Below are 72,089 nucleotides of genomic sequence, written 5' to 3' on the forward strand. Positions count from 1 at the left end.
CTTGCAACTGAAAACCACAAACATTTGTTATTTCATGGTTTCTATAGGTCAGGAATAATGACAATTGCCTGGGGTTCGGAGATGCTCACAGGTGTGCAGTCCAGGAGTGGGCCGGGGCTGTCGTCAACTGAAGGCTCAACTTGGGGAAGATCTGCTTCCAAGGTCATTGGTGTGGCTATTGGCTGAAGACAGCAGCTCCTGGCTACGTGGGCCTCTCCCTCAGGGAACACACAACAGGCAGCCGGCTCCCCTCAGAGAGAGCCAGCAAGAGAACAAGGAAGGATGCTTGTAACAGAAGCCATAACCTTTTTTTGTATGAAATCTCGGAAATAATATCGCACCGTATTGCGGTATTCTTTTTTTTTTTTTTTAAGATTTTATTTATTTGACAGAGAGAGATATCACAAGTAGGCAGAGAGGCAGGCAGAGAGAGAGAGGGAAGCAGGCTCCCCACAGAGCAGAGAGCCTGATGCAGGGCTCGATCCCAGGACTCTGGGATCATGACCTGAGCCTAAGGCAGAGGCTTTAACCCACTGAGCCACCCAGGCGCCCCATATTGCTGTATTCTATTTGTTAGAAGGAAGTCACTAGGTCCAGTCCACCCACACTCAAGGGGAGGGGGCTCCACAAGGAGATAGATTTCAGAAGGGAGCGACCCCTGGGCTATCTTGGAAGCCACATACCATAGGAGGAGAAATTCCCAACCACTTTTTGGATTAATTTCCCACTCTTGGTCACTGACATGTTTTTCTTTATCTCTGTTGATTGCGTACTAGAACAAAAAAGCTCTAGAAGGAAAGGATTTTTCTGACTTCAACACCCTGTGTACCTCCAGGCCCTGCAATATTACCAGGGAGGAAGGCACACATATGTGTAGAATAAATATATATATATATCCATTAAATGATGGGAAGACAAGACTCATTACAGAGGTTCTCAGTCCTTTTGTATCTTGTTTTGCTGCTTAATTCTTATTTAGAGAATGCAGGCCCAAGGCGAATGGTATTTTCTTTTCTTTTCTTTTTTTTTTTCTCATTCATAAATACACAATTTTATGTGTTATTTTCAGGGGAAACTTAGGCATTAAACTGTAAGCTGATAAAATACGGGTACCTAAAAAAGTATAAAAATATAAATTACCCCTTAGAATAAATTTTAGTGAATTAAAGTCTTAATATCTTTAAATTTAAAAACCACGAGCCTATCTATTATGTCAAGGTCATAAATCAAAGGATACTACGTCCTTTGGTACCCCCCAGCGCCCATGGTACCCCTCAAGGCCAACGAGGGGCTGTCCCCGCCCCTGGCTCACCGGGAGGACGGGTTGCCGGGGCCTCAGGGCGCCATCTAGAAAGGTTGTGATGAAACTGAAGCCAAACATTTAACAACATATGAGAGACCTTACAGAGAAGCGGAGGTAAGTCCTGGGCGCCAGAGAACCTGGTTCATCAGGTTGTTGGCAAGAAGCCTCTGGAAGCACTGGAGACTCAGCACCCCCGAGCCAGCCCCTTGTGCACCCACCCCCCCGGCTCTGACAGTCCCCCGACAGCTAGGGAAGGTCTGTCCTTAGAGCATGGGGGCGGCGCTGCTTACGGGGGTTCTGGTCGCTCTGGAGTCCTGTCCCGTGGGCAGAACCCGTGCAGGGCGCGTGAGTCTCAAGTCTCAGACACCCCAAACTCCAGAGAGAACTGGGGTCAGGCCAAGAAAAAAAACCAGCCGGCAAGAGGGAGAGACTGGCGATGCACTGTGAACAGAGAATGGTATTTTCAATCAGTCCTCACTGTAGACCTAAAAAAAATTCTCAGAATAAATTCATAATCCTGGTGCCCTAATAGCACAGATCAGTGGGAAATCAAAAGTGTTTGCCCGATGGCCAATAAGCACGTGAAAAGCTGCTCTGTGCCCCTCTAGCCAAGAGGGAAATGCAAGTCAGAAGCATGATGAGATATTCACACCCATTCGGATGACTATCCTTTTTTTTTTTTTTAAAGATTTTTATTTATTTATTTGACAGATCACAAGTTGGCAGAGAGGCAGGCAGAGAGAGAGGGGGAAGCAGGCTCCCCACTGAGTAAAGAGCACAATGCGGGGCTCGATCCCAGGACCCTGAGATCATGACCCAAGCAGAAGGCAGAGGCTTAACCCACTGAGCCACCCAGGCGCCCCTCGGATTCTTACCAGCACCAGTAACAACCACAACCGTAGCAACAACAACAAGAAGCTGGAAAAGAAATGTTGGTAAGGGTGTGGGGAATGGGTGTCCTAGCATTTGGATGTAAAATGGTGCAGCCATTGTGGAAAGCAGTCTGGGGCTTCTTTCCACAGTGGAACACAGAATTACCATATGATCCATCAATAAAGAACTGAAAGCAGGGACTCAAGCAGACACCTGTGCCCTAGGGTGCTCAGCGGCGTCCTTCACTCGAGCCAGCAGGAGGGAACAACCCAAGTGTCTGGCAGCAGGTGAGTGGATGAACAGAACGAGCATCTACATACAGTAGATTACTGTTCGTCTATAAAAGGAATGCAGGGGCGCCTGGGTGGCTCCGTGGGTTAAAGCCTCTGTCGTGATCTCAGGGTCCTGGGATCGAGCCCCGCATTGGGCTCTCTGCTCAGCGGGGAGCCTGCTTCCCCCCTCTCTCTGCCTGCCTCCCTGCCTACTTGTGATCTCTGTCTGTCAAATAAAAAAAAAAAAAAATCATAAAAGGAATGCAGTTCCGACACTTGCCGTGACATGGATGAACCTTGAAAACATGATGATAAGTGAGATAAGCCAGACACCGCGGGCGAATGTTGCCTGCCTCAGGAAGCACACCGGGGAGGACAACCTGCTTTACTCCACGGATTCGAATGCTAATCTCCTCCAGAGACACCCTCGCGGACATACCCAGAAATATTATTTGACCAAATATCTAGGCTCCCTGAGAGCTAGTCAAGTTGCCACAGACAATTAAACCATCACACGGGCAAAATCAGTTCCAGATTCTAACCACCGCTGGTGGGGACTGCCAACAGGAACCTCGTTCTGGTCAGGCCTGGGGCGGAGATGGGGAGAGGCCAGCGGAGACACCCGGCTGACCCGGACAAATCAAAGGCTGACAGAATGGGACAGATTCGGTTCCGTTTCGCACAGAATTAATGGTACCAGAGGGAGGTTCAAAGTGCCCAAAATACTTAAATTTCTTTTTTTTTAGAACTGGTTTACTGAGCTAATCGGCCATCTGTAAGACTCCTGGTTGATGTCCTGTGAGGATCTGTGGTAACCCTTCCCCCGCCTTCTTGTCCAAGCGTCTAGTCTTGGCAGTTTGGGTTCGTGTAGTTTCAGACATCAGGGACTGTATAGTTCTGGCTTTTGGTCTTGTTCTCTTCCAGAGAAGCCACATTTACGTATCCAGTTTTAGAATTCAGGGAGCGTGAAGAGGACTCAAGAGATTGACTTTGCCATTGTTTCTTCTGACTCAAAGGGCCTTCAATCTCGTGGAGACTTCCAACGACTCTGTCAAAACTGTTCCTGAAAAATGCAGTTTGGTAAAGGCCGTATCATACTTAATACTTCAGATTTGCGGAATCCCACTAATTATTGTTTCCTCTCCTCTGCAAATCCGGAAGTTCCTTAGGATGCGCTCTGGGAGGCTGACCTGCTGTGTGAGTAGTTGGTCTCCACCTGCGGCCACGGGTTTGGGAGCAGGATGTCATTCTGGGTGGCGATCTGATTCTGGTATGCCTTCTCCTTTTTCATTATTTTCACCCTTAAACAGGTTTGGACAAAGCTTCACCACAGAGAAAGAAACCAGGATGTGTCCTTCTGTACATGTGGATGTTACAGTCATCATACCTCCATGGTACTCAGCTGGGGGGGACGAGGCTGTGGGAATGTGCCCCCCCACTCACTGGGGGCGGGGCTTCAGACGGACCCCACTGCATGCACTTCCTGTGAGACATCCTAGAGCTTCCCACTTGGATGCCTACTTCCGGCAGAAAGACAAAACCAACAAACAAACACCCCATAACCTCCAGACCAGGCCATTACAATCACGTCCAACCTACTCCAGACTTCTGGTACCAAAGTCAGAAAGGAAAGATATTTGGCTGTAGGAATCTCACAGGTAGCCAAAGGCCTTCCCGCAACTGTAAGGGTAGAACTCCTCCGGTAGAAATGCTGCCTGAAAAAGAGAAAAGAAAAACCAGACAATTGACCGCGAGCTTGAAGGGAATGGAGCTATCTTTCTCCTTTTTACAAGCTTAGGGCTGAAAGGCAGTCATCCTGGGGATAAAAACCCATCACTAGGGCGGACAGAGTAGAGGCAGTTTGGGAGTGGAGAGGGAGCTTCAGGCCAGATGCCTGCACACAAAATAATAAAATGTTTTCTGTTGCTGTCATCTACATGGTGAGTGAAAAAGGATCCAGGGATAAGACAAACCCCCGAAGTGGTTTGGGGAAATTAGTGCTGATGTTTCCCATTAAAGTAGTAGTAATAACGGTCACAACCGAACATTTACAGAATTCATGTAATGCCTGGGATTCCACTGAGCTTTAAAAGAAGAGGATCTGATTCACACCTCCTACCAAGAGAATGAATTAATTTTTAGTTCTCAGGGGTGGCATGAGGGACTTCCCACAGGCGCTTCAACTCATCAGATTGTAAAGCCAACTATAGCCAGAGGAAGCTAGTCAATACCTTTTCCTGATGGCCCAGAGAGGTTGAGTGACTGCCCCAAGGTCACACAGCTACTTAGTAGAATTACTAGGTCTTGCATTCAGTTATGTTTGCTTTGAATCCAAATGGTCACTTTCTAACTGTATGCCTTTGGGAAAGTCACCCAACCTTTCTGAGCCTTAGTTTTATTATGCATAAAATGTGGATAATAATAGCACTGACCTCAAAGTCCTGTCGTGAGGATTAAATGAGCTAATCCTTGCTTGGAACAATGCCTGGCACATAGTAAATATTCAATGCATGCTAGCTATTGTTAGCTATTCTTCTTTTTAAAGGTAGCATTCATTTAAAAAAATGCTGATGGGACGTCTTCCCATTTGCCACAGTTTAAATACAACTGGTTGGGATGGAAATGGCAGAGAGCACTGGTGGTCAGCTCGGGTTTTGCTGCAAATCTTGACCAACCTGGCAGCTAGATTGCTGGGAGTCTGAAGCTCAAGTAGGTTCCTTCACTTCTGGGGCAGTTAGAGGTTATGGCAAAGCGTTCGTCCTGGTTCCCAGCTAGGTCTTTGCCGGAGGTTCCTTGTGGTGACCAGGCTGGGTCTGGGAGAAAGGTGAATCACAGGCCCTCTGACTTTGTTCTGGCCAGGACCGTCTCACCTGGTTAGAGGCAAATAAATCACTGGATGGTCCTGGAAAGCACAGTCAGGGGCTGTGTGTTTTGTAATTCCAGAAAGCTCTACCACTCCCTCCTGTTCAGGTCTCCTTACCTGTGGGAAAATGTCAGATCTTTGGAAACAATTCCTTTGGTTTATTATCAGTCCTACTTAAAGCAAGTAGGTGAAGAGGGAACTGGGCTCAGCGGATACTGGAGATACTGGAATGGGGAGAAAAAGATTCAGAATTCAAGGGAAGGTATGTTGGAAGGCAGTATTTTTTTATAGTTTAGTCTAACCCTGGAACTCCTGGAAACCAAAATATAATCAAGTCACCGTAACCTGTTGCCATTTTGAATTCCGTAACAAGCAGGGGTGAGCCATTTCTATGTCCTGTGGGTCTGGGTATTCTCCATAAATGCTGCTCTCGCAAACCAAATCTCCCCTTTAGGGGCGCCTGGGTGGCTCAGTGGGTTAAATCCTCTGCCTTTGGCTCAGGTCATGATCCCAGGGTCCTGGGATCGAGCCTCGCATCGGGCTCTCTGCTCAGCAGGGAGCCTGCTTCCTCCTCTCTCTCTGCCTGCCTCTCTGCCTACTTGTGATCTCTGTCTGTCAAATAAATAAATAAATAAAATCTTTAAAAAAAATAATTTATTTCCCTCCCTCTACCATTCGTCTGACATAATTTGTCAAACAAAATAACTGACGAGGGGAGCCTGATGGCCTCAACCAGTTAAGTGTCTACCTTTGGCTCAGGTCATGAGCTCAGGGTCCTGAGACGGAGCCCCACATCGGGCTCCCTGCTCAGCAAAGAGCCTGCTTCTCCTTCTCCCTCTGTTTCTCCCTCTCCCTCTGCGCTTGGTACAATTTTTTTGCTCTCCAGTAAGTGCTTGTTAGTTGAGGCCAAGCTAATACGTCTTTTCAACATAACTCAGATTTCCATTTATTACAAATACACACGATTAGCCAACATTCGTCTCTAGCCTCTTGTGAGGAAATCTCCAGCTTCCGATTTATTTTATTCCCCCCTCCCCCAATGGACTGAAGCCATGACTGGTGGGAATTTTGGTGAGTAAATAGTTTGGGGTCCATTTGGCACAAGCACGTTCTGAGAATGGCTTTGAGTCTTGTCGTGTATGAATCCGCAGTGGCAACGATGCACCGTCCTGATTAAAGCCGAGAAGCACGGGGCATTCCATTAAAGGAAATAAGCATTAACTTTCCTTCCCAGCCTGGTGACTCGGGACATTAATCAGCCCATAAAAATGGGATTAAGTCAACTCTCAATTTAGTTTTGTAGTTCACCTTGAAAATGTAATGCTCTTTTGTTTCTTAATATCTGGTGATCACATTTTTCGATGTAATGAAAGAGCAGGGATATTTTCCCACAAATTTTCATGGGGATTCGTGACTACAGATGGAACCCTCCCTGAAGACATAATGAACAATTATTCAATCTGGGAAATGGCTTTGGAGGAGCCCTTCCAGCTGCGGGTATATAAAGTGAGTTTCCTAAAAGCTGTATAAATGAGAGACCAGAACAACCCTCAAACACAGTCATTTATTTTCTCTTTAATTGCCTAATGAATATGGCATAATATCATGAGCCTATCAGCTTGAAACTCTGCTCTCGCTCTGAGTCCCCCAAGGCAAACAGATGGGTTTTTAAATCCTTTTCTTAAAGTCTTACTGGATAGCAAAGCCTTTGCTGACATGTGGGGCCTGAAATTTTCTTGAGTTCTAAAATAGCCTCCTCAGCTTTAAAGGAACTACCCTGATTCTCTCTTAAAGGTTTGCTTTTTCATTTTTCCTTCCCCAGGATACTCCGAGGGAAGCCATCTTAGCCTTCACCCCTCGCTAGAGTGTCTACTGCTCCCAACTACAGAGGACAGATTAAGGCTAATAGGGGTTTTCCCAAGAAATGACTTTTATTCAATTTAAAATACTAGTCTTTACTCTAAGATTTTGTTCCTTCTCCATTTTGGCGTAATTAGGTAAGTAGGTGATTTTGTTGTTGTTGTTGAAGTATCTTTTGGAGATAAAATTTTTTTCCAAAAAGCTTTAAAAAAAAGATTTTATTTATTTATTTGACAGAGAGAGAGAGAGAGCGAGAGATCACAAGTAGGCAGAAGGACAGGCAGAGAGAGGAGGAAGCAGGCTCCCTGCTGAGCAGGGAGCCCAACGTGGCTCTCGATCATGGGATCTGGGATCATGATGTGAGCCAAAGGCAGACCCTTAACTGACTGAGTCGCCCAGGCGCCCCTCAAAAAAGCTTTCCTTTAAAAATTCTGCTATGGATCTAAGAGTCTAGGAATCGCTGGCTTAGTGAAATCCGGCTATCTTGCAGTTAGGAACCCAAGGGCAAGGCCATTGCGCTCCCCCAAGGCTGCTGGTTGAGCTGGTGGCTGAGCTGGGTCAGCCGAGGCTTCTGTCTGCTGCTGGGTTGCTCTTTCTCCATCAGGCTCTCTCTTGGAAATGGACAGAGAAGTGGCCCAGGGGAACTGGATATCGTTCTTGCCAGTGAGAAAGGTCATCAGGGTAATCCATGGGGTCCAGCTTTGTGGAGTGATTCTAAAAGTGGTCATGCCAAGAGCAGAGAAAGCCTCATGTGCTGGTGAGGCCATGGCTGTGGTTAAATTCATTATCTCGGGCCTCCCTCCTGCTGACAGGTGTCTGCAGGTAGCGGAGGGCGTGATCTGGTTCTGCAAGAACGATGCTCGTGTGTGCACGTGTGTGCACTTCCACTGGAAGTAGGCAGTGGGGAGGGTGCTCTTGAGGTGCTGTGGGGTGTTCTGGCCGCCTTTCATAAACTACTGTAAGGCTCGAGCTTGAACTGAGCCGACATTCTGCTGAATGGTCCACAGCCCAAGATAAAATGATCCCATCTTGGACTGAACAGCACCATCTCTTGGGTCAAAGCAGGGTGTCTAAGAGGGCCTTAGGCTCCTAAAGGATCTTTTAGTTTGCACTGAAATCCCCAGGGTGTAAGGAAAGGAGACCAGGTGCAAGACATTGATACTGGTTTACAAGCATGAGTCAAGAGCCTGGATATGACATCCCAGGGCTCAGGCTGCCGAATGCAATGGAGAGACCCCCGTCCCCCTCATTCCCTCCCATCCTAAGCACATCCTAATTCTGGATTGATTGGGAGCGGGTGGTATGAGGGTGAAGACGATCGGAGAGGTCTGGTGCTCCGCATGAGGGAGGAGTTGGCACAAAGCGGGGGGATGTCCGCGGCCAGCAATATCCCCAGAGGGTCAAAGTGGTGCCTGGATTTGGTGTTGGCTGAGTGGGCTGCTCTGTGAAAGGGAAAGGCATCTGACCGTGAAGTTCAGACCAATTCAGGGAGGCTTTTCGGTCATCACCTTCTTAAAACAGCTTGGACGGGCAAGCTCCTCTGCTTTCACTGGGTGCCTATGATTCTTTTTTTTTTTTTTTTTAAAGATTTTATTTATTTATTTATTTGACAGAGAGAGAGATCACAAGCAGGCAGAGAGAGAGGAGGAAGCAGGCTCCCCGCTGAGCTGAGAGTGCGATGCAGGGCTCGATCCCAGGACCCTGATCATGACCTGAGCCACCTAAAGGCAGAAGCTTTAACCCACTGAGCCACCCAGGGGCCCCTTTGATTCTTAATGTAAAATTCTTACGTATCTGCGGAAAGCTCCCTACATACAGCCTGATGCCCGTCCAGGTGAGGTGTCGGCGAAACATGTAATCCTGAGTAATCTTCAGCCTGCCTAGTGTTTCCCTCGAGATCCTACTGCTCTTATCATCCAGACTTCGAGACCACTAATCTCTCACAAGCTTATTCTAGATAGAAGGCTATTTTTTGTTTTAAAGGAATGCTACTTAGAAGGATCATCAAAAGGTCATCAAGCTTCTTGTTTATTTACTGGTTTTGAAGATCAAGTTTCCTGTTAATAGACGTGGGACTCCAAAAGAGAACAACACTCGGGATCCAGCCCTTCCTGGAAGGATGGAAATTCACAAAATGGGTTGAAGGGAAAAGGCAGTTTCTCCTTTAAGTGGAAGGAGGCACGTGGGAGCCGAATTTAATCTCTTATGGTTCCCAAAGTATTTTTTTTTTTAATAGAGCTGAAACCTTTCTGAAACGGTCCAAGATCCAAATAATGTTCTTATCTGTAGTTTTCTTTGGAAACCGTACAGCAGTAGATATAGATGTCCAAACTCGTATCCAGCCCTGTCTTAGGGAGCTGGATATGGGGAGGCTCTTGCCAGCTGGTAACACACTGTTTCTCCGGCTCCCTTTCCTTCTCCAAGTTGAAATTTTTTTTTTTTTTTTTTTGGTTCACCAAGTTGACCTTCAAAATGCCAACTCCAAGGATGCCAATTCGAATTTGCTGTATTTTGAGCAAAGCGCCCCCAAATTCTCTTTGATCGCTCTTTATCTTTTCATTGACGGCGGGGACTTCGGGGCACAGGAGAACGGGGAAGATATCAGGCTGCTCCGGGCCCACAGTCTGGACTCAGAAGCCAAGATAGTGTTTCACGAAGCCCACTTATCTGAGCGGGGTGCATGTAATTGAAGCATTTAGCCTTCGGTACAGGCTTGTACTTAACAGCATCCAAATGGTTGTTCTTTCTAGTTTTATTAAAGGAGCCGGATCCTTCTCATAAGTTTTCCATTAATGGGATTATAAATTGATATAATTTTAAGTCCAAGAATGCAGAACCGGTATGTGGTAAACATAAACATGTGTTTGGTGTTAGATGTAAACTAGTGTAGCCAAAGTGGGCAAGTGTTGTAAACTTCCAACATAAAACAGATGTCAGGTAATTAGAGACATGAAAGTGACGACAACAGCAGTGAGCTGTAGCAATGAAATGAATTGTTAGTTTAGGCAGGAATCACTGCGGCCCTGGTGGATTTATCACGTTTCTAGCTGCTGTGTGAACTTGATGTTACCCTTCTCCAAGAGAATACAAGAATTGCTTTTTTGACTCAAAGGCAGGAAGTCCAACTTGGAAGCCTGCAAACCGCGGTACTCGTTTTCTGAGTCTGAAGAAATTGATTGGCGTTGCCTCTCGCAAAAACGGATGAGTTGGTGAGCGATTTGAAAGTGGTATTTCAGCTCATTCTCTAATGTTAGGAGCAAATGCTGACACCCCTTTGGGAGAGGTCTGGTGGGATTGTCGGTGCAGTCTGGGTGGTGGGCCTCCTCGCAGCAACGCGGGAGGGTCTGCTTACTCTGCGCAGGTGACTGGTGTATTTTAGGGAGTCCTTTTAGCTTTGGAGCAAATTTTGCAGTTGGGTGAAGCCCAAATGAAAGAGACCCTTGCTATAATTTTCTGATGCCCGGAAAGTAAAATTTTAAGCAAAACGTCTTGGATCTGGGGAGGAAGGGCTATGTGGTTTCCTCTTACAGTACCAAACTGAAACCAACACCTTTGATTTAGCATTTATGGAGTAGGAAATCACTATTAGCCAGAGGATCATTTGAACTCTTTTTTTAAAAAAGATTTTATTTATTATTTATTTGATAGACAGAGGTCACAAATAGGCAGAGAGACAGGCAGAGAGAGAGTGGGAGAAGCAGGCTCCCCGCTGAGCAGAGAGCCCGATGTGGGGCTCGATCCCAGGACCCTGAGATCATGACCTGAGCTGAAGACAGAGGCTTTAACTCACTGAGCCACCCAGGCGCCCCTAAACTTTTTTTAAAAATTTCAATTCAATTTAATTAACATATACACTGTTATTCGTTTCAGAGATAGAATTTAGTGATTCATCAGTTGAATATAACACCCAGTGCTCATTCCTTCAAGTGCCTCCTTAATGCCCATCACCCAGCTACCCCATCCCCCCACCCATGTCCCTTTCAGCAATGCTCAGTTTGTTTCCTATAGTTAAGGGTCGCTTATGGTTTGCCTCCCTCTCTGTTTTTGTCTTATTGTATTTTTCCTTCCCTTTTCCTGTGTTCATCTGTTTTGTTTCTTATATTTCACATATGAGTGAAATCATATGTTATTTGTCTTTCTCTGACTTTTTTCACTTAGCATTAGCATAGTTCCATCCACATTGTTGGAAAAGGCAAGATTTCATTCTTTTGGATGGTTGAGTAATATTCCATTGTATGTATACACCACATCTTCTTTATCCATTCATCTGTTGATGGACATCTGGGCTCTTTCCATAGTTTGGCTATTGTGGACATTGCTTCTATAACACTGGGGTGCATATGCCCCTTCGGATCACTATGTTTGTATCTTTAGGGTAAATACCCAGTAGTGCAATTGCTGGGTCATAGTGTAGTTCTATTTTCAACTTTGTGAGGAAACTCCACGCTGTTTTCCAGAGTGGCTGCACCAGCTTGCTTTCCCACCAACAGTGTAGGAGGGTTCCCCTTTTTCTGCATCCTTCCCAACACCTATCGTTTCATGACTTGTTAATTTTAGCCATTCAAAGGATCATTTTTTTTAATTCATTTATTTTTTTGAGAGAGAGAGAGAGAGAGCATGAGAGGTGAGAAGGTCAGAGGGAGAAGCAGACTCCCCGTGGAGCTGGGAGCCCGATGTGGGACTCAATCCCAGTACTCCGGGATCATGACCTGAGCTGAAAGCCGTTGCTTAACCAACTGAGCCACCCAGGCGCCACAAAGGATCATTTTTTAAAAATGAGTTTATTTGTTAATAAACAAACACAAGCAGGGGGAGCAGCAGGCTCCCTACTGAGCAGGGAGCCCGATGTGGAACTCGATCCCAGGACCCTGGGATCATGACCTGAGCTGAAGGCAGACACTGAACCGATTGAACCACCCAGGTGTCCCTCAATGGATCATTTTAACAAATCATTTCTGATTTAGTGGTATCAAAATCCAACAACTCCGATTTCATCTGTGTATAACCAAGTTCACATTCTAACAATCATACTTCAGCACAGCTGATTGATTTTTGCATTAACTGGTATAGAAGTGTGTCCTTTGTCTAGCTAGATGTCCAGATCTTGAAAGCATCGAAGCCAGACAGCTGTTTTAACAATGAATTTGAAGAAGAGCCTTCAAGTGCTCAGGGGGACGAAAACAATGGATACCATTGACTTGTTACTGGCTGGCCAGAGGCCCAAACCAAGAAAGTCATAGAGTTAACACCAGCTTTTATTGCAGAGTGTGGCCCCTCTGGGGAGAATGAAAGCGCTGTTGATGAAGTGGTCCTCCTTTCCGTTCTGACACCTGGATGGGGCACATCCAACCAGAGACCCTCCAGCCTTCTACCTGCAGGCAGGACATGACGAAGCCCCATTAAATTAGGAACATTCACTGCCCCTCCTACCCTCTTCAGCTGCCAACTTCGAAGCAGTATGGTGTTCCTCTTGGGAGCAATATTTCTTCCATCTTTTCAGAGGCTCATGTCTATCTTAGGTAAAGGAGCACTGGACTGGACTTGGAGGCAAATAGCCTGACGCTACTAATTTTTAGGAACGTGAAATATCCTTGTCTTCCGCTTCCACCGTTATAAGATGGGGATCATAATACTTGGCCTTCCTACCTCCTGAGTTGTTGAGTGAGCCATGAGAATGCTTTTGTTAGTACTATTCTGTGTGTTCGATGCTGCCTCCATTGGAATGCCCTTCTCCGGCTCTACCGGGTCATCTCCCGTAGAGCCCTCAAGACCCTGTTAAAATGTCCCCTCATCTGCCAAGCTTCTGGACTCCTCAGTGTGGAGTGGCACCCTCTCCCGTTCGGTGTCTGCCAGCCAACCACACTGGATTGAGTTGTTTACACGTGTGTCTCTACTATTGGACTCCAAGCTCCCTGAGCAGCGGGACAGTGTTACTCATTTTGTGTCCCCATCTCCAACATCATAGCTGGCTGTAGGGGAAGCTCAAGAAAAGTTTGTTAAGGGGTGCCTGGGTGGCTCAGTCTGTTAAGTGTCTGCCTTCGGCTCAGGTCATGATTCCAGGGTCCTGGGATCGAGTCCCGCATCGGGCTCCCCACTCACCGGAGAGTCTGCTTCTCCGTCTGTCGGCTGCTCCCTCTCTGCTTGTGCTCTCTCTCTCTCTTTTGTCAAATAAATAGAAAAATCTTAAAAAAAAAAAAAGAAAGAAAGAAAGAGGGGCGCCTGGGTGGCTCAGTGGGTTAAAGCCTCTACCATCAGCTCAGATCATGATCCCAGGGTCCTGGGATCGAGCCCCGCATTGGGCTCTCTGCTCAGCAGGGGGCCTGCTTCCTCCTCTCTCTCTGCCTGTCTTTCTGCCTACTTGTGATCTCTCTGTCAAATAAATAAATAAAATCTTAAAAAAAAAAAAGAAAGAAAAGAAAAAAGAGAAGTTTGTTTAATTGATGCTTGGAGGACCCTGAACGGATCCCATGCTTTGGGTGGAGGATTCTAGACCATGGAAGAAGAGACCGCTGTGTGTCACAGCACACAGCCTTCTGTTTTGTCTTTTGTGCCAGAAGATGGCCAAGTGACAAAGCCCCACCTGGTGACAGTCAGATCCAGGCCACTCAGGGGCACATCTTTCTCAAGGCTTTCTTGAAACTGAAGGAAGGGAAAGCCCCATGAGCCGTCGTGTTCATGCTACCCACAGAGAAACACAGCTTTCACTCTGTTGTGCTTACGTTAGATAATATGTGTGAAAGGGCTTTGTTAAGTGCAATGCATCAGGCAGAGGCGAGGAATTGTTCTCTGTGTGCTTTCTGCCCAGTCTGATGGTGAGCTTTTGAAAGGCTAGAATCCTATCTTTGTCTTTCCTTCGATGATAATCCCAATGACTCCCCTCAACTGATAATCAGTACTTACGTATTGAATACATCGGTCCTTGCTTTTACCTTTATAATTTCCCTTTATCTTTAGCCACCGTAACCTATGAGGGCGACACCAACTGCATAGTTCGCTCCTCGCTCATCCCCGCCTGCACATCTCCCTACAGAAGTCAGTGGGTTGCAGACTGTGGTCGTGCATGCAAGTTTGAGTGTTTACAGTTGACTATCACATGTTCCTTTTCCATATCAGTCTAAAAAATTCTCATCACCTAATTAAAAAATAAGGATATTTATTTGAAAGCCTCTATCGGTGGTTCCAGTTACCAAAAACGTTGGAAATGATCTTGATCTTTTCTTGCCGGGTATGTTACATTTCCTCGGATGAAAAGGAAAATGGTGGATAGTGTCTTCCAACATTACTTTGTTTTGAATTTAATTAAGGCTGACTATGGCCCTTCAACTGTATATACATGCAAGCTACTGAGGGCTGGAGAGTGTCCAGGACGAGAGGTACAGTGTTGTTATAAAGGAGTTTAAAAAACGATTTTGGAGGATGACACATAAAAATAAAACATACTGGGTGCCTGGGTGGCTCAGTGGGTTAAGCCTCTGCCTTCCGCTCAGGTCATGATCCCAGGGTCCTGGGATTGAGCCCCGCATCCAACTCTCTGCTCAGCAGGGAGTCTGCTCCCCTCCAACCCCTCTTCTGCCTGCTTCTCTGCCTACTTGTAATCTCTGTCAAATAAATAAATAAAATCTTGGGCACCTGGGTGGCTCAGTGGTTTAAGCCGCTGCCTTCGGCTCAGGTCATGATCTCAGGGTCCTGGGATCGAGTCCCGCATCGGGCTCTCTACTCCCTCTCACTCTCTCTGACTGCCTCTCTGCCTACTTATGATCTCTCTCTGTCAAATAAATAAAATCTTTAAAAAAATACCTTGTAATGAAAATTTATGTATAATGTATAGACATATAAATCTACCTATGGATATACACAGACACACAAGTCTATAATGTGGAATAAACACTTTGCCATTTAAGAAAAGGGAATCTGTTTGAGAAAAATAATCCTTAGGTTCTAAGGGCAATATGGTTGTTTACATGAGGTTTCTTACTTAACCATGTTCAACATTATATACATATTTATACGTGGAAGATAAGAGCGAGGTGGGGCCCGGGAAGGAGAGAAGGCAAGTGTTTTGATTTAATAATAGGCTGCTGAGTCAAATTTCCTGACTTTAAATCCCTCTTCTAAGTGGACCTTGGCACATTTTTAAAACCCGAATCTGTTTGCTTCTCTGCGAAATGTGAATAAGAACAGGGTCTTCTTCGTAATATTGTTGTAAATATTAAACAAGGTAAGAAATGAGATGCACGGGACACAGAAGGTACAGACACTGAACTGTACGTGTTCATATCTGGTATTTACTAAAGCACTTTCGCGGGAGGGGGTGGGGACGCCAGCATTTGGGGTTTTTCCCTGAACTGCTGTATCCAGTCCCCAGCCGTCCTAGACGATGCAGATGCTCTGCTCTGTTCCCCAGGTGCACTAACACAGGTGGCTGCTCTGCTCCGCGTGGCCCACGTGAGTAGGTGCTCAATAAACTAGTCCTTTACTCATTCACTGACTCCTGCAAATGAAACGGAGAGGACTTAGACCAAGCACTTAGCACAAAGGAGTGCTGCGGCCGTGTCTGCTGTCCTTGCCCGTTCTCCCAGCCCTACTGCCCTCCGCACATGGGAAGAGGGGCAGAGAACTGGGGGAAGCACTGGGTGGAGGAGGGCTCTGGGTCTGGGGCGAGAGCAGCCATGACTGTGTAATGACGGTTTCCTGAGTCAGGCGGCAGATGCCGGGAAGCAGCACCTCCCTTGTAATTAACCGTTTGGCTGCTGAGCTGAGGGTGACTTTGAAAGACACCCGGTGACAGTGGGGTGCCTGTGGTCCCAGACTGCAAAATGACACTGAGTCAAAAGCTAAGTGGCCTCTCACATCTATTCATTTTCTCTTAAATTACATGTGATTAGGAATATAATTACCACTCCTTGCTCGTTTCCCCCAAAACACTATTTTTCTTTGTCGTGCAGTGCCTTGATAGGGACGGGACACTCGGAGGTTGTGCTCCGGCGGTTGGGGAAGGCCCAGGATGAGAGCGAGAGGAGAAGCCTGCGAAGGGGGATGGAGCCCACCCTTCGTGGCCCTGGCGAGCTTGCAAGTTCAAAAACAAAAATCCAGGGGCAAGAGTGGTAATTAGAAAATGTAGGCAAAAGACTTTGATTATTGAAATCATACCTGCCCGGGGTTCCTGGGAGAGCCTGAAATGATATGTGTGCTTACATTAGAATTATAAAGCTCAGCTGTTGATCTTTTTATTTTTGGAATGTCTACCCCTCTAATTACTTTACAGTCCAAATGATTAAAAAAAGGAGCAGAGAGCAACAGATGAGCCCAAATTGCTGTGTTTAAAGGAAGCGGGGTTGTCTGTCTGCGTGGGGCTCTCCCTGTAATGAAAGCCACTGCTGGGAGCTGTTTAGACAAGCCCCCCAGCCGGGCTCCGCGCTCCGCTCCGGAGCCATCCGGGCTTCCAAATGCGAGGGTTAGGGTTGCTGTGCCGGGGCAGTGCCTGTCGGGAAAGGGGCGGCGGGAGGGAGCTTCGAGCTGTGTTTTGAATTAATGGGTTCGACTTCATTTTGAGTACAAGTGGGAGGCTATTTTAGAAAAACCTTCCCAGGCCGGCCGTCACTGATGTGGCAAACCCGGCCTCGGAGCAGACAGTCTCGAAATAGCCATGTCCCAGCGTCTCGCAGGCACACGCCGGGGTCTCCGGTTCAAAGAGCGCGGCCCTGCACGACCCCTTTGTCCTCCGAGGCTCCGCCCTGCAGGGCGCCTCGCCTCGCCCCCTAGCCCAAGCTGGGCCGAGGCGCCCCTTCCGCAGTAGATGAAAGGGGGTGCTCGGCGGAAGCGAGATCCATCTGGAACTGGACAAACGAAGCAGTGCCCGAGCCGCTCGGGCACCGTCACGGCCAAGTGCCTGTCTCCCCAGGTGGGCGACGGCCAGCGCCTGCTCTGCGCAGCGCGCTCTAGCGCCAGGTGCAAACGACTCGGTGCACGTGGCCTCAGAGTGCCCGGGAGGCCGCCTCCCTTCGCTGCAGACCACGCCTCTCGCCCGCAGCCACGTGGGGTCGGCGTTCATTTCCGCCCAGGAGGCTCTCTGGGGGTCGGGGGTCTGCCCCCAAGCCCACCTAGGAGGGGCTCGCTGAAGAATTTGTGATTAAAGATAGCTTAGCCCTCACCGGTTTCCTCCCGTCTCTTAGCGACTCGAGCAGAAGTTAGACCAAAGGCATTTCGCTTTTGCATTGATTTCTTAATTAAAAAATATCTTTCTTTTCTTTTGACCCAGGCCAAATGACCTTTGAATTTCTTGTCAAACTATGGGGGGATTTTTCAGAGTATTGAAGTCGTTCTTGCCTCGTAACCTGAAAGAGACGCCCCCCCCCCCTTCTTGGTGAGTAAGAAAGGGGACAAGTTCTTTGTTTGCACAAATCTTTAGTGTTTCTGACTTGTTCCGGACAAGGAGTAGCAGATGAAGTCAATACAATCTAGTCACTAAATTAATTCTCCAAGTTGATGAACTTGGCCACATTTCTACCATTATAGGTTTTCCTTTGATGTTTGAAGAATTAACTTTTTCTCCCACGTTAAGCATCTCCACATGTTGGTTTGTTTGTTTAGGGGACAATTCTGACATAGCAAATTTACAATCTTAATGACTGATATGCACTCTCCATAAAGTAAGATAGATCCTTAATCCATATTCTCAACTTTGATGAGACAATACGTAAATCCTTCCATTTCTCCCCTAGAAAGTAATGCTTTTGGTAGTAATATGGTATCATGCTTTGCAAAGGGCAGTCTCGGCTAATATTTTAGCCTCCTACCTTCCTCTTTAATCTTCTTGAAAAGAGTTTGTGCAATTAGTTCCAGTTTATGGATGGGCAAGAGGCGAGATTGTTTGGGTGCTCAGCTTACTTTTGCTTATGCCGGTGGAAATGAGGTTTGACACTACCCATTGTGGGGTCTAGTTTGGGTGTTTCCACTGACCTGCATTGCCAACCCTGACACGGTGCAGGACGTGCACCGGTTACACCTGAGATCAGTAGAGCTCTTCTAGTGTAGCTGTTCTCCTCAGATTAACAGCCTGTCAGCAACTGGTATAATGGCAGGCTGCAGATTCCAGCCGAGAAAGAATTTTGCAGCACCGTAGGGTAAGGAGCGCGAAAGAAAGTTAAGCTTTTAAGATTCGTATCATGAGGTCCTGTCACTAGGCAGGAATTTAGTGGATTTTCAAAGACCACGTTTTTCAAAGACAAAAACGTAATTTGAAGTTGAATTTAATTTACATATTTAATGTTGTAACTCTTTCTCTCCTTCTCCCTGTCCTTCCCCCAAGCCAAATTAACAACAACAGTGCTTTCAAATGATGGTAAAAAGAAAACAGATTTAAGACATTAAGTTGGGAGCTTTGGACTGTGGACATTTGAGAGCCCTATGAGAAGGACCAAAAGATGCTTCTATCATCTGATGTACCTCAGGAATGGCCTCATGTGGAGAAGCATGTGCCTTCTGTTTTATGGTAGATTTTGAATTTAGGGAAAAAAATTCTCGGGAGGCAAACTATCCCCCATTTTCTGGGAATAGCTTTTATCTTCATTTGCATGTTTGAGAGGGACAACACTGACCCCTTTCCCACTCCGCTCCTACTCACCCCTCTACATGTAAAGATCCACTTAAATATGGCCGCCACAGGCCTTCCCTCAGGAATCTGGCGTCTTTCCTTTGCAAGAGAACAAAATATATTGTGGTAAAAACGGGTTCAGGTAAATCCATCATAAAAAGAGTTCACGAAAGGGGCGCCTGGGTGGCTCAGTGGGTTAAAGCCTCTGCCTTCGGCTCAGGTCATGATCCCGGAGGCCTGGGATCGAGCCCTGCATCGGGCTCTCTGCTCCGCAGGGAGCCTGCTTCCTCCTCTCTCTCTGCCTGCCTCTCTGCCTACTTGTGATCTCTCTCTGCCAAATAAATAAATAAAATCTTAAAAAAAAAAGAGTTCACGAAAAACGTCTGTGGCTGTAACTGTTGTAGGAGTTTGACAGTAAAGAAAATGTCAGTGAAGACGATATAGTTTGGTGTACAGGCAGGCTTGGCAGTCAAAAGCTGGCATCAGGGGACAGTTGTGACAGGGGCTAATTGTGTAGGATATGATTTTTCTTGTGCCACATATTGTAGTTTTAGGACAAGTTCAGTTTTGTCCACTGCCCCCACCCCCCAGGGCAGCACAGTAATATTGAGATATTTGGAAACCTGCACTACAGAGCATGATTTCAGAAATAATGAAACAATAAACAGGAATCTGGTATTAATATTCTCTGGGTTTTAAATTTTATGCCATTAAAAGATGTAAGGATTAGTAATTTCATGTATCCTACAAAGTAGAACATGCCTTAGGACACACGAGTCAATGATTCATTGGAGCTCGCGCAGCTGACATCAAACACTTGGGCACATAGATTGAGTCCCTGGTGCTTATTGGCTGGGTCAGATAATACCTCATTAATTCAAACCCCGGAAAGCCTGGTTTGGGGATGAATCAGGCTGGAAAGACGCTGGGCTGAAGCTTACGTTTGCATATTTGACAGACTTTGGTGAGAAAAGTAAGAATTGCCCATAGTTGAGGCAAGGGTGATGAAAGGGAACACACAGGTCTTGAGAAGCACCAAACACAGACAGACCATTGAAAGGATAAATATAATTTATGTAACCTCGATGTCAGAACAGGTTTCCTACAGGCCTCCACAGAGCAACATTTTATGAACCTACAGTATGCTCTAGAAAGAGCTGCCTTTTCTTGTAAAATACCTTCTTTCTGCAGTGTCTGAATTAACAAAGAATTGACTCATTCATCTTTGATAAAGGTCACGATTGGAAGAAAACTCTGCGAAGATATATTTGAATCAAGGCGAGCAAGGAAAATTGCTCCATGCCATGGGCAGACCACGCACTCGCGCTAGAGGTGCCCAGGTTCCCGCTCCCAGACTTGTCATTAGCAGAATTTGCCAGTGCCTCGCTTACTGAGGAGGAGGAGGAGGATGAATGTAGCTGGGATACTCTGGATCTTGTCAGCCAGAACCTTCTCTCGTCCAACCGGAGGGAGGAGGGGAAGAGAGCCCAGGGCCCTGACATCCCAGGACGTATCACCTGGTGGCCTGGCAGGCCTGGAGTTTGCTGAGCCTCCTCCCCAGAGGTAATTTGTCATTGTGTCTGTTTTTGTTCTCAAGAAATGCTAAGTGCCTTAGTGAAAAGCTGCAGTACGAATGCACACAGATCTGAGTGCCCTTTTTTAAAAAAAAAAAAAAAAAAAATTAAATTATTTATTAAAAGTTTTTTTTTTTTAAATTCTTTTCAGTGTTCCTTGTTTGATGCCGGGGACACACCAAAGCCACTGAGTGTCCCGCGGAATGGAAGAGTAGTGTAGCTCAGAGAAGCCAGGAACTCAGTTTCTAGCAATGCTTCTGAAATTCAGAACGAATTTCTCTTGCCTCGTGTTGCATAAGTGGGACTCCAAAAATGCTTCTCAGAGAGGAAGCGTCCATTTTACCACTTTGCTTTGCGATGGCAGCATTTCACGGAGTAGAATCCTGTCATATCGTATATCCCTGCGAATCTTTCCAGTGAATTAATTGTGCAAATTCCTGCTCTGCTAGAGACATAAATACTTCTGCAAAACATTTACCTTGCCTAATAGTCTAATCTTATGCCAACATTGCAGTAACACCTGCCAAGCAGAAAGCCCCTAATAATCCTGGATTAAGTAACATTAATATTATTTTTGGTAGACCAGCAGGATTGTCCAGAGGACCAGTGATAACAGGAATTTATGTGGGTGGGTAGACTCTGCAGATGATAACCTTGGAGGAACGTTCTGTAGACACCACACCACGGGATCTAAGAGTAAAATTCGAAGTGGAAAATCCGAATGCCTTGTCTTTGTAGACTTCATTTACAAGTCAATATGCTGGCCCTCCCCAGCTGTAAGATTCCTGCGGAGTTCCGATCAGCTCCCTCTCTGGGATGAGAACATTGAGGTTTGGGAACAGTGAGAAGCTCACCTAGCGGGTAGGAGATCTGGGCTCAGAACCTGGGTATTTTAATTCTGACTTCCATATTATTTTTGTTATGTTTCCACTAATGGGAAATATGTTAGAATGAGTTGGTGTTGGGTTATGGGTTTCGGGTTAAGACTCTCAAAAAGAAAACCAGTAGAATGAGAGAAATATTCAGGCCTCCCAAGGGATACCACTCCAGGAGCGTTTGCCTTTAAAGACCTCCGGAATATCCTCCGCCTCCAGGAGGAGCATCTTGGTTGCGCTTACATTAAAAAAGAAAGAAAGAAAGAAAGAGAGAGAGAGAAAGAAAGAAAGAAAGAAAGAAAAGGAAAGGAAAAAAGTCAAGGCCCAAGGCAAGGTCAGGTAGTAGGTAGGGAGCCTGGAGTGAGGGAGAAGGTGAGTTTGCAGATACAGCCCCAGGCCATCACCAAACGCAGGTCTGTGCTGGGTCCCCCCTGGTCTCCCCCCCCGCCCCCCCACCCTCGCCGTCAGGAAGGAGAGTCTAAAGTGTGCAAGGGTGCGGGGCCTTCTAAGAATGTGGGTTTTGAGTCGAAATAGAGACTTTTCCTTACATTCTGACTCACAGGGGATTAGAAAGTAGTGGATGGATTAGAAGAAAATGCTTCAGTTAAGAATTTAATCCTGTTAGGCAACAGTAAGTCACTTTTCTTAAAGGCTTGCTTGCCAAAAAGTCGAAAGAAAAAAACAAAGGGTGCACCCACAGTTTGTGAGGTAATTGTTTCTGAAGAGCTGCCTGCCTAAGGCCTCTGGAAGGCGACTTTTCTTCCAGTTTGCAGGACTTTCTCTTTTGAAGAGAACAATGGATTTTCTGCTGGAGTGTGAGTCATTAGCATAGGGCTTCCCCCACCGGGCTGTTCCTGCCTGATGTCTGTGTCCTGGGGGGTGGGGTGGGGTGGGGGGCTGGAATAGAGTTGGGGTAGGGGGAGCCCTCCGGGAGGGCAGGGAAGGACTCTGGCTCCATTCCTGTTGCCGGAGCTCAATTATGCAGGGGGAGGAAGATAGAAAATGAAACCAAATGGTTAAACCGATTTTTACTTTGCAGACTGGAAAGCTGATTCAAACTCTGCCAGTCCCCTTGCTTCGCAGAACTCCCCTTAAAGGGTGAGGACTTGACTTAAGATCTGTTTCCTTCTATTGTTTCTGTTGTTATATTTAAAAACGTCCCTTAGTGGAGGAGTTGGGGCAGGCAAGTCATATTATTGGCGTTAAAGAACCGGAGGGACGCATCATTACATGAGTGACTTTCAACACCAGAAACCCCCATAAGTTTGTATAAAAATTACCATTATGTGCCTAAAACCCATTGCTGGGAGGAACTCCTGTGGTTGAAGAGTCTGAGGACAGATTTCAGAGACAAATGTCCAGTTTTTATGGACCCAAGGAAATGCTGGAGACGAATGGTTGAAACTGCTGTTGTCTCCTGAGCCCAGGGTCAAATCCTGGACTCAGGAAGCAGAGGCGTCCTGAGTCTTGGGTACGATGCCTCTTTCCAAGTTGTTGAGAATCTAGTTGGAGAGGCAAGAGAGAAATGACTGTGCCTTCATTGGCCATAAAGGCCATATTTAGTATCAGGTTCTAAAGACAGTTCAGAGTTAATAACTGAATGTACTTTACCAAAAGACATTTGTCCTTTTGCTGTATTGTCCCATTAAATTGAGAAAAGGGATCGTGAGAGGTTTTCCCTTGGCTCTACTACCGTCGGAAAAATACATTACGATTATCATTCGGTCGGTATGGTGGTTAATTTTATATGTCAGCGATTGGGCTTTGGTATGCCCCAGCGGTGGGTAAAACGTCATCTCTGGGTTTGTGTGTGTGTCAGGGTGTTTACAGAAGAGATTAGCATTTGAGTGAATAGACAGAGTTAAGGAGACTGCCCTCACTCCGATGAGTGAGCCTCAACCAATCCTTTCAGGGCCTGAACCGAATGAAAAGGCAGAGAAAGGGTGAATTTGCTCTTCCTGCTAGAGCTGGGACATCCTGTCTTCTCCTGCCCTCAGACAAAGGTGCTCTTTGGGTTTGGACTGAAACTACAGTGCTGGCTTGCAGATGGCACAGGACGGGACTTCTCAGCCTCCATAAACTCATGAGTCAGTCCCTCATAATAATCCTTTTCTAACCATCTCTATATATCCTATTGGTTCTGCTTCTCTGGAGATCCTTAATAGACTCAGTTCCTAAGAGGCGTCAGTGTCTACCAGGGGATGGGAGTGGGACTGTGGCGCCCATAATCCAGGACGGTGACAGACATTTTGGGGCTACGAAAGGAAGGCGCTAAATTTACAGAGTGAGTTTTACCTGCCAGATAACAAAAAGATACAGAAAAAATATTTACAGGTTGGAGTAAAAACCATATTTCTTTTTCACCGGAGCCTACAAGCAATTCTGGATTTATATCTGCTCAGATTAGGAGGATTCAATGTTCCCATCGTCACTGATTCAGCAAATGTTTATGAACGTCTACTGAGTCGGCCCTTCGGGGTCTCTCAAGCCAATATGCTCAAGAATTCCCAGGGAGACTCACTCACACTGGACTCCCAACCCGGCCATGCTGGCCTCTTGCCAGGGGGGTAAATGCTCAGCACATCCCGCCAGGCTGGAGGACTCCACAGCCAAGGGTGTGGCTCTGGATGGGTCTAGAAGCCGGCCACCAACGTGGGACCGTTGCCGCTGCTGTTGCTTTCGGCACTGTGTGTCTGCATCTGGAAAGTCTCTACATCACCCAGATGCTGGGGTCCTTGGGGTTCTCCCACAAAGTGAGTAGAAAATGGCTTCTTCTGAGTAATCTGTGGTTAACTCGGGGAGATAGTAGAAAGCCCAGAGATTTGGATGTCCAAAGTGTCCAGACGCTTACCATAGTGGTGCTCTTGCTTTCAGCCCCACAGGTGTCTTCATTCATTCATTTGTTCATTTCCCTTCTTTTTATTAAGCCCCTCCGTTCCAGGCGCTGGGGACACAGGGAACAAGACATTGGCCTATGCCCATTGGAAATGATGTTCTAATAGAAGGAGGTGGGAAACAAGTCAGCAAATGCAGTAAATGGCATGTCTAAGACCCATGGTGGAAAACAGTTGGGGAAGAGTAGACTGACTGCTCTCAGGCTGACCGAGACTGGCTGAGGGTGTGTAGGGGGTGAAGCTGTTGTTAGAAGTCGGTAGACAGGAAAAGTCTCACAGGTAAATGGACATTTGATCAGACAGATGTGAGGGAGTGCACCACTGCACAGAAAATCACTCCGGGCAGGAGGCGTCACGAGGGCAAAGGCACCAGATGGGAGTGTGCAAGGGGCCTGTGTTCAGACAGGTGGGGGATACCGTTGGTGTGTGTATGTGGGAAGGGGGGTAGCTTATCAAAGGCCCTGTAGGCCTCATAACAACTAGGGCAGCTACCCAAGACAGCCATTAACCCTGACAAAATGGATTTCTGCCGGTGAGCCCAGGTAGCAGCATGGTATCTGGGAATAGGACTGGACTGTCCCTTCCTTTTATTACTATTGACCTCCTTCAAGGGAACGAAGACAGGCTGCCATCCCAGCTCTACAACTATTCTTTTTCCCTTCCCTTTCCCTTCCCTTTCCCTTCCCTTCCCTTCCCTTCCCTTCCCTTCCCTTTCCTTTCCTTTCCTTTCCTTTCCTTTCCTTTCCTTTCCTTTCCTTTCCTTCCCTCTATCTATCCCTATCATATCTATCTATCTATCTATCTATCTATCTACCTGTCATGTGATAGATAATTTAATTTTTGATTGTGTAATACATTCACAACCAATAGGTATAGAAAAAAGTATTTTTTCCTATGATGACGAGCTCTTTGATGTATTTACTAGTTCTATGACTTTTTTCTTTTAAATTCATTTCTGTTTTTCTATCTTGACTAATTCCTTTTGTCCAATTCTATCTGAGTTAGATGCTTTATTTATTTCACTTTTTCTTGTAAGTATTTAGGGCTATACATTTCCCCCTGAGCACTGCTTTGGATGTGCTTTGTGGGTATCATATGGCTTCATTAAATCCCTTCATAGTCACTCCTCTGGCCTCTTTCCTGGGCATAAGCCTGTCAGTGGGGCGCCTGGGTCAGGACAGAGTTTGAGCCTCATAGTTCCAGGGAAAATGCTCATCATTGTCTCTCAGCCCTTAATAAGAAGATTTGCTTTTCATCTCCAACCCTCATGAAGAATTCTCAGGGACCTTATAATTCTGTATTCTGTGTAATCAGGATTTGGTTGGTGTTTTCAAGCCCATCCAACATATTTTAATGATTTTTTAAAAAGATTATTTATTTATTTAAGAGAGAGAAAGAGAGAGTGCGTGCACAATCTGCAGTGGGAGGCAGGACAGAGAGGGAGAGAGAAGGAGAAGCAGACTCCTCGCTAAGCAGAGAGCCCAAAGCAGGGTTTGATCCCAGGACCCTGAGATCATGAACTGAGCTGAAGGCAGATACTCAACCAACTGAGACATCCAGGCACCCCTAAATGATTTTGAATAGCAAAGGGGAGCTATCCCTTTTCTCCCAAGAGGGGTCTTCCTGTTTCTATGGGACAAATAATTTGATGGCAGAAGAGTTCCGTCTGAGTCCACTCAACAGCATTCATATCCAGATCCCAGGGGACTGAGGGTGTGGCTGTGAAGAATCCTCCCCTGCCCAGAGTCAGTACCCACATATCTTCTTGCACCTACATTAGTTCATGATGATTTTGCAAGGTAGTAATTTTTATGCCCACTTTCACACACAGACACAGGTGCTTAGGAAAGTCAAACAACTTACACGAGTTTACATGCTGAGGACAGATGAGATTCAAACTCAGGACTGCCTTTGCATATAGACCTTTTCCACTGCACAATGTTGCCTCCTCATAAGTTTTGCCGTGCTTCAGTTACATAGCTATGTCAGGAAGTGATACCTCCTTTCTGAATTGATTTTCAAGATAATTAAAGCTTAGCCCTTCAAGCACCAACAGTCTGAAAACCTTTGTGGATATAAATATTTCTGGAATGTGCTATATATTTTTCTATCTCCTTAAACAGCACATTCAACAGACTTTGAATTTTGGTTTGATGATTCACATCATCTTTATGAAGATTGATTATTATGTATTGCTATAATATAGGGAGTTTAAGTATCTGCCCCAGGCTAGACAGCTGTTAAGTGGAAAGACGATTCAAATCCAGGCTATCTGGCTCCAGAGCCAGATTCTTAGCAACCACGTGAAGATGCCTCACTAAGTACTCAAGAAAGAGTCAGCATCTGTTGGGCTGAAAATGACTTGTTCCAAAAGAGTAGGTTGTAAAAAGCCAGGAGGCGAGATCTGGAGGCATCAAGCAATTCAACAGAGTGGGAGATGAGGGTCTACTGTGCTCATATTTCAAGCCAGAGGAATGCTGAGTCATATCCAAAGTCCAGAAAGGACCATGTCAGAGTTAGGGGTGTATCTCATTAAAATAGAAGGGAATGAAGGGCACCTGGGTGGCTCAGTCGGTTGAGTGCCTGACTCTTGATTTCAGCTCAGATCATGATCTCAGGGTTGTGAGATGGAGCCCCATGTCCGGCTCCTGGCTCAATGTGGAGTCTGCTTCTTTCTCTCTCTTACCCTCTCCCTCTGTCCCTCCCCTCTGCTTGGGCTCTCTTTCTAAAATAAATAAAGAAATCTTTAAAAAACAAAGCAAAACAACAAAGAAATGGATATCTAAATGGACTCTCTAAAGGGGATCCTGAGAAATTTTAAAAGAATTTCTTAGAGAGATTGATAAATCCTCTTTTCTTGGACTGATATGCCCTCTCTCCTGCTCAGGTTTTAAAAAAGCTGGGGGACCCAGAGTATCACTCAAGGCCGCAGTACTTCTTTATTATTGTTAAAGGCTAAACTAGAAGCCATAGCTCATTGTGAGAACCAAATGGGCCTGCAAATTAATTCCAAAATTTAATATATATACCCCCCATTCATGTGGGCATGGACCAGGTGAGAGTCTAGAGGAATGGAGGGCAAGGCAGATAGAGGGCCGGTAAGTTTTCTCCCAAGAGACAAAAGGATAGAGTTGAACCAAGAATGCCCTGTCCAGTCGTATCAGAAGACTCTCCACCTCTTGGAGGGTGAAGGGAGGCTAAAAGTTACATTAAGAGAAGCCCTTTCATGTGGAAGGAAACACAGGAAGTCCCTCTCATGTTATTGGGAACCAACTTTAATTGTGCATCCTGCAACTTTTCAGCCATCCCGTGTTCAGCTAGAATTGAGAATCCTTGTCCACCCTGCCCTGATGGGTGGTGGTCCGGAAGAGATGGGAATTAAACTGGGATCTCAAAGATGGGAGGGTTTTAAATAAGTAGAGGAGGAATGTTAGTCCAGGTGGAAGAAGTGATCAGAACCAAGAACTATTTGGTTCCTATTTAGGGGCACAAACATGGGAATTGACATGTTTGAAGAGGTTTGGGAAAGGTAAGTATGTAAACCATCCCTGCTGAAGATTAGTCACAGATTTCCAGAGCTCCTGTGCGCAATTAGTCCCGTAACTGAGCTTTCTGTCTGTGCAGGCAAACCAGCCAACCCACCACTGTATGAATGCCCAGCCCCTCTGTGGGAGTAACATGCCTGTTTGCCGCCACATTTATATTCTACCCTTCCCTCGCTCTGTTCTGCATCACAGGGAGCTGCGTTTCCCAGGACCCCTTAGCGGGCTTGGGGCTGGGTTTGGTCCAGAGGAGGGATTGGTATGAGATTAGAGAGCGAGATGTCGGGAGAAGCTCGATATTTTTTGTTCTTTCTCTGCTGTGGGTGACATCATAGAAGTAACCACATCTCTTCTAGTTGCCTGCTCCTGACAGATGTCCCTGCTGTGGTTCCAGCTTGGCTGTGTGGCCCCAGATTCTGAACTCTAGCCACACTGCCTCTTTCATGCTGATGTCTTGATGGCATCCTTGTCTTCCAGATCCCCAGATCCTCCAACACTTCCGTAACAACTTCTCCTGTATGAAAGTCTCTCTGTGTGAAATATCTAGAGTTGTTTCTCCTTTGCTGGGTTAGGGCTTACCAAGCCACTGCTCCCCATCACACTTGAATTCAGTAAGGTTTACACCGTGATGACAGAGACGTGCCCAACTGCTACTTCCCAACGCCAGACTTCCAAGTGGGACCCCAGGCTGAGGAGGAGCATGTTAAGATTTGTTCCCTGGAATGATTATTTTGATTGGGTGTGGAGAAGCATGGTAGATGCTGAGACTGGGAGGGAGAACTTGGTTGGAAATAATAGTCCAGGAGAATGATGATGAGGCTCAAAGTCAGGTTGTTGTAGTGCCAACATAGGGGGAGGGTGGGAGGGAAATGGACATGGGATATTCTATAGAGACAGACAGGACCAGGTCCCTGACTAGATGGAGGTGTGTTGGGATGTGGAGGAGACTGGAATGATTCTCTGGGTTCTCCTGGGTGACTGGATGAAACTCATACTCTTGGCTGAGCTTGAAGATGCAAGAAGACAGGCAGGTCAGGATTGATGGGAAGAATGTCAGTTGACTCTGGGAGATAGCATTCTGGTCCCCAAGAGAGTAGGAGAGAAAAGATATAAGTCATTAGTGCAGGAAATATGGGAAGCCATGCATGTAGGTAGAGTCCGTGAAGCAAAAGGCAGAACACAGAGAGCACCAACATGGAGAGGGAAGGCAGAGGACTGAGGCGGAGCAACCAAAGAACTCTGGGGAGATCCAGGAAAGAGTGACATCATAGAACCCATGGGAGAGAGAGCAAATTTCAAGAAGGGAAAAGTCATCACTGTCATATGCTGCAGTGACCCAGGAGGACCGGTCAATAGACATGATAATGAAAAGAGAACAAACAGGTAAGTGGCAGGTATGGGGGCTGGAATTTGAGTAAGTTTAAGCCTGACGACCACACACATAGACACACACACATATACACACACACACATTTATTGCTAAGAAATTGCTTTTTGGAGTTTTATTTTCCATAAGAAAAGCAGTGTCATGTATCAGCTGAGCAGTCTAAAGGAAAAGAACATGGCAATCTAGGGCTGTTGGTTTCATTGTCTGCTACACACATATGATGTGGGGGCCCATCTGGAGGCCAGGAGAGCCTCCGGCGCTCAGATCTCTGGTCCCAGTCTACAGCAAATCCCTAGAAGTCCACATCCATGGCGCCAGAGCTGTCTGGCTACAAAGCATATCATACTCTCTCCCTTTCTGCTTCAGAGGCTTTGGCTCATTCAGTGGGCACTATCCCTTTCTCTAAGAGTTCGGAGTGTTGCTTTGACTTTAGCTTTCGGTTCACGAGAGCAGCCCCGCCGGACGCAAGGCCATCCTGGTAACATTTCCTGGTGTTGCCTGAGAAAACACTGGCGCTGTACAGACACACCTAGCTTTTCCTTGGTGACTGGGATGGTTTTCCATACTGTATAACCGAGACTGTTGGGCCATATCCTCCTGGGTGATGTGAGGTGTGGTGGGTGTGGAGGATTTTGTGAGGGGCAAGCAATGACGAGAGAGTCATTGCCAATATCTGAGAGGATGCTGTTTTGAGCCCTCTTCCTCCCACATTGCCCCTAGGCCCATGGAACGGAGGTGCCAAGATGAGAGTTGAGCCCATTTGCTCACCTGTTCCCAAGTCTTGAAGAATATCTTGGACCTTGGGCAGGTTAAGGTGCCTGTATCCCCAGGAAGCCCTTGGAGGGTCTGTCCCAGAGGTCTCCCTGCAGCCCCAGTCAGGGTTCTTGCCTGGGCCATACATTTGCCCCCCCCCCGCCCCGCCCCCTACCAGCGCAACTCCCACAGCACCCAAGCCTGTTCTTTCTGTACTGCCCTGTCCCCCTGGGCACCTGTATTTTCATTCTGTTTCTCCCAGACAGTCCTGATGTCAGGGGTTTCAAAAAGCTGCCCTAGTGACTTTGATGTGAAACCGGGTTGGCAAATTGCTAAGTTCTAGATGATTCCTTTGGGCTCTTAAAGAATATGAACCTTCTGGGGGCGGGGGAGGTTTAGCGGTTGGCTCTAGGACACAGGCCTTGTGTGGATTTGTTCAATTAGCTCTTCTTTGCCTGACAACTGGTTGTAGTCAGCTGCTCTGATGGGTTTCAGGGAGGGGGGAGGGGGCGGGGAGGGGCAGCACCTCAGGCCAGAGGTGGAGTGGACTGCCGGGGCAGTGGCTGGCTGGCTGGAGGATTTAGGGGAGATGCCGTGGGCAGAGGGGGACCTTAGTGACCAAACTCTGAGACTTTGTAATTCTTCCTCTGGAGCCATAAAGGTGGCTTTGAAAGGATACAGCAGCCTCAGAGCTTCCAGGGTCCAAGAAGAGAGAACTGGTACTTGATGAAGCAGTCTGGTGACCATTCCCTTCCACCCACCCCTTGGATACAGTCACTGCTTCACAGGGCATAAGGCAGGGGGGCACTCAGCCGCGGGGGTTCCTACAGGGAGATGGTCAAGGGCACTTGGACTCTGAAGGAGGGAAGAGAGCAGAGCTCCAGCTGCAGAGAGGAAAGGTAAGAAAGGAATAGTTCATGAACTTGAACCTGGACTGTAGCAGCCGGTCGGGACCTGCCAGAGCATCCGGCCCTGCTCCCCCATCTGTCAAACACTGGCGTCATTTGTAATTTCCTGGAAAATCACCAGCAGGTAAATGAAGGAGGGAAGAAAAGAACAGAATAAAATGAACCAGAGACTTCCAGGCTCCGAGGATGGGCAGATTCCAGCAGGAGGGAAGTTCTGTGTAAAATTGGGTTATGACAATAGTTCTTTCTTCAGCACTTGAAAAAGATTTTATCTGGTTAGTGTCTAAGAGAAACAAAGGTAGCTCCTGCAGGAGCTCTTTCCTCAGCCCATGAGGCCCGCTGGCTCCTCATTCAGACTTTGGAGACACAGCCTCACGCATTCACTGGAGATTTACTGGGCACCTACTATGTGCCTGGCGCTGTTATAGATGCTGGAACAGAGTGGTGAACAAAGCAGGAGAGGATCCTAGCCAGCAGAAGCGCAGGGTCTGTGGGGGTGAGACAGTCAGCAAACAAACTCTTAGGCCAAAGGCTGAGGTGGTGCGGACAAAGTGAAGCTGGGAGGCCGCTGGTACAGCTGAGGTTGCTTTTTGAAATCAGATGATGGGGGAAAGGCTTTCTAGCAGAGGATTCTGAGCAGAGCCCTGGATGATGTGAGTGAGCAAGGCGCATGTTCAGCCAGGGAGGGGCAGCAGGCAGAGGGGACAGAGTTGCAAAGTCCTTGAGAGGGAGACCAAGCATGTCGGATGTAGCAAGGAGGTCAGCATGGCAGGAGTAAGTGTGACCAAGAGCGCAGGGAGGGGGAGGGAGGCCTGTGAGGCAGGAGTCTCTCCTCACAGGGCCTGTTTAGTAAAGATTTAACTTACCCAAGAAGAACTCTGGTCTTTGCCCTTGACTCCTGGGAGGTGATCTGTAAGGTCTCTGGTTTACTGGCTTTTTACTTGGGGCCTGGGGAGTCTAACGATGTGATTTAGGATGGGACTCTGTGGTGCATGGTATCAACTTGATCTCCAGAGGGGCCAGAGACTAAAGGTCAGCCCCACGGGCAGTCGGTCATGTCTATGCGACCAAGACCCTGTAACAAATCCGGAGCCCAGGTCTCTTGGGGGAGGTTCCCTGAGTGACAACACTCTATATGTGTCATCACACGTCATTGCCGGGAGAAGTTAGCACTGTCCAGTGACTCTGTAGGGAGAGGATAAATGGGGGCTCTCTGTGTGTAACTCTCCTGGACTCTGCCCCATGCGCCTCTTCTCTTGGCTGGTTTAATTGGTATTCTCCTGCGGCATGAAACCAATCATGAGTGGAATGGCCATCACTGAGTCCTCGGGGTCCTCCTGAGTTACTGAATCTGGGCATGGTCTTGGGGCCACTCCTCTGCTTGACAGACAGGCCTGTAGGGCATTTTATGACTTTAGCTTTTGCTCCATAGGAGTTGGGGACCATCAAAAACTTCTGGGCAGAGGAGTGTCATGATATGGCTTATGGTTTTTTTTTTTTTAGATTATTTATTTATTTGAGGGAGAGAGAGAGAGAGAGAGAGAGAGAGAGAGAGAGTACTGATGGGGGCAGCGCAGTGAGAGGCAGAGGGAGAGGTAGTAGGTTCCCCGCTGAGCAGAGAGCCCAATTCGGGGCTTGATCCCAGGACCCTGGGATCCTGACCTGAGCTGAAGGCAGATACTTAACCCATTGAGCCACACAGGTGCCCCTCTGGCTTATGTTTTAATGAGATCACGCAAGCTACTGTGTCGGAAATAGGTTGAAGGCGAGATGAGAACATTTAGCAGCCTCTTAAAACACAGTTCAGGGGAATGCTGATGGTGGTTTGGACCAGAGTGGCAAGAATGATATTAGACTATGGTTGGAAGGTAGAGCCTGTGAGAGCTGATGGAACGGGTGTGTTCAGGATAACCCAGGTTTGGGGCTGAAGCAATTGGAGGAGAACAGGCAAACTACACGACAGAATGCACACAGGTGGGGAGTGGGACCAATGTCCTAAAATCATTCAGAGTTTTTATGAAGTTTCCACGTGACACTATTGTTCAGTGTCAGCCGACTTATTCCACAGACACTGCCTTTACCCTCAGGAAAGCAGGGGGTGTAGGGAATATAAAGGTACATGCCTGTGTCTGACAATACGTGTGTATGTGTATCTAGAAAATGTTTCCTCCAGCTTAAAAGTCAGGTTTGTGACTTCTTTCTATAGCAACTATTTATCCCCACAGATGATAAGAGGTGGACATGGAATCCTAGAAAAGTGGTCAGAGCTGGGACCAGGGTTTAACTGGCTTTTCTGATGCCCATCTGCCCTCAGACATGAGTGTTGGCCCTGCACATGTCCTGGCGCGTGGAGTGAGCACTGAGCGGGTCACATGACACTCAGCTCTAGATGTGACAGGACGTGAGGCTGTGGCTATAAAAAAGCAGGGGAAATAAAGTCCTGTTCAGGTTGTGGAGAGAGATAAAGATATGCAGGGAAAAGTAAAAGCAACTTTCCCAATTGCCCAATGATATGGACGTGGTCTGTCATGATGGAAAATACCATTACAAATATGTACTGTGTGAGAACATCTAAGTCCCAAAGGATAACCTTTTATATAACTGCCTCATTCAAGCAAAATCAGAGTCAGATGGTTTCTCTTTCTTTCTCTGTAATGGGTTTAACCAGTGGTGCATTGTATTCCATGTTCATTCAATGTGTAGCTGTGGAGAAGAGGTAGAGTAAAGGAGGCATCGAGGACAGTGAGTTAGGGGAGGTCTATGGTTGGAATGATGACTTTGTATGTAAGTGGTTTGAGGATAGGGTAGCTTGGATCCAGGGGAGGGGCCAAGTTGGAGAAGGGCAGGGAAGGAGCCAGAAGATGGGAAGCCTTGAATGTTATCCCCCAGGGGACTCTCAAAAGGTAATAAATGTAGAGGTGGAAAGGGAGAGGCTGAGAATTTCAAGGGGAGTTGCTGATGATGTGATGAAGGTGTGTTTGAGAGAAGCGAGTCAAGCTTCTCCTTCCAGCATCAAAAATATGCAAAGGTTGAGAAACGAATGTAGTATTTGCTCATTATTCCATCAGGAATAAGCCTGAATTTATGAAATGCACATGGCTTCTCTTGCCAATGGCAAGAACTTGGGTGTGTTGTGCACTCTCCAAGGTCATCAAGTGAAGAAAGTGAAATCATACAATCAAACAGGGCAAACAACAGAGCACAGCAAAGTAGGTGAGATAAAGCTACCTAGAAGAGACAGGACAGCACGCTGTGGAAGAAGCAGTCTCTCGGGGGAGCCCAGCAGCTGTCTCTGGAGTAAGAAATAAGGAGAGATATAGGTTCTGCTCTGCACTCCTGTCCCCCTCCCTTCCCCTCCCCTCCCTTCTTCTTCTTTCCCCTGGCCCCTCTTTCTGTCTTTTCTTCTCCCTTCTCTTCCCTCCCTTACTTGTTATTCCTTACTTTCTTTCCTCTTTCCTTCCATTCAAAAAATGAAGGCTACTGTTTTTCAGGATCTTGAGAACATTGAAATTTTTTGCCCATGTATGTCCATCTTTCTGTCTCTGACAGCAGGACAAAATGAAAGCTCAATCAGAGACACAAGGAAATTGTTAATAGACTAGTGTCTCAGCCTGAATTTTCCAGAAAGCAGATGTGGCAACATAGTCAAGACTCAAGTGCATGTACTTCACTGGAGAGTGTGAGCAAGGAGCAGACATGAAGGACAGGGTGTGAAGCAAGGAAGGAAGGAGAGCCAATTGCAAAGATGTGCTGTTGTTGAGCTTGGCACAGCTTCTGTGCCTGACCCTGTGGGGCTGCCTACGATGTGTCTTGGGACCATCAGCCTAGGGGAAGAAAGGGGGATGTATTTATACACAGTTTTGTACCCCCACGGTCAAAGGGTTGCCCCACAAGGCATTAATGGGCTCTTCAACTGCCAGTTTGCCCATGCGCAAATGCCAAGCTCTTTTCCGCATGTTGCCTGCCGCAATGGAGCTGGCAGTGGAGATTCTAGCCTGGGTGCTGTCAGGTTGCACCTGCTGGTCAGAGCCTACGCAGAACTAGTCCCAGCAGCAGGGGTTACAAAAAGAAGCCAGTGAGGTTGGGAGAATGTGGAATGTTGCCTAAAGGGCACATTGACCAATTGCAAGGCATCGGATACACGTAATGACTTTAGGAAACTTCTTTTCTTGGAAATACTATTATGTTATTGTTGGAAATCCAGTCTGTGGGTTCCCTCCAAGTCTATTGGTAAGACCTGTGGTATACTATAAAGTAATACCGGTGACAGACACAGATGGCTTTTGTCTATCATGGGCTATTCATTGTAATAGATTTTGCCCAACAGAATGGGGGTCTTCGTGGTTTGTTCTCTGTCAGAGGGCGAGAGTGTGGCTGGGGCTTGAGCTAAGGAAAAGCAGATGTTCAATCATCTTGAAAGCTGGCAGGGAACTACAATGAGACAAAAGGCTAAGTGAAGCCTGAATTGGCAGCTTCCCATATCTCTCTGTTAGACTCCTGGGGAAGACCTGGGTCTAGGTAAAAAATCTCTTTGTTGAATCACTTTAGAAAAACAGACCTAGAGAAACAAGAGGTGAACAAACCATACCCAATATATATATATATATTTTACCCATCCCACCCTCCAACTGAATCATACAATTTAAAGTAGGGGAAAATAAACATTGGAGAGCAGAGAGGGAGATGTCAGACAAGGGCAGAATGAGCTAGTACCTTATGGCTCATGTTTGGAAACCATCTGATTCTACTACTTTCTCCTTCATTTGTACCAGTAGCTTAGAATTCTTGAGACAATGTGCAGACACAGATGCCTTATTCCTGAGCAACTTGGAGGGTCTGCCCTGAGGCCGTGGTGAAACATTTTGTATCCCTGAGATGGCTCAGTCCCTGTACTTTGAAGCAGGAGAGTTGCTGAGCTGTTCTTGTGATGATTTTTAGACCACATATGTCTACACCCAGAAGGCTGACATCTTCTAAGTGCATATGGTTCTTATTCAAATGAATACACAGTTAGCACATGCTTGGCTAGAAGTTATAATGATAAATTTAACCCTACTGTCTGAACTGCCACCTTTATTTGGGTTAAGGTTGCTAAATGTCCATTCAAATTTTGTACTGTAAGAACCTCAGCTTGGTTTCAAAATCAGCCATGCTTGGTGACATAATAGGTAAATCCATATGTCTATAGAGGCTCACGCACTATGAAATTATTAAGGACTTGTTTTGCCTTATGATTGTTTACATCCAAGTTTGATAAAGTATATCCCATTTTTCTTCAGCTACTTTCCTGACTAAAAAAATGTGGGATGTTCCAGTATGCTCTGTATCTTTAGAAGATCCCTATTTTTCCTACAAAAGATAGTCCTATGTGGTGCCTGGGTGGCTCAGCCTGCCTTCTGCTTAGGTCATGATCCCAGGGTCCTGGGATCGAGCCACACACTGGGCTCCCTGCTCAGTGGGGAACCTTCTTCTTCCTCTGCCTGCTGCTCCCCCTGCTTGTGCTTTCTTTCTCTCTCTCTGTGTCAAATAATAAATAACATCTTTAAAAAAAGAAAGAAAGAAACTCATATGTTTGGGATAATAAGATGAAATAATGTGAGTGGTGAAGACTTAAGAAATTACTATTCCAAAGAAAAAACTATTCTGTAGACATGTGTTCAGGAAGGCCAAATGCTCTCCATCAGCAGGACAAGGCCCCAGGAGAGGTGTCAGTGTTTTGTTTATCATTTTATTAAGCTGTTATTTTTAAAAGAGATGATATTCATGCATATGAAAACTTTTTCAGAGTGGTGGAATCTAATAAAAAATGTACAGCAATGAAGGGAAAGTTTAATGAAGAGAAAGGCTGCTGAATTTTAGTAAAAAAAAAAAAAAAAGCACTGCAATTTTTGCTCACCTACCTGACATCATCCATTTCCTAGCATGGTGGCAGCCACAGGGACAGTAACTAGTGTTCCTGATACGAATTTCCAACACCCTGGGCTTAATGCAGACTTTGTTCTTAAAGGACTACGGCTGTGTGTATTAACATCTCCGGTGGTTCTCTGATGGTCTGACACAGAGGCTGCTGCCCTTTTGTCTGCCTACCTTGGGCCAGAGTGGTTTTCTGGGCAGCAACAGAATCTGCTGAAAATTCAACTCTAGCTATAGACAACAACATGATGAATTTCACAATGTTTAGCTTAAAAAAAAAAAAAAAAGTTTAAAAAACTGCCTGGAAGGGGCACCTAGGTGGCTCAGTGGGTTAAAGCCTCTGCCTTCGGCTCAGGTCATGATCCCAGGGTCCTGGGATTGAGCCCCACATCAGGCTTTCTGTTCTGCAGGGAGCCTGCTTCCTCCTCTCTCTCTCTCTCTGTCTGCCTCTCTGCCTACTTGTGATCTCTGTCTGTTAAATAAATTAAAAAATGAAACAAAAACAAAAAAACAACAAAAACTGCCTGGAAAAGAGGAGGTTGAGGAGAAAATTTCTTGGGGAATCAAGGCTTGGAAGGGCTCTCACGTATAATTGGTGAGACTGAAGTGAAACATGTACACATAGGGCTGGGTATGTGCATGGAAAAGACCTGAGAAGGCCTTAGACTTGCACCCGTGGTATATCTGTGGGCAGGAGGTGGAGGCTACCAGAGAGCTGTGGATGGCCTGGTTTAGTGTTGAAGGGATGCTCCAGCTCAGGGCCAGGCTGCAAAGACCAGGAAAGTGGAATTTTTTTTCTTCTTCTTTTTAGGTCCAAGTATTTCAGGAAATCACTGTCATGTCACTGGTTGGCCACTGAGATAATGGAACAGAGCCTTCAGTGACAACACATGACAAGGAATATGATCTTAAAAAGTAGTTTGGAAAAGTGCCAAACCAATGGATGACTGCAACCATTGGTAATTAACAGCAAATCTGGGGAAAGAGAATCTGAATTTCCAGAGTTACCACATTATACTATTAAAAATATTCAGTTTTTAAAAAAAGAAATGACAAGGCACACAAAGAAACAAGAAAGTATAGCTCATTCTCAAGAAGAAAATATGACACCAATGGTCACTGAGAAAGCCCAGATATTGGACTTACTAGCAAAAGTCTCCAACTAGAATGTCCTAATTATGATCAGAGAGCCAAAGAAAGCCAGGAGAATGAGTACAAACAAACAGAGAATAACAACAAAGAGATAGAAATTATAGAACAGAGCCACATAAGAATTCTGCAGCTGAAGAGTACAAAGCTGAAATGACTATCTCACCAGAGGGGTTCAACAGGAGATTTGAGTAGGCAGAATAAATCACTAGGTAATTTGAAGATAATGCTATGTAAATTTTACCTCAGTAAAAAGAAAAATAATACTTTGTATGTTAGTACGTATCTCCAGTCAAAGACGAGGCAAGAATAATTTTTGGAGTCAGAAGTTAGGGTAGTGCTTGGAAAGAGGGACAGGGAGAGATTTTGGTATGTTCAAATCACAGTGGGGTCCTCTTAGACCCTTGTACTTGTCCATTAGTGCTTGGCTGTTGGATGACCCTAAGTCAGCTTGATCCTTAACTTGAACCTGTTTAGAGCCAGGTGTGGTGTCCAAATGAGGTCACACTGGGATGGTGACCAATGCTTAGGAGAGATTTCTGAATCATATTCTCTAATCTATTACAAAGTGTCTTTGAGAAGACTTTGTTATTTAGAAGCAATTTTCTTTTTCCCCCCTGTATACACTCACACACACACTCAGAGAGACTAATGATCTTCTAGAGTGATGTGACTCTCGCTTGTTATGTAAGCTTGTGGATTCAGCCTCCATATAGACTCTATTGTGGTCTTTGGTTATTCTTTGAAACTTGTGATGTTCTATTTCTTGATCTGGATGGTGCTTACACAGGTATGCTTACTTTGAGATACTTCACTGAGCTGTATGAACTTAGGATTTGTGTATTTTCCTGGGTATGTGTTAGCCACCAATATAAGTTTATTTGAAAAAATAGAGTAAAACACAAGCAAAATTCAGATTATCTAAAAATCTGTACAACCAGACTCCTAATCTATTGCTTGTTTCTTTATGACTCAGGTTTCGAGGTTGTGCTCAGACATGATATGGAGTGTTCTTACTTTGGTCTTATCCTTCATGGTCATAGAGTGGCCTTGTTTGATGCTGATGTTTTATGAAATCAACACCAAGACTGAATTGTGAATATCAGGGTGGCTTTTAGCTTTAGCCACACCAAGTCCTGGCTGACAGTACCAGGCCAGCTCCTACATGTCAGGGACTGCTTTTCTCTTTCTCAGCTATAGCAGAATATAGCTATAAATAGAGTTTTAAAATCAGGTTAGGATATTTTAGTTAGGACTAGGTTTTGTCACATTAAATAAACGTTTCCAAATAACAGTGGCTTAAGCCATAAAGATGTTTATCTCTCTTTTGTATATGAAGTAGTTCTGGAAGTACGTCTTGCAAAACTGGAAAGGGAGCGCCATGATTACCAGGGAACCTGGGCTTCTGCTTTCTCAGTGCCCTGTCTTCCCTAGATTTTGTTCCTCAGACTTGTGGTCCAAGATGGCTGCTGGAGCTCCAGCCATCACGCTAAAATTCTATTCAGCACGAAGAGGAAGGGAAGAAGAAGGTCTGTGGGCTCCCTTGTAGGAAACGTCCTGCAAGTGCTATCCCACACATCTATTCACATTTCATTTGTTAGCACTTGATTACAGAGCAAAGATATCGGGGAATTGTAATCATTTAGGTGGCAGTGGGTTTGCTAGAATAATTTTTTTTTTAAATTAAAAGAAAAGTCATAATTGACTATTGGGAGGTGGTTACCAAGTATCTGGAGTTGGAATAATGCAGTTGCCATATTGAGTTCCCTGGAGGGCAGTTCTATTGTGGCTTTTGTTGTATGCAAATATCCCTCTTTTCGGTAAAACAGCAAGCAGCTGATTACGTTAAAGGATGCCTCCTTTTTGGTCTTTCTTTTGTAACAATCTCAAGAGTTCAAGTTTCTAAAGTGGATCCGCTTTTCAGTCTTTTGAAACTGTGTAGCTTGATCAAAAAGAATGCTCTGATTCAGCGGCCCGGTTGCTAGGCTGTCTAACAATTTACCTCTAGCAGCAGGGAAGAAATGGCCGCCTTGTTGGAAATTGTTCAGTTAAAAATGAATAAAAATCATTCTTGCAAATTTACTTGTAAGAATAGCTAAACTCCTTTGCTCAGAAGAGCTGCAAAATTACTGTGCGTTCTTCTGCTTTTTAAAAAGGAGGTAGTTAGTAAGGTGAATAACATTGTAAACAAAACATTCACGTTAGCACGATAACCACATGCAGACATCTGGGCTGGAAATGTGAGAAAATTGTAAAGAATTTGGAAAGGTTCAAAGGCTCAGGTTATTACAGTTTTAATAATCGTCTTTTCTGCAGGGCTCACCCCCTGCTATTCTTTCAGTGCAGTAGAAAAACAAAATATGGACAAAATTGTAGTTAATTAGAGCTGAATCTTCCTTGGAAAACCTATAGAAATTGCTTGGGATTTTTATAGAGGCTCAGAGTGGGGAGCCTGGGGTCTCAAAAGGTGCAACTTCATTTTCATCTAAGGAATGTTAGATTTCAATAAAATAAGATACATTTAAAAGAAAAAAAAAAGCTGTAGCAGCTAATTCACTCATTGATTAGAAAACACTATTTTGCAGAATTATCTATGAAAGTAATCTCACTGGATATTTTAACTTTTTCCCCTTAATCAGAGCAAAATAAAACCTTTATTGCCCATGGTTATATGCTGATTGAACGAATGACATGTCTGTAGTGTTACCAAATTGTCTTAAAGAAACAGCATCCCCCTCACACTTGAAATGTGGTGAAAATTATAAAAATGATTCCTCTTCTGATTCAGACATGTTGTATTTTGCCATAGACTTGTAATGTCAGTGCCGCTATTTTTCGGTTTGAAATTTGTTCTCTTTTAAAGGCATCTTAAAAGTATGCAGTGTACCAAGATATGATGCAATCAGTGCGTTACTATATGTCATATAAGACTATACTTAGTGTATGAAGTTTTTATGATAGGTGTGTACGTATATACGCAAGAAACTCCACATACGTTCAGTCATGTGTGTATATTTGAAATACGCAGACCCACGAAAGACTTTAAATTGTGTTGCATCAAGGATGGGGAAGGAATTTGACTCATTAGGATCCAGCCATGAGCGCTGAAATATGATTTGCAAGAGATGAAGTTTGGAGTTGTTTTAATAGGCTAAGTGGTTCCAAATGCAAGTTCAGATCGTAGACTCCCAGGCTTTTTGTGAGACTAATTGACTTTGCTGTAGAGTTTTGGCAAAGCTCTTATTATTTTTACTACATTTTCCTTTTTAATAATGTAAAATTGAACTAACTTCTAAAATTCACGTTCCCCTTTATGAGTTTGTTAGCCCTTCCTTCACCAAATTAATGACTGACTAGGCAAGACAGCCAAGAATGCTTACTGCTCTGGGCATTTGTTAATTGGTTGTTCGTTGGACTATATATGAGGGAAAATTATTGCTACTATAAACCAAAGAGTGTAAAGGAAAAGTAGTGGTATAAATATGGAGCTGGACTAGGCAGGGAAAGCTAGTGATGTAAAAGCTGTTTTTCTGCTAGATGGTTCCCTTAGGATGATTGCAAATACTGAAAATAAAATGCAGCAGACCAGATCGTAACGTAGAACTTTATTGTGGTAATTCTCAGAAAAGGAGATTCATTGTTTGGGTTAGTGTGTAAAGCTCTGATGATCAGCTTCTTCTGTTTTTTAAAGACAAGCTGGGCTTAGAGAGCAAACAATAAATAGCAAAATCTCTTTCACCTTGAGAATTGCTACAAGAGTGCTTTGAACCTCTGGACCGGGATAGCTGATGAGGAAGAAATGAAAATTCCATGACTGGAATTTTTGACCCTTGCAGACTGAGAGGTGTGCCTTCATTCCACTTCCCTGAGGCCTGACCTTTCCTGGGAAACTCACCCCAACCTGGGGGAAAACCTCAGGCTTCAGAACAGAATCCCCAAGTTCTCTCTCTCTTTGTCCACTTCCAACCCTGTGCAGGCTGTTCTCCTAATTCTCCTTCTCAACACTGATCAGACAGTTTTAACTCTTGTTTTAAGCTAGGGAATGAATCCAGGGGTTTGGCTCATGTTGCAAAGGTTTCCAACAGTATCAGGTAATTCACGATTAGCGGGGCTCCATTCAGACCTGAAAGGCTGCACGATTCATTACCAATTACCAATTCCCTGGGCCATCCGGTTCCCTGGCAGAAAGGCTTCCGACGAATTTGCGTTGCAAATTGAAAACATGCTGTCAACAGCACCAAGTCCAAAAGATGTTTACCTTAATTTTCCCAAGGCAGGCCTTTATATGTGGGTGTTTTTTGTTTAAGGAGCAGCCCTCTAGGTGCCCTCCTGTTTCTGGGGTGGGTGGTATCCTTACCAAACGGTCCTCACAATCTGGTGATGGAGAGAAGGATCTAACGGCTAAGGGAAGACTCACTGTGTTTGTGCCTTTTCAACGGAGCCTGCCACACAACTTTGCACTGGGCGTCAGGTCGCAGCTGTCAAGGCTGACACAGAGCCATTCAGTTTTCTTAAGGGCACAGACCTAGGAAATCACCCTGTTGAAGGGCTGCTTCTGTAGATGGGTAAACTGAGGTCCAGATTGGTTGTGTCACTTCCCCAAGGTCAGCTGGTTAGCTAACATCACGGTCTAGAAGTTAGGGTCTCTCATGCTTTCGCATAGTTTATGGAAACCGAAAATGATTGATGTGTATAAAATGATGTATGAGGCAGTAATTCATTTATAAGTTTCCATCAAAACTGAGAACATGGGGACACAGGCCTCTAAAAAAAAAAAAGAATTTGACCTTTGAACTTTGTCTGAATCTCGATCACCAGGTGACATCCATCCACTTTCAAAAAGGACTATTGCGAGTAGCCCAGCGGTTCCGCTAGAGCGAAGATGTGTTTTCACCCTGGGTTATAGGAATGCCCGGATGCCCCTGCTTCGGGGGAAGCCCATTGGGGGCCGAGCAGAGGCAGTCCCAGCCAAACCCTGGGGCTTGTGGGGAGCCTCTAGTCTTCCTTTCAAAGCTTGTTTTAACTTCTGAATCTCCCCCTCACGCATAGATTAGAGTCACGTGTTCTTATCTAGGTTGATGCCGTCAAGTGACAAGTCCTCCGCAGAATCAGACAAGCATGTTGAGAAAAGGTGAAAAGGAAATTTTGCTCATTGTGAACTTTGGATGAAAAAACACTAACATTTCTATGGCCACCGAGGGAAAGGGAAGCTGGCTTTGGCTAAAGCAGGAAGTAAGAGTCCCATTCACAGTAGACTGGTTTCCTGGAGGGCTTTCCAGTCAGAGTCCAGGAACCAGAGGAGCTCTGCTAAATGGGTCTCTCAGGCCAGCCCATATGTGATGAAACTCTACATTCAGAGAGCATCCTGTGAAGCCGGAGAGAAATAAGCACCACCCAGAATATTCCCAAGACACAGGAAACGGAAGTTCAGAAGGGCAGACCTGATGGGAGACACCACCCCTAGAGATTATGTAATGAGAGAGTTGGAGATGGGAATTCACAAGAAAAACTGGGGAGCTTTCATTGCATCAGGGTGGAAAGTTCTGGTCACCCTGCCTGGTCTACTGTCAGCATCCCCGAAGAGCTCCTTGTGATCATGCCCTTACAGACAAAGTGGACACGAGTATGGCTGTTTCACATTCACATGGTGACTCTTGGCAAGTCATTGAAATTTGGGGTACCTTGCTTTATTTTTCTGTTTATGGAAAGCGGGTAAATCTTCCTCATCACCAAGCAAGTGTCTTTCAAAAGGATTTCCCACAGCAGGTACTTGGGAGGCAGTGAGGGAAGATGTTGGGGTTTGGAGTCAAACAGATTTGGGGCTAGCATGTAGAAGCAATCTGTTGCTTATTTTGAACATGTCATTGTTTGGATTAAAAAAACTTCAGGGTTTTTCCTTTTAAAAGAAAAATCAATATGGGAAAGCAAAATATTGACCAGAAAGACCAGAAAAGACCTCATTTAAGCTTGACTTAGAATCACAATTTTATACTCTTCTTGTAGGAGGAAAGTGACCCAGAACATTTTTACTAGAGGTGACAAAATTTCCCAAGTTAAGAAATGTGCCGACTTCTAGATGATGTTTATTCCCTACCAAGTTTGCACATCATAAAAGCTGACCTCGGCCACTTGGTGAAGTGTGGCTCTTGGGGAGAGAGGAATTCACTAGTTCCATCCTTAAGAGGATATTTGTTATCTAGAGCAAACACTAACAGAAAGTGTTTCCCCTCAGAGAACTGATCTAGGTTTGGCTTCTGGTTCACTCAGCAGCTATAACCTATCAGTATTTGGTGACTCAGGACTAACCGTGACTGGGAAGCTTGGAAAATATTTTTTCTTTCGGGAAACGGATGGATTTGAAAGTGAGGGCTGGGCGCCTGGGTGGCTCAGTGGGTTAAGCTACTGCCTTCGGCTCGGGTCATGATCTCGGGGTCCTGGGATCGAGTCCCGCATCGGGCTCTCTGCTCAGCAGGGAGCCTGCTTCCTCCTCTCTCTCTGCCTGCCTCTCTGCCTACTTGTGATTTCTCTCTGTCAAATAAATAAAATATTAAAAAAAAAAAGAAAGTGAGGGCTTAGGCGTTGGTTGGAGTGAAGCTTGGGGCTTCTAGAATTCTGTTTCCTGGCTTTTGTCACCAAGTTGTGCCTTGCTTGAGTCAACATGCCTTGAGCATGTTGTCACTGGGGTGCTGCTTGGACCAATGTCAAAAGATGTTAGAAGGAGTGAGTGTTCCATCCTGGGATGAAATCCTTTAGGCTGATGACCTTCTCAGAAGGGTCAATAGGAATGAAAAAGTGCCAAAGTCATGTCAAGAATGCCTCAAGCTGGGGAGCGGTAGTGGAGTCAGTGAACACCAAAGGATAGCATGGGGGTAAAGGTGTAATCCAACTTCCGCTGTGTCCTAGCCTTGCTGACCTTGTGGGTGAACTTTGTCATAAACCGAACAGTTAAGTGGTATTCAGTAATTCTCTGCAAGTACACCGCGGTGAGCCTGTCAAGACCTACCCACAGCAGTTTCATTTCCTATCAACCTTGATTACAAGTGTTCATTATTATAAAATTTATGGAAATGAGATCTAAGAACATCCTTTGGGGTCTACAGCTGCCTTATTTCTATTTTAAAGAATAATTACACGAGTGGTCACCATCTAAAAAGAACTTTGGAAGGTTCTATATCAAAGCCTGGGGTAGAGCTTCCCACAAGGCGAAGCTTGGAGACTTGGGTTATAAGTGGTTCTTCATTTTAACTGAGCTGAGAAACTGGCTCACAGGGTCATTACTGGGCATTTATATCTAGCTTCTTCCAAAAAGCATTCCAAGTGGTAGTAACAGGACATAAAAAGGGGTACATTGAGGACTGTCCCAGTTTGGGGGGACATAGGAATTGGTGACCTATGGAGGCCAAAAATAGGGCACTGAAAACAAACAAGATTCCAGGCTCCTTCCTCATAATCCCGTCTGTGTCTGTCACAGATCTGCTGGCACGTTTTGTTTGGGGGACAAAGGACAGCACTGTTTAATCCTCCTGCCCATGCCAAACTCCAAAGGGGATAATCACATTCTGCCTCCTGAAATTCCCTGTGCAACTTCATCCGGGTGAAGCTCTCTCAATGGCCTGGGGCATGTTGCTGCACCCTGGGAAGGAGCTACCATGTTTTCTTCCCAGCTAGGTATTTCGGTCATGGCCAGGGTTAACACCGCACGGTTTGAGTTTGGCCCTGGTATATAAATCAGACTGGGGTCTTTTGCAGTAAAATGCATCGAGCTGGGCAGCAAGTGTCGGTTCACTGGAGCAGTATGTGTCTGTCCCCTGTGCAAAACTGGTTTAATTGTGCCCGAAAATACAGCCAATTGGCTAATCTTGTTTTAAAAAAGGAAATTATTTTAGAGCGTCTTTTTTTTTTTATAAAATATATATATATAGTACAAGACAATGGTTTTGTGTTCAGGTGAAAAATAGTTCACTTACAATGTTTCGACCCCACTAAACTCATTAAAACCAATTGGAGTTCTCGATGTAAGACCCAAAATAATTCCATTTGGTTTTCCGGCAAGTAATTGTGCTTTTTCTAAACAGCACTGAAAGTAACATAATTGTAAAGGGGATAAGAAGATTATTAGGAAAAGATTATATGTGTTTGTTTAAATTCCTAGACAGACCTTCATAACATAAGGAAAAGGAACCAAGTTTGTTAGAATGAAATCCAGGTGACACGTTCTATTATTTCTCTGACTCTTTGGAGAAACAGATACTAAGATGATAATTTCAGTTCCCCAAGGGGACTAAGAAAACCTGGACAAGATGTTGGTTTTAATAATGGTATTTCAAGCTGTTCCTAACCTTAATTGTAGTATGGGGTGGAACTCCAGTCAGGGAGTGGTGTATTTAAAAGCCACCAAGAGGTTTCAGCTGGAGAGCAGAACCAATGAAAGGGAATCATTAACCACAGAAGTGACTGAAGTGGTTTAATAATTATGTTATTTCAAGGGAGAAAAGGATCTGCCTAAAGTAAAAGGGGGAAAAGAAAGACTGATAAGTAGAACTTATTTCTACCCTAGGTAGTCAGCTCGTGAGACTACCAGTGGGAAAGGTCTATTAACTAATTGATCTGCTAGACTCGATAGGGAGCTCCAGCTGGAGATCAAAGAACATTCTCCGCGGCAAAGGCAAGCAGCAACCTTGGACCAGCTGTTTTCCTTCTAGCTCTGTCATGCTTTATAACTGTAGAGTGTGGCTGAATCTGGCCATCGGCCTGGTCCACCCGGCCACTGACATGGGAAGCAAGGGGTAAGCGTGTGTACACATGTGCACGCGTGTGAACGCACATGCTTGAAAAAGAGACAGGAACAGCTTGAAAGTCAAAAAGGGTCAGAAGTTAAGATTAGGTTGGGAACTAAGAAATTATTTTTTCTTTATTTATTTGCAAAGTGAGCGGGGCCAAAGTATATCAACTGCCAGGTTTTAAAAAGGTTCCTGTATCTTAATTGTCCTATGATGCTATTTATAGGAGCTTAACACGAATGCATCGTGATACATGTCTGTTCAGGAAAACCAAGTATGTTTTGAATAATGGATGAAATTACAAAAATTCAACTATTAGCGTTAGCTTATGTGTTTTCCTTGACAATTAGAACAAAAGGGAGAGTTAACAATGGAAGTGCGGTTTTCTTTTCGGTCATTACCCTGGAACGGTTTGTTTACATGTGTTTCCCACCTTTATCCTTTCCAGCTCCATGTACTCTGGTTCTGGTTTTTTCACATCTGGGTAAGGTATTATTTATGATCAGGCAGGATATATTTGGTTTAGAAGTTTCTTTGAAATGTATGTATGTATAATTCTTTTCTATGCACTTTTCAAAGATTCCTACAGTATTAGACGTTTTGAAAAATGAGATGTCTAAAATTACCTTGATGTGGTTAGCTTGGTATGGTCTAGGGTCTTTCTTAAAATACTACCTTGCTTCCCTAGTTGATCAAAAATATCACTAAAAAGTCATGAGTTCATCCGATTGGGAGATGTATTGGGGTTCAGGAATGTTCAGATTGAAAATTCATTGATCACAGGCAGTCAGATTTCCCATCAAAGGAAAATTCCCCTAAAATGTTTGAATGTTTGTACTTTTTTTTTTTTTTTTTAAATTTTAGAGAGAGAGAAACGTGGTGTGCACACAACCAGGGGTGGGGCAGAGGACAGGGAGAGAATCCTTAAGCAGACTCCCTGCTGAGTGTGGAGCCCACATGGGGTTCAATCTCAGAACCCTGAGATCATGACCTGAGCTGAAATCAAGAGTCACCCACTTAACTGACTGATGCACCCAAGCACCCCTGAAAGTTTGTACCTTCATGGTGCCCAAAATTCTAAGGTGATTCTTCATTTTTTTTTAAGCCAAAGGCTTTTGTTTCTATTAAAATTTAGCTTCTAAACTTTTCATTCTTTTCATGTGTACGTATGTATGTATATAAAAGAAGTATTTACTAAATGATATATTTATCGGATAATTTCCTGAAAGTGTCATTTGATGGAGGGAAGGAGGGAAGTGTAAAGATGGATCCCCAAAAGACAAATTCTATATACTTTAAACTTTGCTGAGTGTCTGGTTCAAGATGGCAGACTGAGCATATATATCAACCTTCACCCTTTCTCAAGGTCCCATTGAAATGATTAACTGTCCATAGTCTGTCCATGTAAAGATCTATTTAATGAAACCACAGCCAATGCTGGGCATCAATAAAGGAACCATAAAGTGTGAGTAAATGCTAGTAGATAGAAAACAGATGGATTTATATGAGAAGCAAACAGACAAACAAAAGGCAGAGAAGGGGATTCCAGATAAGGGATTCCAGAGATAATGCTGGAAAAGCTCCAAGCTTGGAGTAATCAAACGGAAATGACAAGAGTAGGCAGCAGATGGGGGAAAGATACTCACTAATTTAAAGTTCTGAATTCAGATTCAGAGACACCCTTCTTCAACTAGAGCTCCCATTCTTCGTTCCTTTTCTCCGCACACTTCAATCCCAGAACAAACGTAGGAAAAAAGTGACACTGGATAAAACCAAATAATTTGGAAAGACAGAAGAAGTGTGGGTGTTAAGCTGGAAGGAAAAAAGCTGAATTAACCCTCAGGCTTCCGTAGCAAATGCCGGAGGTAGGCAACTTTGCTCAGACATCTTTGCCAAAGTTCTGCAAGCCCTATGCGCCCTAGAGGTCTCCAGATTTCCTGCTCTACGCAATCAGGAATCCTGCCTGTTGGTACTTCTGCTTACCTGGGAGCCCACAGACCTCTGTCACTTAACAGAGTCCCGAGAAACTTATGCCCCCGTGCAGGTCAGTTTTGTGCTTTGGTCACAGACATAACACTAGATATCTGATAACACCCTTTTCGTGAGATAGAAGGACTAACATGAATAACAAAACAACTGATCCTGAAGAAAACAGATTTAACTTAGAGAGCTAAAAAGAACTTAAAAATTGTTTTCTGCATTTTTAGAATAATTCAGGATGGTATTATATCCTTAAAATAAGAATAAGCTCGAGGGCACCTGGGTGGCTCAGTTGGTTAAGCATCTGACTCTTGGTTTTGGCTCAGGTCATGATCTCAGGGTCCTGGGATGGAGCCCCATGTTGGGCTCCCTGATCAGTGGGGAGTCTGCTTATCTTCCTCTCCCTCTGCCCCTTCTCCTGCTTGGACTCTTTCTAGCTCTCAAATAAATAATTATATTTAAAAAAAGGAAGAATAAGTTGTAATGACACAAGAGCAATCAGAAAACCAGAAGAGCTCTGGATAACTGAAATATGATTGTTGAAATAAGAAACCAATAGCTGGATTGAAAAATATGTTGGACCGGACTAATGAAATATCTTGGAAGAAAAAGAAAGGAAATCTTCTTATATATGAAACAAAACCCCAAAAATTTGAATGGAAGAAAAGTTGGCAAGTATGAAGACAGGAATAGAGATCAATATCCATCTCATAGGAAAGAAATGGCTAATACAAAAAAAAAAAACAAACCAAACAAACCAAAAAGGATAAATTAAAATATAGGAGAGGAAAATTCCCTTATATAAAGGAAGATATGACTCTTTAATTGGAAAAGTCTGACCAAATACTAAAACAGGTAAATTAAAAACAAAACAAACAAAACAAAATAAACCAACCCAAAAACCTAGTGATGCTTGAGGTATACAAGGGTAAAGAAAAAATTCAAAAAAAGTTTCTGGAGAGGAAAAAAGCAAGCTTACTATAGATGCTTAATAATCAGGTTGACATCAGCAATACAGGACTGTAGAGCAGAATCCTTCAAGTCCTCATCAGCAAGAAAACAATTGAGTTGGGACTTGACCTTTTGAAATAGGATTTTAAATAAGGGGAGGTGGAGTTTTTCTGTAAGAGGCCAGAAAGTAAATATTTTGTGTTTTGTAGGTCATGTGGTTTCTCACAACTATTCAATCCTGCAGCTGCAGCATGAAAGGAGACATAAACAATACTGTGTTCTAACAAAACTTTATTTACAAAAACAGGGGGTGGGCTGGATTTGACCCGTAGCCATAGTTTGCCAACACCTGCTATTGAATATAGAATTCTATACCCAGCTAAACCACCAATCAAGGATGAGGGCAAAATAAAGATATTTTTAGGCAAAATAACCTCAGGAAGTTTCATAATCATGTGACAAGAATATTTAAGAAGTTTTGTTGAAACAAAAGAGAAAAGGAATAAATGAGGATGACATGAAGTAGAAGAAACAGTAGCAACTGAGTGTGACCTAGAAGTTTGGAGCATTCTCCTTATTTTTTAAAAATTTATTATTATTATCATTATTATTATTATTATTTTATTTTTTATTAACATAGAATATATTATTTGTTTCAGGGATACAGGTCTGTGATTCATCAGTCTTACACAATTCACAGCACTCACTATAGCACATACCCTCCCCAATGTCCATCACCCAGCCACCCTATCCCTCCCACCCCCCTCCCCTCCAGCAACCCTCAGTTTGTTTCCTGAGATTAAGAGTCTCTTAGGGTTTGTCTCCCTCTCTGGTTTTGTCCTATTTCATTTTTTCCTCACTTCCCCTTGATCCTCTGCCTTATTTATATCTCAAATTCCACATATTAGCAAGATCATATCATAATTGTTGTTCTCTGATTGACTTATTTCACTTAGCATAATACCCCCAGTCCCATCCACGTTGTTGCAAAAGGCAAGATTTCATTTTTTGATGGCTGCATAATATTCCACGTATATATACCACATCTTCTTTATCCATTCATCTGTTGATGGATGTGTAGGCCCTTTCCATTGTTTGGCTATTGTGGACATTGCTGCTTTAAACATTGGGGTGCAAGTGCCCCTTTTGATCACTACGTTTGTATCTTTGGGGTAAATACTCAGTAGTGCAATTGCTGGGTTGTAGGGTAGCTCTAGTTTCAACTTTTTGAAGAAACTTGACACTGTTTTCCAGAGTGGCTGCACCAGCTTGCATTCCCACCAATAGTGTAGGAGGGTTCTCCTTTCTCCACATCCTCACTAACACCTGTCATTTCCTCACTGGTTAATTTTAGCCATTCTGACTGGTGTGAGGTGGAATTTCATTGTAGTTTTTATTTGTATTTCCCTGCTGCCAAGTGATATTGAGCATTTTTTAATGTGTCTATTGCCCATCTGGATGTCTTCTTTGCAGAAATGTCTATTCATGTCTTCTGCCCATTTCTTGATTGGATTATTTGTTCTTTGGGTTCTGAGTTTGGTAAATTCTTTTTTTTTTAATTTTTATTTATTTATTTATTTATTTATTTATTTGACAGAGAGAGATCACAAGTAGATAGAGAGGCAGGCAGAGAGAGAGAGAGAGAGAGAGGGAAGCAGGCTCCCTGCTGAGCAGAGAGCCCGATGTGGGACTTGATCCCAGGACCCCGAGATCATGACCTGAGCCGAAGGCAGCGGCTTAACCCACTGAGCCACCCAGGTGCCCCTGGTAAATTCTTTATAGATTTTGGATACTAGTCCTTTATCTGATATGTCATTTGCAAATATCTTCTCCTATTCTGTCTGTTATCTTTAGTTTTGTTGACTGTTTCTTTTGCTGTGCAAAAGCTTGTGATCTTGATGAAGTCCTAATAGTTCATTTTTGCCCTTGCTTTCCTTGCGTTTGGCATTGTTTTTAGGAAGAAGTTACTATGGCTGAGGTCAAAGGGTTGATGCCTATGTTCTCCTCAAGGATTTTGATGGATTCCTGTCTCACATTGAGGACTTTCATCCATTTTGAGTCTATTTTTGTGTGTGGTATAAGGAAATGGTCCAATTTCCTTCTTCTGCATGTGACTGTCCAGTTTTCCCAACACCATTTGTTGAAGAGACTGTCTTTTTCTCATTGGATATTCTTTCCTACTTTGTCAAGGATTAGTTGACCATAGAATTGAGGGTCCATTTCTGGTCTCTCTATTCTGTTCCATTGATCTATGTGTCTGTTTTTGTGCCAGTACCATACTGTCCTGACGACTACAGCTTTGCCATAGAGCTTGAAGTCTGGAATTGTGATGCTGCTAACTTTGCTTTTCTTTTTCAACATTCCTTTGGTTATTCAGGGTTTTTTTCTGGTTCCATATAAATTTTAGCATTATTTTTTCCATTTCTTTGAAAAAAAAATGGTGGTATTTTGATAGGGATTGCATTTTGATGTGTAGATTGCTCTAGATAGCATAGACATTTTCACAATATTTGTTCTTCCAATCTATGAGCATGGAACATTTTTCCATTTCTTTGTGTCTTCCTCAATTTCTTTCATGTGTGTTCTATAGTATTCTGAGTACAGCTTCTTTGCCTCTTTGGTGAGATTTATTCCTAGGTATCTTATGGTTTTGGGTGCAATTGTAAATAGGATTGACTCTTAATTTCTCTTTCTCCTGTCTTTTTGTTGGTGTAGAGAAATGCAACTGATTTCTGTGCATTGATTTTATATCCTGACACTTTACTGAATTCCTGTAGGAGTTCTAGCATAGAGTCCTTTGGGTTTGGCATAGAGTTTGGCATAGAGTTTGGCATAGAGTCCTTTGGGTTTTCCACATAAAGTATCATATCATCTGCAAAAAGTGAGAGTTTGACCTCTTCTTTGTCAATTTGGATACCTTTTATTTCTTTTTGTTGCTGAGGCTAGGACTTCTAGTACTATGCTTTTTTTTTTAAAGATTTTATTTATTTATTTGACAGAGAGAGATCACAAGTAGATATAGAGGCAGGCAGAGAGAGAGAGAGAGGGAAGCAGGCTCCCTGCTGAGCAGAGAGCCCGATGCGGGATTCGATCCCAGGACCTCAAGATCATGACCTGAGCTGAAGGCAGCGGCTTAACCCACTGAGGTACCCAGGTGCCCCTCTAGTACTATGTTGAAAGCAGTGGCCATATGTACAACCCTGCCATGTTGTACCTTAGGGCCAAATGTACCTTACGGCAAAGCTCTCAGTTTTCCCCCATTGAGAATGATATTCCTGTGGTTTTTCATAGATGGCTTTTATGATATTGAAGTATGTATCTTCTGTCCCTACACCGTGAAGAGTTTTGAATAAGAAAGGATGCTGTACTGTGTCAAATGCTTTTTCTGCATCTATTGAGAGTATCATATGGTTCTTGTCCTTTCTTTTATTAATGTATTGCGTCACATTGATTGATTTGTAGATGATGAACCAAACTTGCAGCCCAGTTATAAATCCCACTTGGTCATGGTGAATAATCCTTTTAATGTACTGTTGGATCCTGTTGGTGAGTGTTTTGGTGAGAATTTTTGCAACCATGTTCATCAGGGATATTGGTCTGTAATTTTCCTTTCTTTTCTTTTTTTTTTTAAGATTTATTTTTTTGACAGATAGAGATCACAAGTAGGCAGAGAGGCAGAGAGAGAGAGAGGAGGAAGCAGGCTCCCAGCCAAGCAGAGAGGCCGATGCGGGGCTCGATCCCAGGACCCTGGGATCATGACCTGAGCCGAATGCAGAGGCTTTAACCCGCTGAGCCACCCAGGTGCCCCTGTAATTTTCCTTTCTGATGGGGTCTTTGTCAGGTTTTGGGATGAAGGTAATGCTGACCTCATAAAATGAGTTTGGAAGTTTTCCTTTTATTTTTATTTTTTGGAACTGTTCCAGAAGAACAGATATTAATTCTTCTTTATGTTTAGTAGAATTCCCCTGGGAAGCCGTCTGCTCCCGGGCTCTTGTTTGTTGGGAGAGTTTTGATTACTGCCTCCATTTCCTTGCTGGTTATGCATCTGTTCAAGTTTTCAGTTTATTTCTGGTTCAGTTTTGGTAGTTTATATGTCCCAAGGAATGCATCCATTTCTTTCAGATTGTCAAATTTGCTGGCATATAGTTGCTCATAATATGTTCTCATAATTGTTTGTATTTCTTTGGTGTTCATTGTGAGCTCTCCTGTTTCATTTGTGACTTTATTAATTTGGGTCCTTTCTCTTTTCTTTCTTTCTTTTTTTTTTTAAAGATTTTATTTATTTATTGACAGAGATCACAAGTAGGGAGAGAGGCAGGCAGAGAGAGAGAGGAGGAAGCAGGCTCCCTGCCAAGCAGAGAGCCCGATGCGGGGCTCGATCCCAGGACCCTGGGATCATGACCTGAGCCGAAGGCAGAGGCTTTAACCCACGGAGCCACCCAGGTGCCCCCTCTTTTCTTTTTGATAAGTCTGGCCAGGGGCTTATCGATCTTATTAATTCTTTCAAAGTACTGGCTCCTACTTTCATTAATCTGTTCTACTGTTCTTTTGGTTTCTGTTTCATTGATTTCTGCTTGGATCTTTATTATTTCTCTTCTCCTACTGGGTTTAGGCTTTATCTGATGTTCTTTTTCCAGCTCCTTTAGGTGTAGGGTTAGGTTGTGTATTTGAGACCTTTCTTGTTTCCCAAGAAAGCCTTGGATTGCTCTATACTTTCCTCTTTGGACTGCCTTTGCTGTGTCCCAAAGATTTTGAACAGTTGTGTTTTCATTTTCATTTGTTTCCATGAAATTTAAAAAAATTCTTTAATTTCCTGGTTGACACATCCATTCTTTAGTAGGATGCTCTTTAGCCTCCATGTATTTGAGTTCTTTCCAGCTTTCCTCTTGTGATTGAGTTTGAGTTTCAATGCATTGTGATCTGAAAATATGCAGGGAATGATCCTTTGGTACCAGTTGAGACCTGATTTGTGACCCAGGATGTGATTTGTTCTGGAGAATGTTCCAATGTTCCATGTGCACTAGAGAAGAATGTGTATTCTGTGGCTTTGGGATGAAACATTCTGAATATATCTGTGGAGTCCATCTGGTACAGTGTGTCATTCAAAGCCCTTATGTCCTTGTTGATCTTCTGCTTAGATGCTCTGTCCATTGCAGTGAGTGGAGTATAAAATCCTTATTTATTGTATGGATGTGTTTCTTTAATTTTGTTATTAATTGACTTATGTAGTTGGCCACTCCCATGTTAGGGGCATAAATATTAACAATTGTTAGATCTTCTTGTTGGAGAGACCCTTTAATTAGGATAGTGTCCTTCCTCATCTCTTATTACCATCTTTGGCTTAAAATCTAATTTGGTATAAGGATTGCTACCCCAGCTTTCTTTTGATGTCCATGTAAATGGTTTTCCACCCCCTCACTTAAAATCTGGAGGTGTCTTTGGGTCTAAAATGAGTCTCTTGGAGACAACATACAGATAGATTTTAGATTTTTTTTTTTTAATCCAATCTGATACCATGTGTCTTTAAATGGGCAATTAGTCCATTCACGTTCAGGGTAACTATAGAAAGATATGAATTTAGTGCCATTGTATTGCTTTAATGTGACTGTTATTGTATATTGTCTCTGTTCCTTCCTGGCATATGTTACTTTAAGGCTATCTCTTTTGCTTAAAGGACAGCTTTCAGTATTTCTTGTAGGGTTGGTTTGGTGTTTGCAAATTCTTTTAGTTTCTGTTTGTCCTGGAAGCTTTTTATTTCTCCTTCTGTTTTCAATGATAGCCTAGCTGGATATAGTATTCTTGACTGCATATTTTTCTCATTTAGTACTTGGAATATCAGGATCATTCTGATCCTTTCGGGTCTGCTGGGTCTCTGTGGATAGGTCTGCTGCCAATCTAATGTTTCTACCATTGTAGATTACAGACCTCTTGTCCTGAGCTGCTTTCAGGATTTTCTCTTTGTCACTGAGACTTGTAAGTTTTACTATTAGATGTTGGGATATTGACCTATTTTATTGATTTTTGAGGGGGGGGGTTCTCTGTGCCTCCTGGATTTTGATGCATACTTCCTTTCCCAAATTAGGGAAGTTCTCTGCTTTAATTTGTTCCAATATACCTTCTGCCCCTTTCTTTCTTCCTTCTTCTGGGATCCCAATTATTCTAATATTTTTTGCTTTATGGTATCAGTTATCTTGACTTCTTCCCTCATGATCCAACAGTTGTTTATCTCTCTTTTTCTCAGCTTCTTTATTCTCTGTCATTTGGTGTTCTATATCACTAATTCTCTCTTCTGCCTCATTTATCTTAGCAGTTAGAGCCTCCGTTTTTGATTGTACCTCATTGATAGCTTTTTTGATTTTGACTTGGTTGGATTTTATTTCTCCAGGAAGGGATTCTCTAGTATAGTCTATGCTTTTTTCAAGCCCAGGGAACATTGTTTTTAAAATGGCATGGGTTTATGACCTAGAGTTGACCATCTTTCCTTCTCTAAGGACTCAATCACATTAATTAGTTCTGCCGGGAACCGTATTTATAGAATCCTAATGTAAGTACTATATTATCAGATCTAAATTTTAGAATCAATCTGTGGGCAAAGTTCTGATAACATTATCATAATCACTAAATGAGGTAAGTACACAAACTTTAACAAAATAAATATAATAAAGTGAAAACAATTGGATGATTAACGTGGGAACTGTAGTGGGAAGTAGTGTGGGTGCACAAAATGTCTTACCTTTGGTACAGAGAGAGTGGAATCAAGGAACACATGTACATGTGTACTGTACTAGGATTATAACGGCCATCATCAGGAGGGCTGAGTAACAATGTTATGACCTCTAGTGAATGAAGTGATGGTGAGCAAAGGGAAATGGCAGAATGGAACTTTTCTTTCTTTATACTTTGAATTTTTTTTTAAAGATTTTATTTATTTATTTGACAGACAGAGATCACAAGTAGGTGGAGAGGCAGGCAGAGAGAGGAAGGGAAGCAGGCTCCCCGCTGAGCAGAGAACCCGAAGTGGAGCTCAATCCCAGGACCCTGGGATCATGACCTGAGCTGAAGGCAGCTACTTAATCCACTGAGCCACCCAGGCACCCCTATACTTTGAATTTTTTATCACATACAAATATTACCTTAATTTACAACACAATACTTTAAAATAATTCTATGAAAAATCCATTTAGGGTTAGAGACTTTGTTAACTTACCTCTTAAAGGCTATTAAAAAAATATTTTAATCTGTCATCAGGAGTAAAGTCAATCTGTGAAACATAGATTTATAATTTTTCATTGGGCAAGTTCACTGAAAAGAAAATTGACAAAGTTTTATAAAAATTTTTTTTGAACCACTCTGATCTTTGTTAAGTAAAATCTTCTCCCTCCTAAAAAAATAAAATAAAATAAAATAAAATCCTTTCCCTACTTTCTTCCAGGGTCTCCTTTTTTTGGTGTGTCTGTGATTAAAAGCATTTTTTTTCTTTTTTATTGAAATATGGTTGATACACTATTAATTAAAACTTTTGCACTGAGAATGTTACCTATCTTTAATAAAGTCACATTTTGCCCTAGCTACTCTCAGAACACTTCTTATATAAGAATTACAGAGGTGGGTGGACCACAGCCCTCAAGTTTGTAAATAAAGTTTGTACATAAAATTTTATAAATAAGGTTTTATTGGAACAGTCATATACATTTGTTTATATATCTCCTATGGATGCTTCTGTAGCTGCCTGCAATTCCAAAATATTTACTATTGGACCCTTTAGGAAAAACTGACTCCTTCAGAGCGTTAGAATCACCTTGGAGGCCTTGTTAAACCCAGATTCTTGGCCCTGCCCCCCAGTGCTGGAATGGGAGTGAATAATTTGCATTTCTAACAAGTTCCACAGACTGTTGATACTGTTGGTTGAGGTTGTAGACAAACTGTGATTTGAATTTTGGCTTTACCCTTTGCAGGTCTGAGTTTGGCCAAGTTACTGAATTTTTATGTATCTAGGTTTGTTCATCTGTGACACAAGACTTTTCATGGTTCTTATCTTCTCAGATTATTCTGAGAATTCAATGAGATAATGCATGTAAAGCACTTAGCATTGTTTCTTGCATATAGTAGTGACTTAATGAAATGTTTACTATAATTATGATAAAAGCATACTTTGATGAGGGGTTGATCAGGCACGAGAGAGTGTCATAGACTGGATAGGATGTCAGCTGTGGAGAAAATGGAATTTGAATTATTTTTCCAAGTCTCTAGATCTCAATCTTTGCATAAAAATTTCCCTAAATGTTGGACCAGCAGAAAAAATAAACGACTGGCTTTAAATCATGTTTCTTGGAATGTAGTACAAATTGAAAAGATCACAAAGGGAAAGTTATAGAAGTGCTTTCATATTTATTGCTCTCTTGCTTGGAGTAATTTCAAGTTTAAGAAGAAGTTCATAATTTTCCACATGTGAAGGTATGTGGTAATCAGTCATTATCAGGGAGGGGTATGTGGGGACACACATGTGAAAGGAGTGGAAAAATAAACATTTTGTCTTCAAGGAATTAGTTAGCTAATTTCAAATAAGATAGACCCTCATGAAACAGTTACATGGAATGTCAGGCAGAGTCTAGCTAGGAACCAGGATGAGAGACACAGGTAATATGTACTCTCAGGTTATAGACAACAGGCTGGAAGAGTCTGGGACCACTTAAAGATCAGGTGGGATTGGTGGGGTGGGGACAATCTCCCCAGTTAGTAGGAGAAAAGCTTCAGCAAGGTATGAAGATGAGGCAGTGAACACAGAACGGTTTAAATTTAACTGGGGGGAGAGGTTGAAAAAAATAAGTCACCATTGAAAATGATTCAGGCAAGTAACTTTTAGAAAAGCAAATTCCACTTTTCAAGCATGCACACACATTATGACGTCAGTTTTTTGGAAGTTGCCTTGAAAATACTAAAGTAGTCTAATGTTCAATAATTGTGACTGATAAAGTACCTGGCTAAAAAACAGAAAAGAAAAACTTGCTAACTTTGAAAACTCTGTCAACAGATTCAGTGCACTCTTTGAAGTCATCAGAGGAGATGAACTGGAACAGGACAAAAATTTTCTCCATCTTTTCCTCTCAAGGCATAAACGCTGAGACAGACCATGTTTGTGGCCAGAGAGAGCAGTATGCTGGGAAACTTGGCTTGGATCTTGGATCTCAAAGAAGGTAATTATTCATCGACTGGGCTGCAGTTACAGACGACTTTTCCTGAGTGTCAACAAGGGGATGGGTGAGGAGAATGTTCTGAGGGAGCCATTTATCTCCTTGCACCTGTGTCAAGGGCTCATAACTATCTGTGTGCAGTGAAGACAACTTATCGGTAGCTTGGAGTGACTGCCTGTCTGAATGCTGGGTCCTGGGGTGGAACCCAGGCTTGTTCAAGCTTAGTTCATCAAAAAAGCAATGAGAATCATCTTTCTGGTGCAGAGCAAGACTAACCACACCTCATCTCTGTCTGTAAGGGAATCATAATTGTATCAGGTGATAACACTGGAGGGACTAATGATTGTGACCTCATTCAAAGAGAAAGGGGGCAGTGCCTGGGTGTCTCAGCAGGTTGGGTATGGGACTCTTCACTTTGGCTCAGGTCACAATCTTGGGGTCTTGAGATCCAACACCCAGTGGGCTCTGTGCTGGGTGTGGAGGCTGCTTGGGATTCTCTCTCCCTCTCCCTCTAGACCTTCCCCCCACCTCCAGCTCATGCTCTTGCTCTCTCTCTCTCAAATAAATAAAGAAAATAAAGTAAAAGAAAAAGGATACTCTCTCCTGCTGATTAGAGGGATGATAGCCCTGGCTTAGTCCCAGTGAAGACAGCATAGTTGGTCTGTCACTCATTTATCTCTGGTTTTTAAATTGCCAGGAGAGGAGATTTATGGAAACCTCTGTGACTTCTCTTGGGGAGATCATTTGGTCCACCCTCCCTTCGCAGAACCCACACAAGGCTAATCGCCTTAGCAGTCAGACAGGATTACTGGAGACCCTGTTTCTTGGAGCTGTCTTTCTTTAACAAAGCAAATATTGTACAGTTTGATGCATTTTGTTCTCCCTGTGTTGTAAATTAATTTTAAACCTATTTCTAGGTGGAAGACTGGGACGATTTAGAAAAACAACCACAGAAGTACTTTGGTGTCAACTCCTCAACTTTATTTCACTTTCATGGGCAGCAACTGCTCGTGAATCCTCTTATTTCTAGCAAGTTCTGCAAGGTCGCTCCTTGATCCTGACTTCTCTGCCACACGAGCAAAGCTATTGCCGGTTCTTGCCAACTGTTATTGTCAACAATTCTTTTTTTTTTTTTTTTTAAGAATTCATTTATTTATTTGACAGCAAGAGATCACAAGTAGACAGAGAGGCAGGCAGAGAGAGAGAGAGAGAGAGAGAGAAGCAGGCTCCCTGCCGAGCAGAGAGCCCGATGTGGGACTTGATCCCAGGACTCTGAAATCATAACCTGAGCTGAAGGCAGAGGCTTAACCCACTGAGCCACCCAGGCACCTATATTGTCAACAATTCTTGAGAACTTTAATTGTCAACAATATTGACAGTTGTTTTTGTCAACAATTATTCTTACTGACCTCTCCACCAATAAAATAGATAATGAGGGGTAGCTATAGATTCATGTGTTTATCAAAGGCTGTCACCTGCTTTGGAACCTCACTTAAATTATCCATGTCTTAAGCTTCTCAGAGACAGACTTAATAGTCCCTTAGTAAAGTTTTACCAATGGGCATTCTAGAGGAAACCAATCCTCTCTATATAAAATGTATATATACATTTATATATATAAATGTGTATATATAAAATATATAAAATGTATATTTTATATACATATATATTTTTTATATATGCATATACAAAATGTAATTTTATGTTTATATATAAATGAATATACATTTATATAAAATTACATACGTGTTTCAATATAAAAATATAAATTTATATTTATATGTAGAAATAAAATTATGTATATATTTGCATATATATACATATATATATATATATATATAAATATAATTTGTCACTAAATAGTATATGTCTATCCACAAATCACTTAACCTCCCTCCCTAGCCTTATATTCCTGATCAGGAAGCAGAGGTGAATTCACTGAATTTTCTTTCTTCCTTCTGTTCTTCCTTCCACCCTTCCTTCCTTCTTTCTTTTTAGTTAGCTGAGTTTTCTTAGACATCTCCATATGCATCATATTTTCCTTGTATATCTCGAATTTTTATTTTATTTTTAATTAATTAATTAATTTTAAAAGAAATTTTATTTATTTACCTGAGAGAGAGAGAGCACAAGGGGGAAAGAGGCAAAGGGAGAAGCAGACTCCTCACCGAGCAGGGAGCCGGGCACGGGGCTCAATCCCAGAATCTGAAGATCATCATCTGAGCTGAAAGCAGACATCCAACTGACTGAGCCACCCAGGGGCCCCATGAAATTTTTTTAAAAACGTTACTTCAAATTTACATTTCTTCTGTAGTGCATTCTAATATTTAAGTCAGCAAGAGTCAAGATTGGAAAAATGCTGATCCAGCTTTTTCCATTTTGAATTTTCCAAGATTATTTTCTTCCTTCCATGAAGCCTTCTGGGAGTACCGTTCAAAGAAGAACCTCAGTGAGGGCAGAACACTGGCTCTGGTGCACTCTTAGGCAGGGAGGGTTGACTGAGGGATTTTGACTGGCATTTTGCGGCTTTAATCAGGAAATGAGAGGCTGCCCCAAGAGGACACTCCAGGGAATTTCGACAAGAAGGTGGAGGCCCCTGGGCGTGGGCATCACTTCACTGGCTTGCTCCGTGCTTCTCTAGTTCAAGGAGGGGGCTTTGTGAGGTGACCATGACAGGCTGGAAGTTCGAGGTGACTTTTTTGGGGCATTTCACCAATAGGTCCCAAAGATGCTTCCTCATGATTGAAGTAAAAACAAGACAGAACGAAGTCCCGCCACGGGACTCTTGAGCTCTCCTGCTAATTGGTTCGGGTAAGTCACAAAGGAAAGCAGCAAAGGATATGAAAATAGCATCGAGGAGGGTGACACTCTCAAAAAAGCAGGAGTTTCCTGCCATCTGACCTCACAAAGAACACTCATTTTGACAAGGACCACAGCAGAGAGTGCCGTGGTGGGGATCTGGGAGTCTGGTGGAGGACACCAACCTGGGACTGGATGCACTAAACGGGGTTAAGAGGAACAATTTCACTTTACCTGTGACTCCCTCAGCCAAGGGCCAAAGAGAGCCCTTCTCACCAGAGATTTCTCCAGAAAGAAAAAGTGAGAGTGTGGGAGTGGGTGTCTGGCTTTCCCAAGAGTATGTGGAACTGCTTGATTCCCCACCCAGAATGCTGAGGGGTGCACAGAGAGGGGCCCAGGGTCAGGGCAACGGCTGCCATGGCTTGCAGATGGAGGGCAACAAGGGGACTGGAATCCTACTAACTGCTTTGCAGACTCAGTCAGGAGGGTCACCTTGCCTGTTACTCTCCGCAGCTGGCTCTCAGGCACCCTCAGTGCTGCACATATCTCACCCTGCACACCCCCACTTGTGGCTGGTGCTCTGTGCGCCCCGAGGGCACTGCATTCCAGCCTTTCTGGATGCTAGGGAGTCTGATTGGGAAGAAACTCACAGAGCCAAGCACTAAGAACATACCATCTTGAGCATTCCTTCCCAACAGCAGACAAAAGGTGTGAGGCAGGGGTAACTGTAGAGAAAGTCTGCACAGCCTTGGGATCCCTCACGGAGCAGATAAGAGGGATTTCTCTCCTGCAATCAGTCAGTAAAGCCTGGAGGAGGGGACTGCTTCTTCAAATGGGAAGACTTCAAGGAACAGGAAATATACCAAATGTTGAAACAATTCAGAGAGAGTATGATAAACCTACACATCTCTGAATCTTTCAGAAAAATGAGACAGACAAGCCTACCTTTCTACCTGGACCCCACTCTACGGTTCTACTAGTTCAGCAGAGGCAGAAAGTTTTAGTAGTTTGGGGGTTAATAAGTTTAAATAACCTTAAAGATGGTCTCATATAACAAAATGTTGCCAAACATGAGAGAGAGTCAGAAGAGTCTGCCTTATTGACTTTTGCAATTGACATGAATCCATTGCAAGTTTTTCCGAACCAACTGGTAAAAATTTTTTTCAGAGTGATTTGCATTCGTAGACTAGATTTAATGTTTTTTTTTTTTCCTGAAGAACATTTTGTATAAGTCTAAAATGTATTTTTTTTAATGAAACTTTTCAGTTGGGATAAGTGCAAATTCAGCTCTGATTCGATAACTTCTAGTTAAACTAGAATAGCCAGACTAAACCAGGGCTTGACAAACTTTAGCTAGTAGATGAAATCTGGTTTATCACCTGATTTATACAGCCCCTGAGCTGAGACTAAAATTTTTAACGGATGGAGAAAAAGAAAAAAAAAACAAAAACGAATATTTTGAGACATGTGAAAATTATACGAAACTCAAATTTCCATAAATAATGTTTTATTGGAACATGCAAAAAAAACATAATTTAAGCCTATTTGACCATATTTATTACAATTTAGGGGCACCTGGCTGGCTGGCTCAGCTGGTGAAGCATGTGATTCTTGATCATGAGTTCAAGTCCCATACTGAGTGTAGAGTTACCTTCAAAAAAAAAAAAGTAATTCAGCAATTTCACTTTTTCTTACAAATATGCTCACCTGGATGGGTACATTTTATATATAGGACATTCCTTACAGCATTATTTGTAATGGTAAAACACAGAATCAACCTTAGTGCTCATGAATTGTGGGTTGGTCATACACATGAATGCTATATGGCTAGTAAAAAGCCCGGCAATAGATCCGTAGGTATAGAGTAATCCCCAGGGGTATTAGTTTCCTACTATTGCAGTAACAAAGGACCACAAACTTGGTAGCTTAAAACAAACAACTTTATTATAATTCATATACAGAAGTTAGAACTCTAGAATCAGTTTCACCGGGCCAGAGTCAAGGTGTTGGCCATGCTGATTCCTTATGGAGTCTCTGGTGAAGAATCCTTTTCTTTGTCTTTTCACCTTCTGGAACTGCCTGTGTTTCTTGGCCCATAACTTCTTCCTTGATCTTCAAATCTTTGACCTTCTGACCTTCACTTCCATCCTCTGATCTTTTTCTCTGCCTCCCTCCTGCGTTGGGCTGCCTGGATAATCCAGGCTAATCCAGAATGATCTCTTCTCAGGATCCTTCATTCAATCATATCTACAAAATTCTGTTTGCCAAGTGAAGTTTGCAGGGTCTGGAAATGTGGGCATCTTTGGGGGCTATTACTTAGTCTTACAAACTAGAACATACTTTTGGGCAAGCATAGCAAGGTACATAATGGCATGAATGGAACGCTACCATTTGTGTGTAAAAAAATGGGATAGGTATCTAATATATGCGTGTGTGTGTGTGTATATATATATATATATATGTATGTATGTATTCCCAGGTGTCTTTTCAGAGAAAGTCTATATCTATCTATCTATCTATCTATCTATCTATCTATATATACACGGGATTGGAATCCCATATATATATATATATATATATATATATATATATATACACACACAGACACACACACACACACACACACACACACACATATATATATATATATATATATATTCCCAGGTGTCTCTGAAGAGACACCTGGGAATCTGGGAACAGAGAATTTGGGGCTGAATGGGGGTCATGAATGGGAAGAAAATTTGCCTTTTGTAACTTTTTACTTTTTAAATAGAATAGGCTCTATTCTATACAAATTAAACCATGGTTCTGGTTTCTTTCTTACCAAACCTTCACACGAATTTTGATTGGCAGGTCCTTGTCGGTTTTACCTTTTGGTTACTAACTTATGATAATAAGAGAGAAACTAGGGGCACCTGGGTGGTTCAGACGGTTAAGTGTCTGCCTTCAGCTTGGGTCATGATACCAGAGACCTGGGTTTGAGCCCCATGTTGGGCTCCCTGTTCAGCGGGGAGTCTGCTTCTCCCTCTCCCTCTGGCATTCCCCCCAAGCTCACGCTCTTTCACTCTCAAATAAATAAATAAATAAAATCTTAAAAAAAAATAAGAGAGAAAATAAAAGAAAGGTAGAAAAACCCAGCTTAATGATAATCCTTGACTGGTTTTCAGTACCAAGGATAACTGAATATTGACTTGCCTTTCCCCTTCAGGACTCCAGGTGAGAGACAACTGAAACCATGCCCCACAGGGTTAAGGATGTTGAAACTAGAAGAGAGTTTAAAGCTTGTTTTTCAGAGAACTGTTTCTCCCCAGTCCGCTATTGTGTGTCTTTTTTCAGTGTCTTTTTTCCACTAATAAGTCCACTAGCTGTCTCTGCAGAAGCCTGATAGGGTTCCGGCCTCTAAACCAGCGAGGAGGGCCTTGCATTCCTCCCCAGAGATAAGGAGCCCACGACCCGATCTGGTTTATACTGGCTCTCGGAGCTTGCCTGTAGCCCCTTCTCCCGGTCCTGAAATAATCTCCTGACTCGGGATGAGTTGAGCCTCCATGTGATGTTGGTCTCTGCCCGAAATGAAAACGGGATGTCTGTTACGTGTGTTCCTCATGAATCGCCCTATCTCCTCACCATTTTCACCACGTTTGGAATCTCAACCCCTAGGATCATAAAAAACTTGTCATCTCCCCCTGTGGGACAGCGGATCAGAGGCTTGCCCTCCAGTCTCCCCGTTTGGCTGCCCCTAGAATAAACTCTTGCTACCAGCCTGATGTCCAGTTGGCTGACGAATGTGGGACCGGCTTTGCTGCACGTGGGGCAGAGACCTGGGTTTGGTTACGAGGCTGCTCTCCACCGCACGGACCCTCTGTGAAGGCAGGGCTCTTGGGGCCTTCAGTCCAACTTCTCTTGAAAGAGGCTCTTTGCCAAGATTCATCAGAAGGCAAAGAAAACCCTCTCCTGAGCTCTGGCGGATAGCACCGCTTTTCCCAAAATTCTTTGGGGAGTCGTAGGCAAGACATTTTTTTCTAGTTGCCTTTCCATTGGAAGATCTGTTTCTTTGACAGTATTATCATTTCAGAGGTAGGAAGACTTTGCAATCATCGCATTCAGACTTCTCCTTTGGAAGCTGAGGAAACGGATGGAAATGGATGAGATGAGCTCATGGTCAGTGCCAAGCGCAGCCCATGAAGCACAGTGAGGACTCCCTGTACGGGGACAGCGTGCCAGGTGTGGGGCGGGCCACAGAGCTGAGAAGGGTGGCCTGCCCTGAAGGGGCTCCCAGTACCAGACTGCTGTCGAGGGGGGTGGACAAGATGGCCTGGGGCGAGAGGCCGAGTTCCCAGTAAGTAAACGGCCGGTCTCACGGGGTGCGCGGCGAGTGAAGTGTGACAGACGCGTTTGTGTGCGTTGGGAGCTGACGTCCCAGGACACGGGGGAACAGACCAGCATGAGGACACCTGGTGGATCGTGGGCTCCGTGGGCGGCTCTGTAGTTGCAGAGCAGAAAGAACAAGGAGGAAAGTGGGCGAGGAAGTTGAGAAGGAGAGGGGGCAAGATCAGGAAAGGTCTTGTACCTGGGTGGGTTTTTTTTTCTTTACAGAAATGTAAGCCCAAACTTTCTGCAAAGGGCCATACACCAAATGTTTTAGGCTTGGCAGTCAATACGTTATCTCTGTATACACGTATTCCTGTTGTATTCTTGTACAGCTCATGAAACATGAAAAACCATTCCCTTCTTTTTCTTTCTTTTTTTTTTTAAGTGGGTTTCATGCCCAGCATAGGGCCAAAAGCGGGGCTTGAACTTATAACCTGAGCTGAGATCAAGAGGCTGAGGCTTAACCAGCTGAGCAGCCCAGGCGCCCCCATGCAAAAACCATTCATACCTTGCAAGCGGGATTTAGCTCACAGGTCATAGTTTGCTAACCTGTGTAGGCAATGAAAAGCCATCGGAGATATTTTTTTTCTACTCTTAAAAAAATTGAAGTGTAATTAACACACAGTGTTATATTAGTTTCCGACGTACCGTAGAGTGATTCAACCATTCTGGATATTACGCAGTGCTGAACATGATGGGATGACGAGTGCACTTTTACTCCCCATCACCCGTTTCTCCCATCCCCCTACCCAGCTTCCCTCTGGGAACCATGGGTTTGTTCTCTGTAGTTAAGAGTCTGGGTTTTTTCTTTTTTGTTTCTTCTTTTGGGGGGGGTGTTGTCTCTTGTTTTTCCTTTGTTCATTTGTTTTTTTCTTAAATTCCACACATGAGTGAAATCATACAGTATTCTTCTTTCTCTGACTTAGTTCACCTAGCGTATTATTAATCTCTAGATCCATCCATGTTGTTGCAAATGGCAAGGTTTCATGCTTTTTTATGGCTGAGAAATATTCCTTCATATATATACATACATACACACACCGCATCTTCTTTATCCATTCACCGGCCAGCCGACACCAGGACTGGTTCCCGAACTTGGCTATTGTCGGGAATGCTGCAGTAAACCTAAGGTCTATATATCTTTTCAAATTAGTGTTTTCATTTTCTTTGTGCAGTAGTGTGATTGCGGGCTCCTAGGATCACTTTTTTTTTTTTTTAAGATTTTATTTATTTATTTGAGAGAGAGAGAGCACAAGCAGGGGGAAGGGGCAGAGGCAGAGGGAGATGCAGACTCCCCGCCAGGGAGGAAGTCCAACTCGGGACTTGATTCCAGGACCCTGAGATCATGACCTGAGCTAAAGGCCGATGCTTAACCACTGAGCCACCCAGGCGCCCCAGGATAATTCTGTTTTTAATACTTTGAGGAACCTCCATGCTGTCTTCCCCAGTGGCTGCACCAACCTGCCTGGCCCTTGGAGCCTTTTAGGCAGGAAATGACGTGATCAGATCTGAGCTTTGGAAAGAGAACTCTGGTGACAGAGAGACTGGGGGCCATAGGGAGAGTTAGGTGGGAGGGGATATGTCCAAGAAGACCTCTAAGGAGGTTCATCATGATAGTACAGGGAGAAATAATGAGGCCCAGAACCAGGGTGGTCACAGTGACGTCACTTCTTGGCAGCTGGGGTCCTTGCAGATATGCAAGAATGGCCAGATATAGTGTTACCTTTCTCTCTCCCTCCTTCCCACAAGCCTTTTGGGACACTCTTCTTGTCCACTGGGAGTGAGGGGGACAAGTGTTGTCATGAGTTTCGGCCCCCTCTGTTTGGGCACAGCTTCACCCTGGGAGACAGTGCAAGCCCTCTGAGCAGGACCCCCCCTTTTCCTAGTAGCCCCAGGAACATGGTGGGGGGCTGGTTCAGGTCTCCCGCCTCCTGCTCAGGCTCATACTGGGTTATGCTGACTCTCCTTTCCTTTGGGGTCAAAGAAATAAGCTTTTCCACAGAATTATCTTACTGTGTCTGGCAGCACCACATTTGGGCATTTATTCCAACCTCATTCTAATTGCCTGGAGTGCAGCTCAAGTGTTGGGCTTTTCTCCCCATCTCTTTTGTTCAGGGCCAAGAAGAGTTTCCTGTTTCAGGTGTAAAAGATCGGGCAGGAGCAAAGGGACCCTGAAGAGGGTTTAAGTCCCGTCTTTTCCTTCGCCGGGTGCTGATTACATCGTCCCTTCTTGTGGGAACGGGGCCGCCTCCCAACAGACCGTTTGTGTACACGCTCTTTGCATGTTTTCTGTCACTTAGATTTCTGCTGCTATTTATTGACCCGTTTCCCTTTTATCCTGGGGACCATCTCTTCTTCCCTTATCTGTTCGTCCCTGTTTCTCTGTAACTGCCTCTTTCATCTCTTTGGGGTTATCTTTCTCCCCCCAGGACATGGATACTTTTTTCAAGATTTTCTTGCCGTTCCCAGGGTAGAATTCATGCCCTTTTTACCTCTGTTTCCTCCTCAAATGCTTTATTGCAATTTCTTGAATTACATCTCTAATAAGTGGCTTAAACGTCTTGATCAGTGTGTGTTTTCGAATGCTTGGAATATAGATGACCACAGAAGAGATTTTCTACTTTCCTTTTTTTCTGCTGTTTCCCCCACGTAACAATTCATTGTGGGGTTTGGGGATATAAGGATTTGCCTTCAGCTGAATGGGAGAGGGGTGCCAGACTCAGGATATTGCCCCCGATCCTTGTTGATGGGTCTTTATTTTGGTGGTGAGGTCCCTCATTTACGTAACAGGTAGCAAAGTTTTTGGCCGAGAATGTTCCCTCCTTTTGCCATACCTGCTTTAGTCAGGGCTGGTCTTTATTTTCCTTCTTGTTTATGTACTTGATCATCGGATCATTTTATGAATCTATCCAAGCATGGAAGTCAGATATTCCAATCTGGACCTTAAACTCTTCACCCTAGATGGTACAGATAGGGTGAGTGACCTCTTACCTAGCCAAGTAAGTTCCATAGGAACTTTCAGTTCTGTGGTCCTCAGGGTCCCTGTGGTGATAGTAATGATGATGGTGGCCATAAGCACTTTCGGTGACATTTATCCAGTGCTTACCACAGGCAGCTACTGTGCTGAGCTCTTGGCTCATGGACTTTATATGGCCCTCAAGGCAGCCCTCTTAAAAAAAAAAAGAAAAAGAAAAAAGAAAGATTTTATTTATTTATTTGAGAGAGAGTGAGAGCAAGCATGAGTGGGGACATGAGGCAGAGGGAGAGGGAGAAGCAGACTTCCCGCTGAGCAAGGAGCCCAGTGCAGGGCTCGATCCCAGGACCCCAAGATCATGACCTGAGCCAAAGGCAGATGCCCAACCAACTGAGCCCCCAGGCGCCCCTGAGTTACAGACTTTCATCCTGTCATTTTACAAATGAGGAAACAGACTTAGAGAGATTAATGTAGTTACCCAAGGCTGGATGATGGCTCCGTCATTCGACTGTACTTATCGCGACATTTGTCGCCAGTTTGGATCACCATGTATACAGATGCATTTTCTTTAGGCATCATCCAAGGTTTTGTCATCAAGGTTATTAGTCACAATGCTTGGGTTGGTCCCCTTTTGTGTTCTCAGCACTCATCCCTCCCAAGGAGTGTAGTTCAGGATCTCCACTGTTCTGGGATTAAGCTTCCCTTTGGGTAAGGAGCAACCAAGGCAGACACTTCACCAGGAGGCATAGTACCCCGGGCCCAGCCGACGTTCCGGGGCTGAAACAATGTTGCAATTTCTTTTAAGATCAGAAGACGAAAAATGAATTTCTAGATTAAAAAAAAAAATGTTTTAGGGGCGCCTGCGTGGCTCAGTTGGTTAAGCGCTGCCTTTGGCTCAGATCATGATCCCAGGGTCCTGGGTTCGAGTCTTGCATCAGGCACTTTGCTCAGCGGGGAGCCTGCTTCTCTCTCTGCCTCTGCCTGCCACCCTGCCTGCTTGTGCTCTCTCTCTCTGACAAACAAATAAATAAAATCTTTGAAAAATGTTTTAATATGTAATTCTAATATATTTGTCCTTATACCGATGCAATCATAGATGATAATTTTGATTAATTGATTGAAGAAGAAACCCACGAAGGCGAAAATGCCAGGGCCCCCGAAAGTCACAACATGGCCCTGCCAGCCTTGCATGGAGCCCACATGGGGCCCTGGGCCTCCTAGTTTCACTTCTCTTCTCGGTCGTCTCCTCAGCATGGACGGGAGAGAAATCGCTGGGGTCACACCCTGTTCCTGGAGCACTTCAACTGGGACAGTTGCTTATCTCCTCGGAGCACCCTCTTCCTCACTAGCATCAAGGCGAGATGAAACGTGACAATGCTAACCCGGAATAAGGGTTCAGTGGTGTTAGTTCTCTTTTTCAGCTGCCTCCTAGTTGCAGAAGTGACCAGAAGCTGTATCTGAAATACAGACTATGCAGGAAAGTAGTACGTAAAAGTCGTAACCAAACGACGTGATCAGAGCCACCCAAATAAAAAGGTATTTTATTTTCAGGCAACACTGAACTCATGCCCTGAATTTTTGCCTGTAATCTTTTGAAATGTATGTGGGGTCCTGGTTTAGGATTGAGTCACTAGGTCTAGAAACAGAGTGCTTGGGTTGGAACTTGGTTCAATCACTTACAAGCTGTGGAACTTGGGGAGTAAGTAGACCTCTCTGGGCCTTGGTTTTCTCATCTGTGTAGTGGGAGTATTCACTGTAATTGACCTTATCCAGTTGTTTTGAGGATTAAATGAGTTAAACAACGGGAGCTTCTAGAATAGAGCCCAGCATATGGTGTGAACTCAATAAATATTTGTTATGTTGTTGCTATTATTATGATTGACCAAGAGAATGAGCTTTTTTTTTTTCAGAGCTTGGGTTCTCAGACTTTCCCTCTGTATTTATCTAGGATTCTTTGCTTTCTATGTCTGGTCACTTACCAATCACACACGAGACCCCACTCTCTCTGATAGCTATTCTAGTTTTAAAAATCTTTATTAGGGTTACTCTTTTTGCAATCCTGATCAAAACACCCACAACATTTTTCACAGACTAGAACAAATAATCCTAAAATTTGCATGGAACCACAAGACCCCACATAGCCAAAGCGATCTTGAGAAGGAAAAAACTGGAAGTAGGACAATCTCAGATTTCAAGGTAAGCTACAAAGTTGTAGTAATCAGGGCGCCTGACTGGCTCAGTGGGTAGAGCATGTGACTCTTAATCTTGGGGTTGTGAGTTAGAGTCCCACATTGGGTACAGAGATTACTTAAAAAATAAAAAAATAATTAGAAAATTTTAAATTATTAAAATTATTTAAAAACCCCACCAAAGAAAATCAAGGGTTGGCCCCTTAACCAACTGAGTCACCCAGGTGCCCCTAAACACTTTTTTCTTTTGTTCTAGTTCTGTTGAAAACTGCACAATTTCAGATGCATTTCCAGGGAGGTTAGTTTTCCCATTTATTGGAATAGGTGAAGCATGCTGGATGTGAGGTTTCAGCTGTCAGTGTCTTTGCAGCATCCCCTCTGGAGGTCAAGGGCGCGTGTCAAGGGCTTCCCGAAATGGATGAAGGTCAGGTGGCCAACCTCAGACTTGCCTGAAGCTTCTCCCTCCCACTTGCTTACATTTCAGGGGTTGTCCCTGATCACGAGAGTGGGTCAGTTCTATGTCGGTCTCATTCTTTTCCTGTACGAATTCAGGGAAGGAAATAGAAGGTGCGAGGCGTAGGGCCCCCAGACGAAGGCTAATAATTTGGGTGGCGTCACAGTGAGGAGATTGGGTTTTACTGAGAGTTACAAGGTGACAGGGCTAGCTGATTACTTACCATCACGTGCACTTGGCCTAACGACGGTTTTCTTGCCTGGCTGCGGGACCCTAAGGCATTAGACTGCTGAGTGACCCGGGACTGGGGTTTGCTGGGGTTGGCTCCTGGGAAATGGAGGTGGATGAGAAACTTGCTGAAAGCCTAATGAATGGATTTCAGGAATTTCCAGGAATACATATTCAATATGCCACTTTTTGTTGGAAAAATGAATAAATATAGCATTTGGGAATGAATGAAGCACTTCGTGAGCGTTTCTCCATTGGCAGAGAGAGGTAGTGTGTGTGTGTGCTCAGAGCCTTTGGGAAATACGGAAACAAGGAATGCTTTGTAAAGACCCGAGAACACACTGGGATGCTTTCTGTGTATCACGCAAGCCTCTGCATCATCACTCTGAATTCAACACATAGATTGTTTTATTTCC

Source organism: Meles meles, chromosome 7 (genome assembly GCF_922984935.1).
Source record: "Meles meles chromosome 7, mMelMel3.1 paternal haplotype, whole genome shotgun sequence".
NCBI lineage: Eukaryota > Metazoa > Chordata > Mammalia > Carnivora > Mustelidae > Meles > Meles meles.